The sequence below is a fragment of the Oncorhynchus keta genome, chromosome 5 (assembly GCF_023373465.1).
Source record: "Oncorhynchus keta strain PuntledgeMale-10-30-2019 chromosome 5, Oket_V2, whole genome shotgun sequence".
Lineage (NCBI taxonomy): Eukaryota > Metazoa > Chordata > Actinopteri > Salmoniformes > Salmonidae > Oncorhynchus > Oncorhynchus keta.
The window spans coordinates 18,390,512-18,462,600 of NC_068425.1; the positions used below are offsets into that span (position 1 = coordinate 18,390,512).

A 72,089-nucleotide genomic window follows, 5' to 3' on the forward strand; every position below is an offset into this window, starting at 1 on the left:
TGTGATCCGTTCCATGCCGATGTGATCCGTTCCATTCCGATGTGATCCGTTCCATTCCGATAGGATCCGTTCCATTCCGATGTGATCCGTTCCATTCCGCTGTGATCCGTTCCATTCCGATGTGATCCGTTCCATTCCGATGTGATCCGTTCCATTCCGATAGGATCCGTTCCATTCCGATGTGATCCATTCCATTCCGATGTGATCCGTTCCATTCCGATGGGATCCGTTCCATTCCGATAGGATCCGTTCCATGCCGATGTGATCCGTTCCATGCCGATGTGATCCGTTCCATTCCGATGTGATCCGTTCCATTCCGATAGGATCCGTTCCATTCCGATGTGATCCGTTCCATGCCGCTGTGATCCGTTCCATTCCGATGTGCTCCGTTCCATTCCGATAGGATCCGTTCCATTCCGATGTGATCCGTTCCATTCCGATAGGATCCGTTCCATGCCGATGTGATCCATTCCATTCCGATGTGATCCGTTCCATTCCGATAGGATCCGTTCCATTCCGATGTGATCCGTTCGATTCCAGGCAAAAGGGATGTGTAAGTAAACAAGTATTTTAGTGACATCACAATGGCAAAGCTTTGGTAACCAAGGTTCCCTGTCCAGATACATTGAGTGTAAAAGAAAATGTTTGGTACTGTACAAAGCTCATGTCCTGTCACTTGTGATGTATTTCAAAATGTGTCTCATCCGGTCTTACCAAATCTGTATATATATATATATATATATATATATATATATATATATATATATATATATATATATATATATATATATTTCATGCTGACTTGCTGCAGAAGCAACCAATCGAAAGCGGAGAAAAATAAACCGTCTGCAGTTTCATCCTGTTTGTTCTTGTATTGTCTTCTCCTCAGTGATATGAACAGAATCCTTTGATCTGGGTAATGTCATGCAGAGCTGAAGAGAGGTCTGCCAGAGAGCTAATGCGGTGCGTGTAGACCTACCAGGATCCTGATCTGTGTGTGTTGTCTCTATGCTGTATTTGGAAGGTACAGTAATTAAGTACCACAGTTGCTACAGAAAGTGATTGGTCCGTAAACATTTGTTCACTTGAGATATTTGATGACTGGCGCATTCTAGGATACTGAAAATGAGCCCTAAAGCCAGCAGAGAGCGCTCATTCAGCGGTTGTTTGGGTTCATCTTAAAAGTGTACAGAGACACAAATGACTGAAGTGTTTCAGGATGACTGGCTGCATTGCAGACAGTTGAAAACACAAAAGTACACAGTTGTCAAATGGATTGACAGTTTCTCCTTACAAGCACGTAGAAGATGAAACATCACCTTGTGATATCAGTGAGATGTGTACTTCACACAATGAAGCACATTCAAAAACAAGTCTGCAAAACAAAAAAGAAGCCTCTGAAAACAACAAAATGAAAGAGGCATAACTGTACCTGACACTGTACTGAATGTTCAGCTGGACAGCTGTTAAGTCTTTGTGAGTCTCACTTTGAGAGCTCTCAGTTCCCCCAGGGGTTTGGGCTTGGACAAGGTTAGGGGGAGGTTTGTAGAGGTCTGAGTATGCTGTGTGTGTTGTGTTTGTGTGCGTGTGTTTTGAAAGTCTAGACCTGCGTGGAGTAGGATCTGTAGAGGGTGGAGTAGCGGCCTGCTGGGTGGGCGGCGCAGTGGTGTTCGTGTGAGTGTTCATGTTCGTGTGGCTGGTCTAGACTTCGCTGGAAATGGAGCGAGACGGAATGAGGACATCTGGGGTGGCGGGGAACCGATACGGCTGATGGTCATGTGATCTCTGTGAAAGGAGACCCCCTCTGAGTCTGCAGGGGAGAGAGAGGAGTGAAAAAGAGAAAGGGAGGGACAGAGAAGAAGAGAGGGAGGAAGAAGAGACAGAGAGAGAAAGATGGGGCGGAAAGAGTGATGAAAAAAAGAAAAACGAGTGAGGAGCAAGAGAAACAGATCAAAAGTTGGTCAGAATGGCTGGTGAACGTAGGGATGGTAGGGAGGGCAGGAGGAGGAGAGTGCAGGATGCTGGTGACAGAGATAGAAGGATAGAGATCAAGTGAGGGATAAGGGAAAGAGCAAGGTGGGAGACAGGGGAGAGGAGGTCAGGTGAGGGTTAGTGTAGGTGACTGACAAGAGGAGACACAAGCAATCTCAAAGCTGCTCCCTTGAATCACACTTCCAACAGGTTGTGCTTCCCCAGTGCCTTCTGCTCTCCCTTATCTAAAGAGCTCACAGTGCACTTCTCATTCACTTCAAAGTTCTAAGAGGCCTTCAAAGCTTCAACCACTGAGGGATGGTGAATGAATGCTGAGGAAGAGTACTGCAAACGGCTCCCTCTAAAGAGCCACACATTTTCTGAGTAAAGGGTTATTGACTCAAAGACAAGGTTTGGTTTTCTTGTGCTTTGGTCGGGTTTGAGGGTTAGGGGGTGGTGCAGAAGGGGAGAGAAGGGGAGAGAAGGGGTGCATGTCTGCCCCCCCCCACCTGTGTGTGCAACCCTGCCACTCACCCACCCCCACCCCTTACCTGAGTTCCACTTAACTTTTCGAGAGGACTCTCCACACATGGCAGAGCCACCATGGGCATGCCTAGCACCGACTCAGGGCGATGTGGCCGCGGGGGAGGGGGAGGGGGCCTCGTCTGCTGGAAGTTGTTGATCACACACGTCACCTGGAGAGAGAGGAGTGAGAGTGAGAAAGAGAGAGAGAGAGAGAGAGAGAGAGAGAGAGAGAGAGAGAGAGAGAGAGAGAGAGAGAGAGAGAGAGAGAGAGAGAGAGAGAAACTGAGTTAATAAGAAAAGGAAATGTAATGCCAAAAGTATTGGGACAGTGATAATTGTGTTGTTTTTTGGCTCTGTACTCCAGAACTTTGGATTTGAAATGATACAATGACTATGAGTGTAAAGTGCAGACTGTCAGCTTTAATTTTAGGGTATTTTCATCCATATCAGGTGAACCATTTAGAAATTACAGAACTGTTTGTATATAGTCCCCCCATTTTAGGGGACCAAATCAAATTGTATTGGTCACAACAGGTGTAGACTTTAGAGTGAAATGCTTACTTACAAGCCCATTCTCAACATTGCATAGTTAAATAGTAAGACAAATACTTACACAAAAAAAACAAAATAGTAAGACAATAAAAACAATAACAAGGGTGTACAGTGGGGCAAAAAAAGTATTTAGTCAGCCACCAATTGGGCAAATTCTCCCACTTAAAAAGATGAGAGAGGCCTGTAATTTTCATCATAGGTACACTTCAACTATGACAGACATAATGAGGAAAAAAATCCAGAAAACATTTTTAATTAATTTATTTGCAAATTATGGTGGAAAATAAGTATTTGGTCACCTACAAACAAGCAAGATTTCTGGCTCTCACAGACCTGTAACGTCTTCTTTAAAATGTCAGCAATATACATCACTGTTACATTCTATCACCCTCATCTCATCTCTCTGAATAATGACTTCCCTAACCACCCTCTTCTCCCTCACCATTCCCTCAGCTCCCTCCCTCCATGCTTCCCTCCCCTCCCCTCCCCTCGCTCCCTCTCACCAGAAACACAGCGATGGCTCCTCCAGTGAAGAAGCCGGCCAGGACGTCGGCCCAGTGGTTGCGGTACTCTGCCACCTTGACCACTCCCACCAGCATGGCCAGGCATAGCAGGGTCAGGCTGACCGTAGGCTTGGTCAGCCGAGTGCCTTTGGTCCGGAATACCAGCGTCACATACATCTGAGACAGACAGGTAGGGGGAGGAGACCAGGAGGACTGTCAGGAATTGTCATACTGTAGGCTGGGTATCAACTCTATACTATAGGGTGGTATACCATAACATGTGTATCAAACTGTCCAAACTCCTACTGCCCAGACCAGAACCTACCACAGTGTAGACTGCAGAGTAGACACTGAGGGCTGCGTCCTTGGAGGGGAAGGATTTGCGTGCGGATGCCACTACCAGGGGGTTTCCAGTGCAGGCACGGGGCTGGGTGATGTATTGCATGTTGGATGTGCACCCCAGGGCCGTGTAGTTAGGCCGGCAGGCAGACAGGAAGTGAGGCGTCTGGTTTCCTGTAACCGCCTGACCCGCGTTGGCAAAGATGGTGGTGGTGAACAGGCCGAAGGAGAACACCCCTGAGGGAGAGAGAGAAAGAGAGAAAGAGCGAGAGAGAGCAATGACAGCCAACTAAAAGAGGAGGAGTTTAGTTATCCCCTAGTCTACCTGGGAGCCGCTGTTATCAGCTGAGGTGTGAAATTGCAAAAGCCTTCATGATCACCTGAAGTGATGAACATGCAAATAAAGTTGAAGTCGGAAGTTTACATACACCTTAGCCAAATACATTTAAACTCAGTTTGTCATAATTCCTGACATTTAATCCTAGTAAAAATTCCCTGTCTTAGATCAGTTAGGATCACCACTATATTTTAAGAAAGTGAAATGTCAGAATAATAGTAGAGAGAATGATTGATTTCAGCTTTTATTTCTTCCATCACATTCCCAGTGGGTCAGATGTTACATACACTCAATTAGTATTTGGTAGCATTGCCTTTAAATTGTTTAACCACGGTGAAATGTTTTGCGTAGCCTTCCACAAGCTTCCCACACACAATAAGTTGGGCAAATTTTGGCCCATTCTTCCTGACAGAGCTGGTGTAACAGAGTCAGGTTTGTAGGCCTCCTTGCTCGCACACACTTTTTCAGTTCTGCCCACAAATGTTCAATAGGATTGAGGTCAGGGCTTTGTGATGGCCACTCCAATACCTTGACTTTGTTGTCCTTAAGCCATTTTGACACAACTTTGAAAGTATGCTTGGGGTCATTGTCCATTTGGAAGACCCATTTGCGACCAAACTTTAACTTCCTGACTGATGTCTTGAGTTGTTGCTTCGATCTATCCACATAATTTTCCCTGCCTCATGATGCCATCTATTTTGTGAAGTGTGCTGTCATGTATTGTCATGTCTTGTCCCTGTGCTTTCTCTTCTCTTCGTTTCCCCCTGCTGGTCGTATTAGGTTACTTTCTCTCTCTCTATCTCTCTCTCTATCGTTCCGTTCCTGCTCCCAGCTGTTCCTCATTCTCCTAACGACCTCGTTTACTCTCTCACACCTGTCCCCTCTTTTGCCCTCTGATTAAGTCTCTATTTCTCTCTCTGTTTCTGCTTCTGTCCTTGTCGGATTCTTGTTTGCTTTGCCCTTGTTCCGTCCTGTCGTATTCTGCCTCTTCATCAGATGCTGCGTGTGAGCAGGTGTCTCTGTCCTCTACGGCCCGCGCCTACCCGAAGGGACCTGCAGTCTGTTGCCGCTAGCCCTGCAATTCTCCTCTACAACTAGAAGGGGGACTCTCCTGTAAAGATAGAGGATTTATGTTTTCCCTGTTTGGACATCTCCTGTAAAGATTGAGGATTTATGTTTTCCCTGTTTGGACATTAAAAGACTCTGTTTCTGTTAAATCGCTTTTGGGTCCTCACTCACCTCCATAACATGTACCAGTCCGTCCTGCAGTAAAGCACCCCCACAACATGATGCTGCCACCCTCATGCTTCACGGTTGGGATGGTGTTCTTCGTCTTGCTAGCCTCCCCCTTTTTCCTCCAAACATAACGATGGTCATTATGGCCAAACAGTTATATTTTTGTTTCATCAGACCAGAGGACATTTCTCCAAAAAGTATGATCTTTGTCCCCATGTGCAGTTGCAAACCGTAGTCTGACTTTTTTATGGCGGTTTTGGAGCAGTGGCTTCTTCCTTGCTGTGTGGCCTTTCAGGATATGTCGATATAGGACTCGTTTTACTGTGGATATAGATGTTTTTGTACCTGTTTCCTACAGCATCTTCACAAGGACTTTTGCTGTTGTTCTGTGATTGATTTGCACTTTTCACACCAAAGTAAGTTCATCTCTAGGAGACGCGTCTCCTTCCTGAGCGGTATGACGGCTGCTTGGTCCCATGGTGTTTATACTTGCGTACTATTATTTGTATAGATGAATGTGGTACCTTCAGGAATTTGGAAATTGCTCCCAAGGATGAACCAGACTTGTGGAGGTCTACAATTTTCTTTCTGAGGTCTTGGCTGATTTCTTTTGATTTTCCAATTATGTCAAGCAAAGAGGCACTGAGTTTGAAGGTAGGCCTTGAAATACATCCACAGGTACACCTCCATTTGACTCAAATGATGTCAATTAGCCTTTCAGAAGCTTCTAAAGCCATGACATAATTTTCTGGAATGTTCCAAGCTGTTTAAAGGCAACTTAGTGTATGTAAACTTCTGACTCACTGGAATTGTGATACAGTGAATTATAAGTCAAATAATCTGTCTGTAAACAATTGTGTCATGCACAAAGTAGATGTCCTAACCAACTTGCCAAAACTATAGTATTTAACTAGAAATTTGTGGAGTGGTTTAAAAATGAGTTTTAATGATTCCAACCTAAGTGTTTGTAAACTTCCGACTTCAACTGTATGTATGAAATTCTTCACCAGTTCTTCACCAGTTTTAGCCATCACCATCACAAACTGCTGAGGCATGTCTCTTCCTGTTTTATTGTTGTGTTACTTGCATTCTCGTGTTTCTTCAAATGTAGCAAGTTCAATCAGGAAGGCTGGTCTGAATGTTTGTTCAATTTCATCAAGCCGCAAACATAATTCACTCTGTTTCTTATTATATGGGCATATTGGGATTGAATACACGTGTTTCATCATCAGCATAGCATCTAGTTCTTCTCCTCTATCATATTAGCCATGTGCAGAATGTCATTCACCTATTCACCTTAAGCCTATAAGCACGGCACAATAATGCACATTCTGCAGGGTTCCTGTTTAACCTATCACTTTCCTCTCTTTACTGTCCCAGACCCTCCATTTGTGGCAGCCGGAATTGGGTGAGAGCCCTCCGACCGGATGTTTGAGGACTGGCCTGGCCCTGGACGAGAGGAACGATTTGCCGTGGTTGGTAATTGGCGGAAAGGCGAAGGAGTAATGCTTTGTCCAGATGGAGGAATGCTAACTTGTGTCACTGGCATAGAAGGTGTTGGCGGAGTGGCCTGTCTCCCGTGCTCCGTGTTGGCTGTTGATCCCGGAGGACTGTGGGGGACTGTGTGCCATGGGGTACCAGAGGGGCAGATTGGGAAAGAAAGGCAGACAGGTCAGGTCCATGTGGAGGGGTGGTCAGGTCAACTCCCTGTTCGTTCCTCACCAGGAAGGATGAGACCATCCGTGCCTCCTCCAATTCCCTTCTTGCTTGACGGTGCCGTCGCTGCTGTGCCAGGTCCTTGGCAATGAATTCCCGTTCCTGTAGAGCTCTACGGGCTGCACATCCAATTGGTGACATCGTTTGTCAGCCTGTCGTTCCTCCTCAATCTGACGCTCAATTTCCTCCAAAGCTAATAGTTTCATCTTGTAGGACGGCGTTCTGTGAATCGCTGAGGGCTAGTGAATGGGGCGGTTTCCTATCTAAGAGTGGAGGATAAGGCAGGCCACACCCATGTCTCCTTTGTCATGGCCAGGTCCAGGGTCGCACCCAAGAAGCAGTTGTCAATGCCTAGGCTGGAACTCTGTGCCGCCCTTTCCGGAGCCCAGTTGGCCTCTACCTTGCGAGCCGAGCTCACCTTGCCAATCCAAAGGGTCATCTACTGGAGTGATTCGACCACTATATTGACCTGGCTCAAGTCGGAGTCCTGCAGGTATAAGGTGTTTGTCGGAACTCGCATTGCGGAAATCCAAGACCTAACAGAATTCCAGGACTGGAGGTATTTATATTACTATCTATATTATTATTCATATTTATATCTGTATTATTATTATTATTATTATCTATTTTATTAGATTTTCTCTATTATTATTATTTTCTCTATTATTTATATTATTATTTATATTATCTACATTATTATTATCTATATGATTATTATTTATATGATCTACATGACTATTATTTTCTATATTATCATTAATATTAATATGTATATCTATATTATTATTATCTATATTTTGTATTTAATTTTAATTATTTTTAATTTTCTATATTATTATTATTATTATCTATATTATTATTATTATTATTATTGTTATCACTGCACTGTTGGGAAAGAGCTCTCACTGTACTGTTTTACACCAGTTATATCCTGTGCACAGTGACAAATACAATCAACATCTACATTTTCCTTTAAAAATACATCAAATGTAGGTACACTTTTGTAGATATTTCCAATTCCAGGTGTGTATATATTTATCTTGTTGGACACACTAATCATTCAAGACTAGTTCAGGCAGGGCTGGGTGGTGTTGGTCTAAACTCTAGAGGCTGTAGTGGTTACCTAGGAAGCGGACGATGCGTCGCAGCAGGGGGTTGAAGTAGCAGCAGTCTGCTGTCACTATGGTCTTCTCTTGCGTCCCCTCAGCCTTCAGAAAGAATGCCACCAGCTCCCCTACCAGGATCTGTAGAGAGAGAGAGAGAGAGAGAGAGACAGACACAGAGAGAGAGACACACACACAGAGAGACAGAAAGAGAGAGAGACGAAGAAGAGACAGAGAGAGAGAAAGAGAGAGAGAGGGAGGCAGAGGGAGAGAGAGAGAGAGCAACGGAGAGAGGGAGGCAGAGAGAGAGAGAGACAGAGAGAGAGAGAGGGAGGCAGAGAGAGAGACAAAGAGAGAGACAGAGAGAGAGATAAGCGAGAGAGAGAAAGAGAGAGACAGAGAGAGAGAGACAGAGAGAGAGGAAGAGAGGGAGAGAGAGAGAGAGAAAGAGAGACAGAGAGAGAGATAAGCGAGAGAGAAAGGGAGAGAGAGAGAAGAGAGAGAGAGAGACAGACATAGAGAGACAGACAGAGACAGACAGACAGAGAGACAGACACATAGAGACAGAGAGAGGAAGAGAGAGACAGAGAAAGAGAGACACAGAGAGAGACAGAGAGAGAGAGAGGGAGACAGAGAGAGAGACAGGGAGAGAGAGAGACAGAGAGAGAGAGAGAGAAGAGGCAGTGAGAGATCCCGTTAGCTTTATTGAGGACCCTGAACTGAGCGAGAGGGCGCGTGTCTTGAAAACAACAAGTTATTTGATTTAATTTAGGCAAAGTTCTCGAAAAGCCACATGCCCACACAGACCTCAACTCTCTCACTCAACACGTGGCTTAAAATGTCAGCGCGTGGCTAGTGATCCCCATGTTCACACCCACACAGTTTAATTTGAAACCATTTTATCATCAACATCACATTCGCAGGAGTCCAGCCATTCATTTGTGTTACAACAAACACCCACCATTGGAGCGAGGAACGTGCCAGGCTCGTGACAGCCGCAGAAACCAGATAACTGTAGCTACATTGCACACCCACTGAGTGCATGTGCTGACATGATGCTTTATTGAGGGCCCTGAACTGTGAAACTCACTTTTATGCATGGTACTCAGACAACATCAACTATTTCCAGTTTCTGAAACGACTTGCCTCAACAAAACATTTGCTTGTCCTTCTGGAGAAAACCATGTGTTTATTACTCCAACAGCAAGGACTTAAGCTAATAGCCACCCTAACACTAAAGCATAACGGAATCCAAGTTATGTTCATGAAAAATAAATGTAAAATGCACTCGGGATCCACAATACAGAGGAATAGCAGGGAATAACATGTTACCTTCCCTTATTTATAGAAATGAGAGAGAAATAAAAGTCTCAGATCTAAGAAAAAGTAAGACTTGAGAGTTTGAATGAGCTAACAGCCTCTGATGCAAAGGCTCTGTGTTCCTATGTGCGTGCCCAATAGCACTCCCCCTCCATTAGGGAAACATACATCATAGCGACTAATGGTTCCATAGCAACATTAAACTAACTCTAATATCAACCATGACTTCAAATTGGAAGGAGATGATCAACATAGTCAATACTGTACAACCATTCCTCTTTCACCACTGTTAATAGCTACATCCTCCCGAATTGGAGCAGATGAAAACACTTTGGAGATACAATCAGTACAGCGTGTCGAGATGGAGAGGGAGCGAGTGAAGGGAGAGGGACACAGAAAGAGAGGGAGATAGAAGAGCGTGTCGAGATGGAGAGGGAGCGAGTGAAGGGAGAGGGACACAGAAAGAGAGGGAGATAGAAGAGCGTGTCGAGATGGAGAGGGAGCGAGTGAAGGGAGAGGGACACAGAAAGAGAGGGAGATAGAAGAGCGTGTCGAGATGGAGAGGGAGCGAGTGAAGGGAGAGGGACACAGAACGAGAGGGGCGAGGGAAAGAGAGAGAACAAACTGTAGCAATTAATTATTCACGGATGTGCCTGGACCCTGTCGGCATGGTGAATCATGTTGCACATTATTTCAACTGACGTCTTTTAAATAATCCCCTCCATAACGCTGGAGCTCGCTCTGCTGCGTGTCTCTATTCTTACTGCTCTCTTAAGGAGTCAAGGTAACATTGCTGGAGTGTTTGTGTTTAACGTCAAGGAAGTTAAGTACGACAGTCAATGTGCTGTCTACAACACAATCCCGTAACAATTCTGTTTCTACACAGCACCAGTTGACTGATGTGAAGCAGGGAACTCTACAGTAAGTGTTTGTTCGCAGTGTTATTAGACCCACTCCACCACACCTCTGAGGAGGAAAGGAGAGAGAGTGGAAAACACACAGGAGGGTTGGGGTCAATTACATTTCAATCCCAGTCAATTCAGGAAGTAAACCAAATTCTAATTCCAAACTTTCCTCATTGAAAAGCATTTTCTTTACCTTTATTTAACTAGGCAAGTCAGTTAAGAAGAAATTATTATTTTCAATGATGGCCTAGGAACAGTGCCTTAACTGCCTTTCTTCAGGGGCAGAATGACAAAATTGTATCTTGTCAGCTCGGGGATTTGAACTTGCAACCTTTCGGTTACTAGTCCAACACGCTGACCACTAGGCTACGCTGCCACCCCATTGAAAAGCATTGAAGGGAATTGGAATTGAAATGTGAATTTCAGTATACTTCCTAAATTGACTGGAATTAAACAAAATGTTTAACATCAACCTACTGCAGACAGGCAGTATCCCCTCAACAGACTAAGAACAGTATCTGACCTATCACGTGCCTGGGTTGTGACATCAGTCTAATATGCGTTGCGTGGAGACCCAGAGCGGACAGGAGAAGAGAAAAGAGAACGTCCTGCACTTCACCCTCGTCTGTCGCTGAATCAGACAAAAGCTCTGACAAGTGGGATGAACTGAACCCTGACAATGTTGTGTGTGTGTGTGTGTGTGTGTGTGTGTGTGTGTGTGTGTGTGTGTGTGTGTGTGTGTGTGTGTGTGTGTGTGTGTGTGTGTGTGTGTGTGTGTGTGTGTGTGTGTGTGTGTTTCTCTGTGTGTGTGCGTCTGTGTGTATGTGTGTGTAAACATTCCTGCCAGAGTTAGAGCAAGTTGGAGAAGTCAGTTTGTGTTTGTGTGTAAGCAACTGGGTAAATATATTTTACTGTGCATATCAAAATATGTGTCTTCTCCAAAACAAGTTGGGAATCAGTTCTAATCACGTGGGAAAGAGGGGGAAGGAGATATGAAGACAGGGAGAAGAGGCAGAAAGAAGATAAGGAGGAGAAGAGGCAGGGAGATAATAGCCCTAGGTAATCATCTGAGGCTAATTCCAAGAGGCCTGTTAGATCCCAGATAAACACAGACAATAAAACCGAGAGTGACAAGAACAGCAGCAGCCTCCTGACAACAACACAGCACTGGAGCAGAACCATTGTTCCTCAGATACACACACACACACACACACACACACACACACACACACACACACACACACACACACACACACACACACACACACACACACACACACACACACACACACACACACACACACACACACACACACACACACACACACACACACACACACACACACACACACACACACACACACACACACACACACACACACACACACACACACACACACACACGGCTACGGATGTTCAGCGAACCGACACACACCGCTCTGGTCCGACAGCTGACTCTGTTAAGATGAGTGTGTGGGGAAATGGAAGGCTGACAATTCCAATCCCATAAACAGATGCATTATGGGACATGGTATACCACCTCTACTGCTATTGTGTGTGTCATCACCTACAGTGGAATCTGACCTGAATCACCTCAACATACACTGGGCTTTAGATAGGTCTACCATGTAGGGTACATGTCACAGTGAATTGAGTTGATTATCCTCTGGTGCTGAGAGAATAAGCTACAGCCTACAACACTATGAATGGTACGTAAAGGAAGTGTTAAGGGCCTTGGCGACTTGGAGTTAGATCCCATCTAGTACATACAGTAGTGGCTGGGATTGTATAGTGTATACAGTATCATGTTAATATGAAGAGGATCCAGGCTGTACCACATCTCCACGGAGGATTGGAACAGCTGGCCAATCTGGGGATTGTTAAAACCATTTGTTCAACATGAACCGTTACAAGAGAAAACAAGCACTATCGAGGTTGAATGAAATCTGTATACGCGCGTGCATTCACGTACGCATGCACGCACGCACACACACACCAATTAACTAATGTGTGAGTGCACTTCATGGACATTGATATAGCTCTCTGATATGAAGGGAAAATAACTGTTTTCAACGCACTTATTTCAGTGTAAACAGCTGAACTTTACTGTTTCTATGGTTGACATGTATGGTTAATCATTCTGTTTTTTTTTCGGTTTGTTCTAATGCTGTGATTTCTATAGTCTTTACCAACCATAACCCTTTAGTCTTGTGTTATATCACTCTTCTCTTACCCACTCCTTCCTCCCTCATGTCTTTTTCTATATCAGTCAACCTTTATAGATGTTTCCTCCCAGTCCCCAACAGGGAAAGTAGGTTAGGATTTCTCTCTCCCTTTCTCTCGTTGTCCTTCCCCTCCATTCTTCAACTCTTTCATTTCATGCTCTCTTTTCCCAAAATCTCCTCTGTTAAATCCCTCTAAATTCCCTTTCACCAGCCAAACAGCTAAGCCACAGCTGCAGATGAGGAACAGAGTCTGTCTTTAGTGTGAAAAGTACAGAGATGCAGGAAGAGAGGCAAAAGAGAGGAGCGAAATGAAGAGGGAGGAACCGAGAGAAGGAGAGCAGAAGCTGAAGAGAGTGAGGATGAGTGAGTAAAACGGAATTGGATGATGCTGCTAACTGGTCTCTGGGGTGTTGAGTGAAGCATGTCCCTCTGCCAGGACCACTGAGGTGTCTCTGCTTTCTGCCTGAGCGTAAAGGGATCAGTCATCCGTGCTGTGGAGCTGTGACTGACGAGTTCACTCTAATCACATTGCACAAGCGGGTGTATGTCTTCAGCTGTCACATACAGTACAATTAGATACTGGAACATAATCTGCTTATATTATACACATATGTACATTATACACACATACAGTATTACTTTACATGCAGGTATATGTAGGCTATCCATGGCCAATCAGGTCAGTAAAGAAACCTTCTCAGGAGAACCAGGCTAATGCTACATGGAGATGATAGAGGCAAAACTCTGCCATAAACTATACATAAATTATACTATTCACTATACCATAAACTATACTATAAAATATACCATAAAATATACCATAAACTATACCATAAACTATACTATAAAATATACCATAAAATATACCATAAACTATACCATAAACTATAAAATATACCATAAAATATACCATAAACTATACCATAAACTATACTATAAAATATACCATAAAATATACCATAAACTATACCATAAACTACACTATAAAATATACCATAAAATATACCATAAACTATACCATAAACTATACTATAAAATATACCATAAAATATACCATAAACTATACCATAAACTATACTATAAAATATACCATAAAATATACCATAAACTATACCATAAACTATACTATAAAATATACCATAAAATATACCATAAACTATACCATAAACTACACTATAAACTATGCTATAAACTATACTATAAAATATACCATAAACTACACTATAAACTACACTATAAACTATGCTATAAACTATACTATAAAATATACCATAAACTATGCTATAAACTATACTATAAAATATACCATAAACTATACCATAAACTACACTATAAACTATGCTATAAACTATACTATAAAATATACCATAAACTATCAACTATACCATACACTGTACTATAAACTATACCATAAACTATACTATAATTATACTATTCACTATACCACAAACTAACCCATAAAATATACCATAAACTATAAACTATACCATACACTGTACTATAAACTATACCATAAACTATACTGTAATTATACTATTCACTATACCACAAATTAAACCATAAACTATACCCTAAACTAAACCATAAACTATACATACACTATACCATAAACTATACCATACACTATACCATACACTATACCATAAGCTATACTATAAACTAAACCATAAACTATATATAACCTATACATACACTACACCATAAAGTATACCATAATCTATACCATAAAATATATATAAACTATACATACACTATACCATAAATTATACATAACCTATACCCACTCTCAGAGAGAAAGTAATGCAAATAAAGAGAGCAAGAACCAAAGAGAGAGAAACAGTAGAGAGCAAGAGAACCAGATCAGAAAAGAGATAGAAAGAAGCGACAAAGGGATGGAGTGAATCGTTTGATGGTGCGATCAGTGTATCGGCTGTGATCGAGCTCAGTAAAGTGATTATCAATGTGGTCAGTCATATAATCCTTGTGATTGTGTTGAGGCTGAGCGGGACTGTGAAGCTGCTTGTAAATTGGCCTGCTGCACGGATACCAAACAGATATAGCACCACTCTGAAAGCTGGGTATTACCATGGTAACCACTTCACAGTGGTTAAACTAGACACGGTCATTCTCCTAAAAATAATAGGTGACAACCTCTCTTTTTCTTAATGGTGTGTACTATGTACCTTCACTTCAACCCCTCTCTACTATATCTATTGTGTTTATCTCTTAGGGAGATCAAGGAAAGTCCTACTCTCCCAACCATCTCTTTCTGTGCCTCCACACTCAATATTTCTCTATCCCCTCCCTGTATTTCATCATCTGATACTCTTCTCACATTTCTCAATTTGTCATTTCACCCTTGGCACTCCTTATTTACCCCCTCCCCCTCTGCACCCCTCCCTTGCCCCCTCCACACCCCTCGCTTACCTCCTCTTCTGCACCCCTCCCTTACATTCTCCTCCTCCTCCTCTGCACCCCTCTCTTACATTCTCCTCCTCCTCTGCACCCCTCCCTTACATTCTCCTCCTCCTCCTCTGCACCCCTCTCTTAACCCCTCCTCCCCATCGGCACCCCTCCTTCACCCCGTCCTTCCCTGAAGCAGTTCACAGCGGCCCAAGCGACAACAGTGACTCTTTCTAGACACATATGGTCCCATGACAGCGAAGAGACACAGCCAACACGTCCCCCTGGAGACCACCCTGCCATCTGCATCTGCGTGTGTGTGTGTGTGTGTGTGTGTGTGTGTGTGTGTGTGTGTGTGTGTGTGTGTGTGTGTGTGTGTGTGTGTGTGTGTGTGTGTGTGTGTGTGTGTGTGTGTGTGTGTGTGTGTGTGTGTGTGTGTGTGCGCGCTCATTTGCACTCCAGTTGTCCTTCATTGATCCTTTCTTTCTTTCTTTCTTTCTTTCTTTCTTTCTTTCTTTCTTTCTTACTTTCTGGACCCAAAATCCAAATTTCAGTATGTATCACTATGATTAAAAGGTAGTCAAATAATTCTTATAGAATTACTCTTATAGAATTTCCATGTGGGTGAGGATATTGGACATTTTATTTGCATTTTATTGGATAACACCTTGTTTTTAACCAGGACAGAATCATTTATAACTTACTTTTTCTGACATAATAGCGGTATGATGGCTGCGTGGTCCCATAGTGTTTATACTTGTGCACTATTGTTTGTACACATGAACGTGGTACCTTCAGGCGTTTGGAAATTGCTCCCAAGGATGAACCTGACTTGTGGAGGTCTACAATTCTTTTCTGAGGTCTTGGCTGATTTTCCCATGATGTCAAGCAAAGAGGCACTGAGGTTGAAGGTAGGCCTTGAAATACATCAACAGGTACACCTGCAATTGACTCAAAGTATGTCAATTAGCCTATCAGAAGCTTCTAAAGCCATGACATAATTTTCTGGAATTTTCCAAGCTGTTTAAAGGCACAGGCAACTTAATGTATGTAAACTTCTGACCCAGTGGAATTGTGATACAATTATTTAAAAGTGAAATAATCTGTCTGTAAACAATTGTTGGAAAAAATTACTTGTGTCATGCACAAAGTGGATGTCCTAACCGACTTGCCAAAACTATAGTTTGTTAACAAGAAAATTGTGGAGTGGTTGAAAAACTACTTTTAAAGATTCCAACCTAAGTGTAAGTAAACTTCTGACTTCAACTGTATATGGGGGATACAACCAGCCCAGTTCTGCAAATTTTGCTGTGAAGAGACAGAATTATTAGATAAATTGTTTTGGTACTAGTTTTTGGTTGCAGGTTCAGAAATGGATGATTAATTGCAATACCTGGAGCTAACTCTGCAAATAGCACTGCTGGGTGATTTAAAGGTCATAGTCAGTAGATCAATATAGTAATACTCTCAGCAAAAACGTTTATCTTTAATTTACTATCTGTAGAAACTATGAGAATAGAAAGGGTCAACATTTTTGTGAAACAGCACAATGGAAAAATATGTGGCAAATAGAAATATCAAAACTGTATGGTGTTCATAGATAGATGGAAGGATAGCTGAAGGATGGTACTAAAAACAAAAACAAAACTATTGTAAAATATACTGTGTCTGTAAAATGCATATACAATGCCTTCGGAAAGTATTCAGACCCTTTCTCTTTTTGTTACGTTACAGCCTTATTCTAAAATGGATCAAATTGCTCGATACCCCATTTTCACAAAGAAAAGGTAGGGTTTTAGACATTTGTTAATGCATGATTATTTTTTTTTAATCACATTTACATAAGAATTCAGACCCTTTACTCAGTACTTTGTTGAAGCACCTTTGGTAGTGATTACAGCATAGAGTCTTCTTGGGTATGACGCTACAAGCTTTGCACAACGGTATTTGGGGAGTTTCTCCCATTCTTCTGCAGATCCTCTCAAGCTCTGTCAGGTTGGATGGGGAGAGTTACTGCACAGCTATTTTCAGGACTCTCCGGAGATGTTCGATGGGGTTCAAGTCCGGGCTCTGGCTGGGCCACTCAAGGACATTCAGATACTCGTCCCAAAGCCACTCCTGCGTTGTCTTGGCTGTATTCTTAGGGTCGTTGTCCTGTTGGAAGGTGAACCTCAATCCTCAGTCTGAGGTCCTTAGCACTCTGGAACAGGTTTTCATCAAGGATCGCTCTGTACTTTTCTATGTTCATCTTTGCCTCGATCCTGACTAGTCTCCCAGTCCCTGCTGTTGAAAAACATCCCCACAGCATGATGCTGCAACCACCATGCTTCACCGTAGGGATGGTGCCAGGTTTCCTCCAGACGTGATGCTTGGCATTAAGGCCAAATATTCTTGTTTCTCATGTTCTGAGAGTCTTTATGTGCCTTTTGGCAAACTCCAAGCGGGCTGTCATGTGTATTTTACTGAGGAGTGCTTCCGCCTAACCACTCTACTATAAAGGCCTGATTGGTGGAGTGCTGCAGAAGATGGTTGTTCTTCTGGAAGGTTCTCCCATCTCCACAAAGGAACTCCAGAGCTCTGTCAGACTGACCATCAGGTTCTTGGTCACCTCTCTGATCAAGGTCCTTCTCCCCGATTGCTCAATTTGGCAGGGTGGCCAGCTCTAGGAAGAGTCTTAAACTTCTTCCATTTAATAACGATGTAGGCCACTGTGTTCTTGGGGACCTTCAAGGCTGCAGACATTTTTTGGTACCATTCCCCAGATCTGTGCTTTGATGCAATCCTGTCTCGGAGCTCTACAGACAATTCCTTCAACATCATGGCTTGGTTTTTTCTCTGACATGAACTGTCAACTGTGGGACCTTATATAGACAGGTGTGTGCCTTTCCAAATCATGTCCAATCAATTGAATTTACCACAGGTGGACTCCAATCAAGTTGTAGAAACATCTACAGGATGATCAATGCAAACAGGATGCACATGAGCTCAATTTTGAGTATCATAGCAAAGGGTCTGAATACTTATGTAAATACGTTTTTTTGCTTTTAATACATTTGCAAAAATGTCTAAAAACCTGTTTTCGATTTGTCATTATGGGGTATTGTGTGTAGATTGCTAAGGATTTTTAAAAAATCTCATCGTCAACAGCGAAGAGGCGACTCCGGGATGCTGGACTTCTAGGCAGAGTTCCTCTGTCCAGTGTTTGTGTTATTTTGCCCATCTTAATCTTTTATTTTTATTGGCCAGTCTGAGATATGGCTTTTTCTTTACAACTCTGCCTAGAAGAACAGCATCCTGGAGTCGCCTCTTCACTGTTGACGTTGAGACTGGTGTTTTGCGGGTATTATTTAATGAAGCTGCCAGTTGAGGACTTATGAGGTGTCTGTTTCTCAAACTAGACACTCTAATGTACTTGCCCTCTTGCTCAGTTGTGCACAGGGGCCTTCCACTCCTCTTTCTATTCTGGTTAGTGCCAGTTTGCGCTGTTCTGTGAAGGGAGTAGTACACAGCGTTGTACAAGATCTTCAGTCTTTAGGCAATTTCTTGCATGGAATAGCCTTCATTTCTCAGAACAAGAATATACTGAAGAGTTTCAGAAGAATGTTCTTTGTTTCTGGCCATTTTGAGCCTGTAATCAAACCCACAAATGCTGATGCTCCAGATACTCAATTAGTCTATAGAAGGCCAGTTTTATTGCTTCTTTAATCAGAACAACAGTTTTTAGCTGTGCAAACATCATTTCAAAGGGGTTTTCTAATGAATAATTAGCCCTTTAAAATGATTAACTTGGATTAACTAACACAACGTGCTATTGGAACACAGGAGTGATGGTTGCTGATAATGGGCCTCTGTACACCTATGTAGATATTCCATAATAACATCAGCCATTTCCAGCTACAATAGTCATTTATAACATTAACAATGTCTACACTGTATTTCTGATAAATTTGATGTTATTTCAATGGACAAAAAATGTGCTTTTCTTTCAAAAAACAAGGACATTTCTAAGTGACCACAAACTTTTTAACGGTAGTGTATATATTTACAAAAAATATATATGGGGGATTGGAAAATATGCAGACAATTACATTGATGGAAGCCACAATCTATCTGCAATATTAAAGCTGATCTAGCCCACCCCCACCCCTCCCAGCCTCTGAGCAGCAGGGAGACGCAGGAGAGAAAACATCTTCTTGTTGTGCCGGCTCAGTGTGTCTGGTCTCCGGTACGTCGTTTCGGCCCAGGGTATCCTGCGCCGGCTCGGCGTGCTGGGAGGGTGCTGGGAGGGTGCAGTGCGTCCTATTCCTGCGCTCCGCCCGTGCCGGGCAAATGTGGGCATTGAGCCTAAGGAAGAGGTGCGAGTGGTATGCACCAGATCTCCAGTGTCATGTTCTGACCTTGGTTCCTTTTTTATGTCTTTGTGTTAGGTTGGTCAGGGTGTGAGTTGGGGTGGGTAGTCTGTTCTTTTTTCTATGTTATATTTCTATCTGTTTGGCCTAGTATGGTTCTCAATCAGAGGCAGGTGTTGTTCGTTGTCTCTGATTGAGAATCATACTTTGCTAGCCTGTTTTCCCCATTTTGGTTGTGGGTGTTTAATTTCTGTTTAGTGTCTGTTCATCTGGCAGAACTGTTTCGTTTTCTCTTCGTTGTTATTTTGTGTAGTGTTCAGTTTTCTATTAAAATATGACGAACACTTACCACGCTGCATTTTGGTTCTCCTCTCCTTCAAACTTTTCTGTCTGCCAGTTGGATCATGTGCATGAGATCTCACTTCGACTTGGCCTGATGGAACTGTACTGAGCAAGCAGTTCTAGAGCTCACCGATAGTGTCACGCCTTGGTCTTAGTATTTTGTGTTTTCTTTATTATTTTGGTCAGGCCAGGGTGTGACATGGGTTATTTATGTGGTGTGTTTTGTCTAGGTTTTTTTTGTAGGTTATGGCATTGTGGTATAGTAGAGTTGTCTAGGTAAGTCTATGGTTGCCTAGAGTGGTTCTCAATCAGAGGCAGGTGTTTATCGTTGTCTCTGATTGGGAACAATATTTAGGCAGCCATATTCTTTGAGAGTTTCGTGGGTGATTGTTCCTGTCTCTGTGTTTGTTTGCACCAGATAAGGCTGTTTAGGTTTTTTCATGTTACGTTTGTTGTTTTGTATTGTATTCGTCATTATCTTTATTAAAGATGTATGAAGATAACCACGCTGCATTTTGGTCCGATCCCTGCTACACCTCCTCTTTAGAGGAAGAAAACCTTAACAGATAAAGCTGGCATCTACCTCCATTTCTAAAGGCTAACTGTTAAGAGACGCTAATCTTAGATGACATCTTACTCACACAATCCCTTATTACTTTGATGTCACTAAAGTAAGGGTGGTAACTCTTATCCAGGTTTCCCCAACTGGCAAGCCTGTGCCAATTTGGGCCATTTTCTGACAAATAAAAAGTATGTTTTTTTATTAAATTTGTATTATTTATCATTTTCATTGTTGGACATAAAATACTGTATAAACACCAGGAAATCAGCTCCAAGTGATTTTAATTTCGGAGATCTGTTCCAAGTATTCCCAAGAATAACAGAGGCACGTGATCGTATAAACATGTAAGTAAGGTTTGATGAAATTATTGTTTTAGTCAAATATTAATTCTGTTTGGGCTTCTTGCAGTTAATTTGTAGTCTACAAATGATTTGTAATTATGTTCCAACCCCACGACCATCCACTCAAGAAAAAAACATTGCCCATGGCTGAATCTAGTTGACTATCCCTGCTCTAGTCTATTTTAAACACAGACGGATTAGTCCCAAAACTCTCGCTTCTCTTCCCTTAGGGCTACCTGTCATCCCCATTACCCTTTCCTGATACGAAGAGACTGGATGGGCAGACGTGCAATGGTATGAGCCTATTTGCTAGCAAAACCAAGGACTGCTAGTGTGAATTCCTCAGGTTTCTGTTCGATTCAGCTTCTCCTCAATGAGACACACATAATGGGCACTAAGCACATCGTTTCCATCTGTTCTGTCCTCTCAGATAACTGTTTGAGTAGAAGAGGATGATTTGCCACGGTAGAGTATTGGGATTCACCCCAGATTCAGTATTTCTCTCATAGGCCTACAATACAGTATATGCTGGAAAAGTATTCTCTGGTGAGCAGGTTTGGTAGGCCAAGTGGTAGTCCATTAAGGCTGAAGTGAGAGGGCAGGTTAAGCAGAGGATCCATCTCTTTATCTAGGCAGACATTTTGATGGGGGGAACCAATAAAGGACTCTTGGGATGATGCGTCAGATCTCACTACATCTCTGCATGACAATGTGGACACACACATACACACACTCATCAACTGTCAGATAGAATCTACTATAAGACATGTTCTCTCAGGTCAGCCCGCTCCTCCGCACACGCCACTGGCTTCCAGTCATAGCTCGCATCCCCTACAAGACCATGGTGCTCACCCACGGACCAGCACGAGGAACTGCCCCTCTCTACCTTTAGGCTGTGCTCAAACCCTACACCCCAATCAAAGCCACCTCAGGTCTCTTGGCCCTCCCGCCCCTACGGGGGGCAGCTCCCGCTCAGCCCAGTCCAAGCTCTTCTCTGTCCTGGCACCCCAATAGTGGAACCAGCTTTCCCATGAAGCTAGGACAGCAGTGTCCCTGCACATCTTTCGAAAACATTCGAAACCCTGCCTCTTCAAACATTTTCTTAAGTAATCATCCTCCTCACCTCGACCCTGCCCCCCCAAAAAACGAAATAAAAAACATAAACAGCAGTTGACCCCGCCTTTCTAGCTCTGACTCTACAAATAGCTACGTTATTGAGGAAAGTGTTAATTTTATGCCTGTGATATGTGATTGTCCCACCTATCTATCTTAAGATGAATGCACTAACTGTAAGTTGCCAATTGACTAAAATGTAAAATGTAATTAAGCCTCAGACCTACTTCTAAGATTCCCTACAAATAAACCAAACTCAAGTGTATGTGTGTGACTATCTGTGTGTGGAGCGGGGGCCACAGTAACTGCAAATGCAGCAACAGCCTTGGGGTAAAAGCCCACAGTATCCTACTGGATGGAATGCATTAATAAATAAATAAATGCAGCTGTCTTTTTAAAGTTCACTTGTTTTTCTGGAATAATTCAGTTGACACACACACACAGCACGCACGCACACACACACACACACACACACACACACACACACACACACACACACACACACACACACACACACACACACACACACACACACACACACACACACACACACACACACACACACACACACACACACACACACACACACACACAGCACGCACGCAAACACACACACACACAGCACGCACGCACGCAAACACACACACACAGCACGCACGCAAACACACACACACAGCACGCACGCAAACACACACACACACACACACACACACACACACACACACACACACACACACACACACACACACACACACACACACACACACACACACACACACACACACACACACACACACACACACAGCACGCACGCACACACACGCACGCACATACACGCACACGCGCACACACACACACACACACACAAACACACAAACACAAAAGCAGTGTTTTTGAGATAACATTGAATCAAAAGCCAGCATCAGAATGACGTCACTCCAGCTGAATGTAAACTCCATGGGGTCTGGCTCCCTGCAGGGAATCAGCTCTGCTTCTGTGTAAAGCAGAGTTTCCCAACCCTGGTCCTCCAGTACACCCAACAGTACACATTTTTATTGCAACCCTTGACAAGCATACTTGATTCAACTTGCCAATTGATCATCAAGCCCTAGATGAATTGAATGAGATGTGTTTGTCAAAGGGCTATAGCAAAAATGTGTACTGTTGGAGTTGGAAAACACTGGTGTAGAGCATACTGTCATCCTGAGCGGCGCAGTGGTCTAAGGCACTGCACTGTAGTGCTAGAGGCGTCACTACAGACCCTGGTTCAATCCCAGGCTGTATCACAACTGGCTGTCATCGGGAATCATTTGGGTTAGGGTAAGGTTTGGCCGGGGTAGGCAGTCATTGTAAAATAAGAATTTTTTCCGCTAGCGATAACATTCTGCTGAAAAGGCAGTGTGCGAAATTCAAATATATATTTTTTAAATATGTAACTTTCACACATTAACAAGTCCAATACAGCAAATGAAAGATAAAATTCTTGTTAATCTACCCATCGTGTCCAATTTCAAAAAGGCTTTACAGCAAAAGCACAACATATGATTATGTTAGGTCAGAGCCAAGTCAAAAAAACACACAGCCATTTTTCCAGCCAAAGATAGGAGTCACAAAAAGCAGAAAATGAATCACTAACCTTTGATAATTTTCATCAGATGACACTCATAGGACATCATGTTACACAATTACATGCATGTTTTTTTTCCCGATAATGTGCATATTTATATCCAAAAATCTCAGCTTTGATTCCAAAACATCCGGTGATTTTGCAGAAATACTCATAATAAACATTGATAAAAGATACAAGTGTTATTCACAGAATTAAAGATAGACTTCTCCTTAATGCAACCTCTGTGTCAGATTTTTTTTTTTAAAACTTTACGGAAAAAGCATAATCTGAGTACGGCGCTCAGAGCCCAATCCAGCCAAATAAATATCCGCCATGTTGGAGTCAACAGAAGTCAGAAATAACATTATAAATATTCACTTACCTTTGATGATCTTCATCAGAAGGCACTCCCAGGAATCCCAGTTTGACAATAAATGGCTGATTTGTTCCATAAAGTTTCATAAAGTCCATCATTTATGTCCAAATAGCCACTTGTTGTTCACTTCTTGTTGTTCAGCCCAGTAATCCATCTTCATGAGGCGCGAGCACTATGTCCAGATGAAGACTCTAAAAGTTCCATTACAGGTCGTAGAAACAAGTCAAACGATGTATGGAATCAATCTTTAGGATGTTTTTAACATAAATCATCAACCGGAGAATTCCATTGTCTGAAGAAAACCACTGGAACAAGAGCTAACTCTGTCGGGACCGCGCGTCACGAGCCTGAGACACTCTGCCAGACGCATGATTCATTCAGCTCCCATTCCCCCCTCCTTTATAGCAAAAGCCTGAAACAAGTTTCTAAAGACGGTTGACATCTAGTGGAAGCCTTAGGAAGTGCAACTTGACCCCATAGACACTGTGTATTTGGTAGGCCAAGCTTTGAAAAACTACAAACCTCAGATTTCCCACTTCCTGGTTGGATTTTTCTCAGGTTTTCGTCTGACATATGAGTTCTGTTATACTCACAGACATCATCCAAACAGTTTTAGAAACTTCAGAGTGTTTTCTATCCAATACTAATAATAATATGCATATATTAGCATCTGGAACAGAGTAAGAGGGAGTTCACTCTGGGCACGCTATTCATCCAAAAGTGAAAATGCTGCCCACTATCCCAAAAAGGTTTAACTGACTTGCCTAGTTAAATAAAACATCAAAATAAATTACCTCAGCGTGATGACACTGGTATAGAGGATCCTGTCATTATCTCAGTGTGATAACACTGGTGTAGAGGTTCCTATCATTACCTCAGCGTGATAACACTGGTGTAGAGGTTCCTATCATTACCTCAGCATGATAACACTGGTGTAGAGGTTCCTATCATTACCTCAGCGTGATAACACTGGTGTAGAGGTTCCTATCATTACCTCAGCATGATAACACTGGTGTAGAGGTTCCTATCATTACCTCAGCGTGATAACACTGGTGTAGAGGATCCTGTCATTACCTCAGCATGATAACACTGGTGTAGAGGATCCTGTCATTACCTCAGTGTGACAACACTGGTGTAGAGGATCCTGTCATTACCTCAGCGTGACAACACTGGTGTAGAGGATCCTGTCATTACCTCAGTGTGACAACACTGGTGTAGAGGATCCTGTCATTACCTCAGCGCGATATCAACTGCTGCCCATTCATCATCCACCCTCACAATTGTTTTTCACACTTTTTCCTAGATCACTTACAAACCTTTTCTAGTAGAGCCCACTGGATCCTGACACTACATCATCACGATGTCATTTCTACAAATACTAGGTCTAACCACTGGACTGGTGACCACCACAGACACTCGGGACAAAGTTCCAACACGGTGTAAAACAGCTATGAGATCTGTGACCGGATCACTGTACAGGGCCTTCATACAGTAGTACTTCATACATAATGCAGCATTCTGAGGAAAGGGGTCAATTATCAACAAGCGGCAACTGAAAAGTCACAGACGTGGCGTGAAAGTGGCCAAACCCTCTTTGGTCTGTGTGGATACTGTTGGCCTCTAAGCAGGGGACTGGCTCCTAATGCAGAGCTGAGATGTCAAAGGATAACTGACTACTTTAATTAGGAAAGAGGGGACCCCTGGGAAGATGAGTGAGGAGGATAGTGCCAACTACTAGCCATGGAGAACTGGCTCTGACCCAAATACACTGGTCAACAAGCAAAGGTAAAGGACTGACTGGTGCACTGTACTGTAACTGTTGGGAAAAGGGATCAAATGCCTCTAGACTAGAGTCAACAACAAAATGACAGAGGTACTATAGGCGGGAGGTGTCATGAATATGCCTGCCCACTGGTTACATGTTTGGCCCCTGTCAGTTAAGGTTAGGTCAGGTTTTGGCTGTGCTCTGATGCAGTGAAATGAAGCTTGACCCAGGTCAAATCTTGGTTAATGCACTTTAAAGCTGTTGTGGTCTTTTATTGTGGTGGTTTTCAGCTAAGGCCAGTATTGTCTGTTGTCTGAAATAAGGAAGCAGGTTTGGCCTGTGTTGTTCAGTGCCAGGTGCTCCATGTTTTACGCCCACTGAATCTCTCACACTAACAGCTCCACAACATTGGTACCCTTCCATCCACATTACCATCTCTTTTCTATCCACCATCTCTGTGTTTTTTTTGTCTCTCTTTATTGTCTCATCTTCTCACATCTCCATTCAATTGACCTTTCTGTCTATTACTTTCAAATAAAACCCACTGACCATATCACCCTGACAGCCTCTAAAACGTTGCTGTTTCCATGTTCTGTTTTCTCACTCTCTCGCCAATCATTTCTCCGACTCTGTTTGTTTCCAATACATCTTTACGTGGTGTGACTATCTTCACCCAATCTCTATTTATATCTGTCCATACACAGCTTTCTCCACAAGCCTGAGCTCTCCTCCCTGGCTGACCACACACACACTCACACACACTCACACACACACACACACACACACACACACACACACACACACACACACACACACACACACACACACACACACACACACACACACACACACACACACACACACACACACACACACACACACACACACACACACACACACACACACACACACACACACACACACCTTTCTGTGACAGGCTCTGAAATGGAGGGAGGGGGCTCCACGTGGCTCACCAATCTGTTCACCATGTCTGTCATAAAGCAGAGATGCACTGGAGATGCTTTGACTCACCAAATGACAGACAGGATCCAACATTCAGACAAATGATGAATGGTAATATACAGGACCATAGCCCCTCTCCTCCGAGACACAAACAAACACATAGGATCGGGTAAACATACAAAACACATCCAGGTACTCAAACACACCCCCTTGGAATACCACACATACATGCACTCATGCCCCCCCCCACACACACAGGATTAACTACATGGTCTTACCGTGAAGCAGGGGATGCCTGTAACCAGTGAGTAGACCAGCAGTGGGGGTATCTTGCTGGTGTCATCCGGGCCGGGGTAGGGCTTGGAGAACGTCTTGTCGTAGCAGAAGAAGCCCTGGATGTGCACGGGGAACGTGTCTGTGTACTCAAAGTAGTACGCCAGGAGAACCGTCCCTGCCATGATCACCAGCTGGAAATAGAACATGATCCCCGCGTTAGGCAAGAAGAGGAGGAGGAGGTGGCGGAGGAGAGGAAGGAGGGAGAGTCAAGTCCCGGTTCCCCTCATCCACAGAGAGAGGCATAGGAGTGATGGGAGCGAGAGAGAGGTCCGGTGAAGAGATCAATAGAGGCAGAGAGCACCTACTGTAAGCCTGACCAGTGCAGCGGGAGACAGAGAGAGAGTGGAGTACGAGAGAGAGAGAGAGAGAGAGAGAGAGAGAGAGAGAGAGAGAGAGAGAGAGAGAGAGAAAGCTGGAGGAAGAGAGAGCGAGAGAAGGGAGCATCTACAGGGGAGAGGAGGAAGATGGAATAAAGACAGAATAAATAGAATTCTTCTGCAACATGAAGAGAGAAAACAAAGAATATCAGAGAGCGAAAGAGAGACTGGGAGTGAGGAGGGTGAAAAGAGTGTGAGGGAGAGGGAGAGTTAGAGGGAGAGGGAGAACTGCTTGCATTGGTATCGGTGCCGGCGCGCCTGAGTCTACTACGGAGGAGCAGTGGGTTATTTTTGGATGCTGTGTATGAAGAGTAGTGTGAATGTGATCATAAGTATCCTCCAAACCAGTTATATGAGCTGACATCCCCTGTGACATTTTCAAAGTCTGATTCCAGGGTTTTTCTTATATATAGGCAGATCCATGGATATCAGAGATAATAATACACTACTGAGATATCAACTCAATAGCAAGTCGTCCTACAGTTTAAAAAATATATATGAAAATGGTGTCTACATGTAATATTTTCCCACATATTGAATAGACCAACATATACATTTACATGACTTTTTGTTTCACATGGAATATACACTGTATGGTGGAATGGAGCTGCATCTGACTTTGTAACTCAAATACCCACAATAAATCTTAGCTGTATGGCCTCGTTTATCATGGAAGTGAAGGGATAGTAATAGCCCCTTTCCTTCCACTTAGCTAGGGACATGGTGCTGGGTGAGGGGACATGTTTCAGCTTCACACTCCCTTAGGATATTATCTGTGCTCCATCTCCCTCTGACCATAGACACTGCCGACATCTGCGACACACACACACACACACACACACACACACACACACACACACACACACACACACACACACACACACACACACACACACACACACACACACACACACACACACACTAGGGTACTCAGATATTAATATATTTTTTGTCTTCACTCTCTACCCTCCCTTGAGAGAGAGACATGTTATGCCATGAGCGGTTGTCATGGTGAAGAATATAACGGTAGAGACGAGTTCACAATATTGTGCAATTTCATTTCCTCTCAGCAGGATTTATGAATGCATAAAGTGTGGAGGTATATTGTCCTCATTCAGAATGATTCAAGTGTCACGAACGTTGTTGTAAGAATCGGACCAAGGTGCAGCGTGGTTTGGGTTCATCCTCTTTATTTAACGTGAACTGGCAAAAAAATAATAAAGAAATGAATGTGAAGCTATGCAGTGCTCAAGGCAACTATACACAAACAAGATCCCACACCAAACAGGTGGGAAAAGGCTGCCTAAGTATGATCCCCAATCAGAGACAACGATAGACAGCTGCCTCTGATTGGGAACCATACCAGGCCAACCTAGAAATAAAGAAACTAGAATGCCCACCGTAGTCACACCCCGACCTAACCAAAATAGAGAATAAAAGATCTCTAAGGTCAGGACGTGACATCAAGGGAGATCATTGTAAGAGTAATGAAGAACTAATGATGACCAGCAACATCACTGAAAGATACATAAGAGCTAAACGTATACTTTATAATTGGCGTTATATTAAATTATACTGTTTATTAACTGTATGTTCTATCCTGACAATGAGTATGCAGAGTAGGTTTATGTTTAAGTAACACATCTGCAATAATGTAGGCTATTCCAGATGCAACATTAACTTATCAACAATGATACCCAAAGCCCCTGATTTATCACATTCCAAGCTAATGTGATTCTCTCTTTGTGTATCTTTATCCCCAACAGCCTGGAGAGAAACAGAGATATTTTGAAGTAGGAGTGAGTCATATCATTTCCCCGTACCATTATTTTACATATGATCTGGGAGGGATCTGGGTTGGATTTGAATCATTACATTCTGAGAACTGTCTATCTCACAGTAATGCATTTGAAAGACATCTGAGAAAATGTATATCATTGTGTTATTAGCAGTACATTGTTCAATAAGACACAGTAACCGTAGTGAGGACATTATGCCCATTCAGGTGGCCTCTTGTCCAAATCCAGTTGTGGGTTTGTTGTTTTTTGTGCCAGTCTCACTTTCATCTGACTCATTGGACTGGTGATGTTCAGACACATTATTTACACCCTGACACCTCAACCTCCCTCTGCTTCTCTCTCTCTCTCTGTCTCTCTCTTCCTCCCTCTCTCACACTCAATCACTGTCTACAGTATATCTCTCTCTCACGCACATCAATGTGCTTGTATCTGACTGGTCCAGCTGTGCTGCTGTCGGAACTCATATCAACCAATCCCTGGTCAGTCATAATTCCTAACCTGTGATGGTCACAATGTGAAACATGGCATTACTGTTTACAATGTGGGCCGGTCCCTTTTAATATCAACCAGTATGAAAAAAATCCTTTAAAAGGGGCAGAATAGTAAAAAAAAAAGAAGAAGATTTTTCAAATAAATACCTGATATTTCAACTCTATGAGGTTAAAATAACACTGAAATTGTGAAAATGATAATGCACTTATTGTGTAAGAGCTGTTTAAGAAAAGAAAACATGGAATTTCAGCCTGTGCAGTTAGGATGGTGTTTTTTAATTCTCTTATTTTACAGGAAATGATGGTTCCTCTAGCCTGGAGGAGGAACTTGCCCACTGCAGAGTGACAGGTGCCTCTTCTCCTCTATTCTAAGATCATTAAGTGTTAATTGACGTGGAGCTAGCTGAGGACCACCCGCAGAGCGCAGCGCCCAACACCCGTCCAACTAGAACGCTCTTCCTTTATTCTTAGTCACACACTTCTGGGTCGTGGCCAGGGACTATCTAATGTGATGATGGATGTTAAAACAGTTTGTCCTCTTCATTTCCTTCAAGGTAATTGAAGTTATTAAGCATGTTTCATAAGACTGAATAGTTTAGAAGCAATACATTTGAAACGATTCTGTTTCCGAGCCTAAGCAAGTGGACATTCGCTCAGGCTTCCTGACTGTGGTTATACAGTTATACAACTATGTTCTCCTGATCAGGTGTTTTCCAGGGAGCTATTGTGCTCGCTAGTCCCACTTTAGTGTTGTTCTAGCGCTGTTATGTGTTGTTTGTGGTGGAATCGTTTCAAAATGACCTGCATCCCTCGCAGAGAGATACTTTCTTGCTCAGGATCTTGCATTGTTAGCACTCAAACACAGGGGGAGATAATTCTCTTTACCTTCAATGACCACAGTTTGAGTAGCAGTCGTGACACCAACACTGCTGAACACAGTTACCCTGCTGTTCACCTTTGCAGCAAAGGCTGGCCTGTCATACACCTCCTCACAGCACCAGTATTCAAAATGACACAGACAGGAAGCAATTTTGCCCTTTTCTGAAATTACTGTTCCACCTCCTTGCTTAAATATGACGTTAGGAATTTCACATTGTGTGTATATATTTTCCTTTCAACATGTCACATTTTATGTCCCGTCTTTCTTCATTTTCCTCAAATCTTAACCTTTACCTTCCCCTCTCTCAAACCCCTGATTCACCTCCTAAAACGATCTTTCGCTCTTTCTCCCCTCAGTCTCCCCTTAGGGTTTATTGTTCTCCACGTCTCCTCCACTCGTATTTTCCCAGCTGTTCTCTAACATGGAATGTTTTAACTCTGGTGAATATTTCATAGCTGTACATCTGTGTTTACAAGTTCAGGACAGACCAGAAAGACATAAAGTACTTGAAGACACCATTTAGACTAAGCCACTAAACTCAGGGAATACTCCATCACTCTCACCTCAAGCTTCCAGATAAAACATTTATCATAATCCTAACTCCACATCCTAATCCTAATCCTTGGGTGTAAATCCTGAATCTTTTCTTTTGTCCCTTTCATTAAAAAAAATATTGTAATCCATGTTCCCTATAATACTGACACAAGAACTCAGATCTCAGATCTCAAGACTGGGTTGGTAAGGCCCGCTGTTGACACTGAACCTACAAAACATTAGGAACACCGTACTAATACTGAGTCACACCTCCTTTTGCCCTCAGAAAGCCTTGATTCGTTGGGCCATGGACTCTACAAGGTGTCGAAAGGGTTCCACAGGGATGCTGGCCCATTTTTACACCAAGTTGTGCTTCCCACAGTTGTGTCAAGTTGGCTGGATGTTATTTGGGTGGTGGACCATTCTTGGTAGACACGAGAAATGGTTGAGAGTGACAAAACCTAGCAGCACTGCAGTTCTTGACACACTCAAACTGACACGCCTGGCACCTGCCTGGTTCAAAGGCACTTACATATTTTGTCTTCCCCATTCACCCTCTGAATGGCACACATACACAATTCATGTCTCAAGGCTTAAAAATCCTTCTTTAACCTGTCTCCTCCCCTTCATCTACACTGATTAAAGTGGGTTTAACAAGTGGCATCGATAAGGGATCATAGCTTTCACCTGGATTCACCTGGTCAGTCTACAGTATGTCATGGAAAGAGCAGGTGTTCCTAATGTTCCTAATGTACACTCAGTGTATCTCCCTAAAGAGTAGATAATATACTATTCCTGACCTGTGTGCCTGCCATTCATGTGTAAGCAGGCCTGTAAACAACCTATGTCATGTATGTTAAATGATTTGTGAATGTTATGGGGGATTACATATGTAGGATCTTAATTTGAGTCTGTTTTCTGCAGCGGGAAAATAATCCTGCATCAACAGAAAATGTGAATCATTGTGTGGACATTTTTGTAGGGGTTGATGCATTTTTCGTGAGAGAAAATCCATTCTGACATTTCTAAGTGGAAATGACAAACTTTAGAAGCCTATTTAAAACTCAAATACACTTTGAAGTTTTAATTTACTGCTGGGCAGAAAAAATCTCAGCAACAAAAAGAATGAGGAAATTAAGATCCTACATCTGTAGAGATGCCGTTTGCTTTTCAACATGCTTTTCTCTGCCTCCATGTATGATGCATTCTCTCCCTCCATCTTACAGTACACGGTCTAACCTTACTCCATCACTCCAAGCTCTGCTGACAGACCTCAACCCCTACTGAGAGGACAACTTTGCAGATGGACTCCCATGCTGAGTGGACAAGACTGTGTAGCGTGATGCTCACTATCACTGACCACCATACTCTAACACAGGGTCAGCTGAAATATTTGTACATAGCTTTATCTCAACGAACAGTATGTTTTTCTCAGGAGGAACAGCCATGTCCCTTTGTGCTGCTGAAGCAGTGTACTCTGAAAGAGCAGTTTTGTGTTTTGCTGGGTGGGGTGTGCGGGTTCAGATGGAGAGCTGGGCACAAGGGCCCACGTCAAACACATGCTGTACATTAAGAGCCCCCAACAGCCTTCCACTCTACTGCCATCACACACGCTACACTGAACCGCCCAGACATGACAGGAGACGTGGGGAGAGAGGAGGGGGAATGCAGGGAACAGGTGCAGGACTAGGGGTGGTGGTGGTAGCAGCAGAAGTCCCCTCTCTCCCCCTCTCCCCCCTCCACAGTCACAAAAACAACATTCACTATGTGAGGGTAGAGGGCACAATAACAGATGATTTTATTATTCACTAAGTGTGTAGATTAAAGAAAATTCCCTTCAACTTGCTTACCTTACCCTGTGTGCATACAAGTGTTTGTGTGTGTGTGTTGGTGTGTGCTGAATCGCATGTTGAGCTGGGAGGCTCCTCTGTAACTGATTGTAAAGTGGGCTGGGAGGGGGGTTCAAATGGATATTGTGTAACCTTTAAAAACACACACCCCTCTCCAGGGTACTGACCAATGCATGTGGAGAAGAGAGATTACTCCTGCCCTCCACACTATAAGACATGATGCAACAACAAAGAGAGAGTTGTCACTGGCATCCTCAGTCTAAGGAGTTGGTGCTGCCCTCATTACATAAAACTTACTATACTCTTATTGTGTGTCAACAACCAAATCTCTCCTAGGTAGATGTTGCCATCCATGCAGCTGACAGCAGGTCAGTGTTAATTATAGCTCAGCTAGAGACTACAGTAGAGTTGGCAGGGCTGTGGTCTATCCTGATCTCAGGCCTGTGCCAGACAAACAGGTGAGCTGAATGGGAGATTAGTGAGGCTGGAATGGAGATAGCTTTGTTGAAGAAAAATATACGTGTAATTTTCTTCCATCCTTCTCCCTCTTTCTCTTCATTTCTTTCATAAGATCCATCTCAACATCTTTCAGACTCACATGTCGAATAGCTAGCAACATTAGAGGTAATATGTTTTGCTCATTCTGCCAGCCAGAAGCTGATCATGTGACTATTTGACAGCGCAGAAAATAGTCAATAGAAACGTGTGTGTGAGAGAGTGTGAGAGAGTGTGAGTGTGAGAGAGAAACAGACAGAGACAAAAGAGAGGAACAGAGAGAAAGAGAGACAGAGAGACAGAGACAGAGACAGAGACAGAGACAGAGACAGAGACAGAGACAGAGAGAGAGCATGAAAGCATGAGAGAGCAAAATAACAGATGGAGGAGGTAAAATAGATGGATGAGGAGGGATGGGAGATTAAATTAACAACAAGTACGTCTCACTGTACATTGTTTTGGCCGTACAGATCCCAGTGGTGGGAGGAAGAAAGGAAAGCAGAGGAAGAGGAGGTGTACATGGATGGAGGGAGGAAAGAGAGGAAGGGATGGCGTGGGGAGTGGAGGGGACAGGAAAAGAGAAAGGTTGAGAGGGGGTGAGTGAAGAGAGAGGGAGGAGAGTGAAACTGGCATATGAGAGGTACTGTAGCATGGAGAGGTTGGTAGTTTGGCATGCCTTCAGGGTGTGTGTGTGTGTGTGTGTGTGTGTGTGTGTGTGTGTGTGTGTGTGTGTGTGTGTGTGTGTGTGTGTGTGTGTGTGTGTGTGTGTGTGTGTGTGTGTGTGTGTGTGTGTGTGTGTGTGAAAAAGAGAGAGTGAGAGAGAGAGGGAGAGAGAGTAAGAGCGAGAGCGAGAGAGGAAGAGAGAGATAACAGATCTGTGTGAAAGAGTGGAGGAGGGGGAGAGTAGAATGGGTACAAAAGAGAGAGATGTGAGCTGAGCTTAGATCGTCCTCCAGAAAACATCTCTAGGGCTCCTTCTTTAAATATCTCTTTCTCTCTGTTTCTGCTTTTCAATCTTCACTCCCTCTCCCAACCACTCTTTCTTTTCCATGTAACTCTTATCTTAGCCTCTGATTTCCCCCTCTTGTCATGAAATCCCTCTCGCCCTATTTTCAGTATAATTCTTCTTTTGTCCCAGTGATGTCTCTGTCGTACACTATGTGAGGATGACCCAGAGATCAACACACAGGGGGGCATGAATCACTGGGTGTAAATATTCAGTCAGATCCACACCCCTGCATAGTGTGGGACCAGGGAGGAGACCCTGTACTCACATTACACATACATTAATGCTACAGCACATATCACAGTACCTGCTTCTTACGAGTGTAGACACACTCAGCTGCAAATTATGTGAATGAAGGCTTATACAACCTTTACATTTATAAATCCTTTATAAATATGAAATTACACAGGAATAGCAGTTAATGCTGCAGTCTACGATGTTGGGTTCTAATTTGAAATGTTGAAATATCCTGAGACATATTAACCATATTAGAACTGGGTGTATGGAAATCTACTGAGTGAGAAAGGGGAGTGCAGAAAGTTATGCAGCCAACTGCTTAAGGTGTTTCCACATATTCTATGTTTTGAAACACATTTAATGCCAAAAATAGGTCTTATGAATGAAACACTAAAAGGGTGGGGAACTTTGACAAAGTGATACTAAGAGACCACATTGACAGAAGATTGATTGACAGCTGGCTACAGTGACAGCAATCACCCACTTCTCTTTCATATCGTCTGAGATCCCTAAAGATTGGAAAGCTGCCGCGGTCATCCCCCTCTTCAAAGGGGGAGACGCTCTAGACCCAAACTGTTACAGACCTATATCTATCCTACACTGCCTTTCTAAAGTCTTCGAAAGCCAAGTTAACAAACAGATCACCAACCATTTCGAATCCCACCGTTCCTTACCCCGCTATGCAATCTGGTTTCCGAGCTGGTCATGGGGGCACCTCAAGCCAAGGCTTTTGACTGTCAATCAATGCATTCTTATCGGCAGACTCAACAGCCTTGGTTTCTCAAATGACTGCCTCGCCTGGTTCACCAACTACTTCTCAGAAAGAGTTCAGTGTGTCAAATTGGAGGGCCTGTTGTCCGGACCTCTGGCAGTCTCTATGAGGGTACCACAGGGTTCAATTCTCGGGCCGACTCTTTTCTCTGTATATACAGTGGGGCAAAAACATATTTAGTCAGCCACCAATTGTGCAAGTTCTCCCACTTAAAAAGATGAGAGAGGCCTGTAATTTTCATCATAGATACACTTCAACTATGACAGACAAAATGAGAAAAAAATCCAGAAAATCACATTGTAGGATTTGTAATGAATTTATTCGCAAATTATGGTGGAAAATAAGTATTTGGTCAATAACAAAAGTTTATCTTAATACTTTGTTATATACCCTTTGTTGGCAATGACAGAGGTCAAACGTTTTCTGTAAGTCTTCACAAGGTTTTCACACACTGTTGCTGGTATTTTGGCCCATTCCTCTCACGATACATGGCCCCATTAATTCTTTCCTTTACATGGATCAGTCGTCATGGTCCCTTTGCAGAAAAACAGCCCCAAAGCATGATGTTTCCACCCCCATGCTTCACAGTAGGTATGCAACTCAGCATTCTTTGACCTCCAAACACGACGAGTTGAGTTTTTACCAAAAACGTATATTTTGGTTTCATCTGACCATATGATCTCTAGCAAACTTCAGACGGGCCTGGACATGTACTGGCTTAAGCAGGGGGACACGTCTGGCACTGCAGGATTTGAGTCCCTGGCGGCGTAGTGTGTTACTGATGGTAGGCTTTGTTACTTTGGTCCCAGCTCTTTGCAGGTCATTCACTAGGTCCCCCCGTGTGGTTCTGGGATTTTTGCTCACCGTTCTTGTGATCATTTTGACCCCACGGGGTGAGATCTTGCGTGGAGCCCCAGATCAAGGGAGATTATCAGTGGTCTTGTATGTCTTCCATTTCCTAATAATTGCTCCCACAGTTGATTTCTTCAAACCAAGCTGCTTACCTATTGCAGATGCAGTCTTCCCAGCCTGGTGCAGGTCTACAATTTTGTTTCTGGTGTCCTTTGACAGCTCTTTCATCTTGGCCATAGTGGAGTTTGGAGTGTGACTGTTTGAGGTTGTGGACAGGTGTCTTTTATACTGATAACAAGTTCAAACAGGTGCCATTAATACAGGTAACGAGTGGAGGACAGAGGAGCCTCTTAAAGAAGAAGTTACAGGTCTGTGAGAGCCAGAAATCGTGCTTGTTTGTAGGTGACCAAATACTTATTTTCCACCATAATTTGCAAATAAATAAATAAAAAATCCTACAATGTGATTTTCTGTTGAAGTGTACCTATGATTTTTTTTTTCACCTTTATTTAACCAGGTAGGCTAGTTGAGAACAAGTTCTCATTTGCAACTGCGACCTGGCCAAGATAAAGCATAGCAGTGTGAACAGACAACACAGAGTTACACATGGAGTAAACAATTAACAAGTAAATAACACAGTAGAAAAAAGGGTGAGTCTATATACAATGTGTGCAAAAGGCATGAGGTAGGCGAATAAATTACAATTTTGCAGATTAGCACTGGAGTGATAAATGATCAGATGGTCATGTACAGGTAGAGATATTGGTGTGCAAAAGAGCAGAAAAGTAAATAAATAAAAACAGTATAAAAACAGTATGGGAATGAGGTAGGTGAAAATGGGTGGGCTATTTACCAATAGACTATGTACAGCTGCAGCGATCGGTTAGCTGCTCAGATAGCTGATGTTTGAAGTTGGTGAGGGAGATAAAAGTCTCCAACTTCAGCGATTTTTGCAGTTCGTTCCAGTCACAGGCAGCAGAGTACTGGAACGAAAGGCGGCCAAATGAGGTGTTGGCTTTAGGGATGATCAGTGAGATACACCTGCTGGAGCGCGTGCTACGGATGGGTGTTGCCATCGTGACCAGTGAACTGAGATAAGGCGGAGCTTTACCTAGCATGGACTTGTAGATGACCTGGAGCCAGTGGGTCTGGCGACGAATATGTAGCGAGGGCCAGCCGACTAGAGCATACAAGTCGCAGTGGTGGGTGGTATAAGGTGCTTTAGTGACAAAACGGATGGCACTGTGATAGACTGCATCCAGTTTGCTGAGTAGAGTGTTGGAAGCCATTTTGTAGATGACATCGCCGAAGTCGAGGATCGGTAGGATAGTCAGTTTTACTAGGGTAAGCTTGGCGGCGTGAGTGAAGGAGGCTTTGTTGCGGAATAGAAAGCCGACTCTTGATTTGATTTTCAATTGGAGATGTTTGATATGAGTCTGGAAGGAGAGTTTGCAGTCTAGCCAGACACCTAGGTACTTATAGATGTCCACATATTCAAGGTCGGAACCATCCAGGGTGGTGATGCTAGTCGGGCATGCAGGTGCAGGCAGCAATCGGTTGAAAAGCATGCATTTGGTTTTACTAGCGTTTAAGAGCAGTTGGAGGCCACGGAAGGAGTGTTGTATGGCATGATGAAAATTACAGGCCTCTCTCATCTTTTTAAGTTGGAGAACTTGCACAATTGGTGGCTGACTAAATACTTTTTTGCCCCACTGTATCAATGATGTCGCTCTTGCTGCTGGTGATTCTCTGATCCTCCTCTACGCAAACGACACCATTCTGTATACTTCTGGCCCTTCTTTGGACATTGTGTTAACAAACCTCCAAACAAGCTTCAATGCCATACAAAACTCTTTCTGTGGCCTCCAACTGCTCTTAAATGCTAGTAAAACTAAATGCATGCTCTTCAACCGATCGCTGCCCGCACCCGACTAGCATCACTACTCTGGACAGTTCTGACTTAGAATATGTGGACAACTACAAATACCTAGGTGTCTGGTTAGACTGTAAACTCTCCTTCCAGACTCACACTAAGTCGAAATTAAATCTATAATCGGCTTCCTATTTCGCAACAAAGCCTCCTTCACTCATGCTGCCAAACATACCCTCGTAAAACTGACTACCCTACCGATCCTTGACTTCGGCTTTGTCACCAAAGCCACATATACTACCTACCACTGCAACCTGTATGCTCTCGTTGGCTGGCCCTCGCTTCCTATTCGTCACCAAACCCACTGGCTCCAGGTCATCTATAAGTCTTTGCTAGGTAAAGCCCCACCTTATCTCAGCTCACTGGTCACCATAGCAGCACCCACCCGTAGCACGTGCTCCAGCAGGTAAATTTCACTGGTCATCCCCAAAGCCAACTCCTCCTTTGGCCAGCTTTCCTTCCAGTTCTCCGCTGCCAATGACTGGAACGAATTGAAAAAAATCACTGAAGCTGGAGACTTATATCTCCCTCACTAACTTTAAGCATCAGCTGTCAGAGCAGCTTACCGATCACTGCACCTGTACACAACAAATCTGAAAATAGCCCACCCAACTAACACATCCACATATTGTTATTTATTTTTGCTCTTTTGCACCCCAGTATCTCTACTTGCACATTATCATCTGCACATCTATCACTCCAGTGTTAATGCTAAAATGTTATTATTTCGCCACTATTGCCTATTTATTGCCTCCCTAATCTTACTACATTTTCACACGCTGTACATAGATTTTTCTATTGTGTTATTGCTTTATCTTGGCCAGGTCGCAGTTGTAAATTAGATATTTTTTTCAATTGGCCTACTTGGTTAAATAAAGGTGAAATAAAAAAATGAATAAAAAACTTCCTGCATGCATTATGGTAGAATGCTCCAATCAGGAAAGTCCAGGAGAGATACTTGTGTAGTGTAAAGAGATGGATCTAGATTCTAATCAACTCAAATCATCAAAAACGATTTTACTTGTCACGTACTTTGTAAACAACAGGTGCAGACTAATAGTGAAATGATTACCTAAGTGTCATTCCCAACAATGCAGAGAGAAAGAAATGTGACAATGTGATTTTCTGGATTTTTGTTTTAGATTCCGTCTCTCACAGTTGAAGTGTACCTATGATACAAAATTACAGACCTCTACATGCTTTGTAAGTAGGGAAACCTGCAAAATCGGCAGTGTATCAAATACTTGTTCTGCCCACTGTATATGTTTTAATGTTTAGAAATAAACGGTAAAATATCACACCGCACCTGAGTAGCGCAGTGGTCTAAGGCACTGCATCTCAGTGCAAGAGCATCACTACAGTCCCTGGTTCGAATCCAGGCTGTATCACATCTGGCCATGATTGGGAGTCCCATAGGGCAGTGCACAATTGGCCCAGCATAGTCTGGGTTTGGCCGGGGTAGGCTGTTATTGTAAATAAGAATTTGTTCTTAACTGACTTTCCTAGTAAAATGCGAAGGCATAGCTTTTTGACAAATTCACTTACAGTGCATTCGGAAAATATTTAGACCCCTTGACTTTTTCAAAATGTTGTTGTCACAGCCTTATTCTAAAATGGATTACATCGTTTTTTCCCCTCATCAATCTACACACAATACCCACAATACCTTAATGACAATGCAAAAACAGGGTTTTAGAATTTTCTTGAAATAAAAAACAGAAATATGATATTTGCATAAGTATTCAGAGCCTTTACTCAGTACTTTGTTGAAGCACTTTTGGCAGCGATTACAGCCTCGAGTCTTCTTGGGTATGATGATGCAAGCTTGGCACACCTGTATTTGTAGAGTTTCTCCCATTCTTCTCCACTCAAGCTCTGTAAGGTTGCACAGCTATTTGCAGGTCTCTCCAGAGATGTTCGATCAGGTTCAAGTCTGGGCTCTGGCTGGGCCACTCAAGGACATTCAGGGACACGTCCCAAAGCCGCTCTTGGCTGTGTGCTTAGGGTCGTGGTCCTGTTAGAAGGTGAACCTTTGCTCTGGAGCAGGTTTTCATCAAGGATCTCTCTGTACTTTGCTCCGTTCATCTTTGCCTCGATTCTGACTAGTCTCCCAGTCCCTGCCACTGAAAAACATCACTACAGCATGATGCTGCCACCACCATGCTTCATCGTAGGGATAGTGCCAGATTTCCTCCAGAGGTGACGCTTGGCAATCATGCCAAAGACTTCAATCTTGGTTTCATCAGACCAGAGAATCTTGTTTCTCAAGTTTTAGGTGCCTTTTGGCAAACTCTAAGCGGGCTGTCATGTGCCTTCTCCTGAAGAATGGTTTCCGTCTGGCCACTCTACCATCAAGGCCTGATTGGTGGAGTGCTGCAGAGATGGTTGTCCTTCTGGAAGTTTCTTCCATCTCCACAGGGGAACTCTGGAGCTCTGTCAGAGTAACCATTGGGTTCTCGCTCACCTCCCGGACAAAGGCCCCTCTCCACCCGATTGCTCAGTTTGGCCGGACGGCCAGCTCTCGGAATATTCTTGGTGGTTCCAAACTTCTTCCATTTAAGAGAGATGTAGACCACTGTGTTCTTGGAGACCTTCAATGCTGCAGACATTTTTTGGTACCCTTCCCCAGATCTGTGCCTCAACACAATCCTGTCTCAGAGCTCCACGGACAATTCCTTCAACCTCATGGCTTGGTTTTTGCTCAGACATGCACAGTCAACTGTGGGACCTTATATAGACAGGTGTGTGCCTTTCCAAATCATGTCCAGTCAATAGATATTTACCACAGGTGGACTCCAATCAAGTTGTAGAAACATCTCAAGGACGTTCAATTCCTAACAAGCAATGATTACATCAAGCTTGTTGGATGTGCATCAAACCTGTTGGATGTAGTTGCTGTTTGTTTTGGTTGGGTTTCAGATAATTTTTTTCCCAATAGAAATGAATGGTAAATAATGTACGGTGCCAATTTGGAGTTATTTTTTTCTAAATAAGAATCAAATACATTTTTCCGATCACTTCTACATTAATGCGGATGCTACTATGATTATAGATAATCATAAATGAATCATGAATAATGATGAGTGAGAAAGTTAGAGGCACAAAGGCCAAACCCCTGTAATGATAGTCGTCTGTTGTTTGAATTAAGTCAGACCGAAATGCAGCGTGTAGGTTACTCATGACTTTTAATGAAGCTAATACGGTACATGAAATAACGGAAGAAGAAAACAACAAACGAATGAAACTCATACAGCCTATCTGGTGACTAACACTAAGACAGGTACAATCACCCACGAAATACAACGCGCACTCAGGCTGCCTAAATACGGTTCCCAATCCGAGACAACGAGAATCAGCTGACTCCAATTAGGAATCGCCTCAGGCAGCCAAGCCTAACTAGACACACCCCTAATAATACACACTCCCAATTAATACAAACCCCAATACGAAATACAACATATAAACCCATGTCACACCCTGGCCTACCCAAACATATAACAAAAACACAAGATACAATGACCAAGGCGTGACAGAACCCCCCCTAAGGTGCGGACTCCGGGACGCACCTCAAGAGCATAGGGAGGGTCCGGGTGGGCGTCTGTCCATGGTGGCGGTTCTGTCCTAGTTCCTCCCCTTCGCGTCCTAGGATAATCCACCTTCTCCGCCGACCATGGCCTAATAGTCCTCACCCTGATCCCCACATAACTGAGGGGCAGCTCGGGACCGAGGGGCAGCTCGGGACCGAGGGGCAGCTCGGGACAGAGGGGCAGCTCGGGACAGAGGGGCAGCTCGGGACAGAGGGGCAGCTCGGGACAGAGGGGCAGCTCGGGACAGAGGGGCAGCTCGGGACAGAGGGGCAGCTCGGGACAGAGGGGCAGCTCGGGACAGAGGGGCAGCTCGGGACAGAGGGGCAGCCCGGGACAGAGGGGCAGCCCGGGACAGAGGGGCAGCCCGGGACTGAAGCAGCCCAGTACTGAGGGGAAGCCCGGTACTGAGAGGGAGCCCAGTACAGAGAGGAAGCCTAGTACTGAAAGGAAGCTCAGTACTGAGAGGAAGCTCAGGCAGGTAGTAGGCTCCGGTAAATCCTGGTTGTCTGGCCGATCTAGAAGATCTAGGTTGACGGGCAGATCTGGCAGAGACTGGTTGTCGGGCAGATCTGGAAGAGACTGGTTGTCGGGCAGATCTGGAAGAGACTGGTTGTCGGGCAGATCTGGAAGAGACTGGTTGTCGGGCAGATCTGGAAGAGACTGGTTGTCGGGCAGATCTGGAAGAGACTGGTTGTCGGGCAGATCTGGAAGAGACTGGTTGTCGGGCAGATCTGGAAGAGACTGGTTGTCGGGCAGATCTGGAAGAGACTGGTTGTCGGGCAGATCTGGAAGAGACTGGTTGTCGGGCAGATCTGGAAGAGACTGGTTGTCGGGCAGATCTGGAAGAGACTGGTTGTCGGGCAGATCTGGAAGAGACTGGTTGTCGGGCAGATCTGGAAGAGACTGGTTGTCGGGCAGATCTGGAAGAGACTGGTTGTCGGGCAGATCTGGAAGAGACTGGTTGTCGGGCAGATCTGGAAGAGACTGGTTGTCTGGCAGATCTGGAAGAGACTGGTTGTCTGGCAGATCTGGAAGAGACTGGTTGTCTGGCAGATCTGGAAGAGACTGGTTGTCTGGCAGATCTGGAAGAGACTGGTTGTCTGGCAGATCTGGAAGAGACTGGTTGTCTGGCAGATCTGGAAGAGACTGGTTGTCTGGCAGATCTGGGAGGACTGGCGGCACTGGCGGCGCTGGGCAGACTGGCGGCACTGGCGGCGCTGGGCAGACTGGCGGCACTGGCGGCGCTGGGCAGACTGGCGGCACTGGCGGCGCTGGGCAGACTGGCGGCACTGGCGGCGCTGGGCAGACTGGCGGCACTGGCGGCGCTGGGCAGACTGGCGGCACTGGCGGCGCTGGGCAGACTGGCGGCACTGGCGGCGCTGGGCAGACTGGCGGCACTGGCGGCGCTGGGCAGACTGGCGGCACTGGCGGCGCTGGGCAGACTGGCGGCACTGGCGGCGCTGGGCAGACTGGGAGCACTGGCGGCGCTGGGCAGACTGGGAGCACTGGCGGCGCTGGGCAGACTGGGAGCACTGGCGGCGCTGGGCAGACTGGGGCACTGGCGGCGCTGGGCAGACTGGGAGCACTGGCGGCGCTGGGCAGACTGGGAGCACTGGCGGCGCTGGGCAGACTGGGAGCACTGGCGGCGCTGGGCAGACTGGGAGCACTGGCGGCGCTGGGCAGACTGGGAGCACTGGCGGCGCTGGGCAGACTGGGAGCACTGGCGGCGCTGGGCAGACTGGGAGCACTGGCGGCGCTGGGCAGACTGGGAGCACTGGCGGCGCTGGGCAGACTGGGAGCACTGGCGGCGCTGGGCAGACTGGGAGCTCTGGCGGCGCTGGGCAGACTGGGAGCTCTGGCGGCGCTGGGCAGACTGGGAGCTCTGGCGGCGCTGGGCAGACTGGGAGCTCTGGCGGCGCTGGGCAGACTGGGAGCTCTGGCGGCGCTGGGCAGACTGGGAGCTCTGGCGGCGCTGGGCAGACTGGGAGCTCTGGCGGCGCTGGGCAGACTGGGAGCTCTGGCGGCGCTGGGCAGACTGGGAGCTCTGGCGGCGCTGGGCAGACTGGGAGCTCTGGCGGCGCTGGGCAGACTGGGAGCTCTGGCGGCGCTGGGCAGACTGGCACTTCTGGCGGATCCTGGCAGACTGGTGACGCTGGGCCGACTGGCGGCGCTGGGCAGACAGGAGACTCCGGCAGCGCAGGAGAGGAGAAAAGCTCTGGCTGCGCTAAACAGGCGAGGCGCACTGGAGGCCTGGTGCGTGGTGCTGGAACTGGTGGTACTGGCGCGAGGACACGCACAGGAAGCCTGGTGCGGGGAGCTGCTACCGGAGGACTGGTGTGTAGAGGTGGCTCTGGATAGACCGGACCGTGCAGGCGCACTGGAGCTCTAGAGCACCGAGCCTGCCCAAGCTTACCTGGCTCGATGCCCACTCTAGCCCGGCCAATAGGAAGGGCTGGTATGTGTCGCAGCTGGCTCTGCACCTCCATAGCATAACACGGTGCCTGCCCGGTCTCTCTAGCCCAACGGTGAGCACAGGGAGTATGCGCAGGTTTCCTACCTGGCATAACTATTCTCCCTTTTAGCCCCCAATATTTTTTTGGGGGTGACTTTCCGGTTTCCAACGGTCGCAGTGCTGCCTCCTCATACTCACGCCTCTCCGCTTTAGCTACTTCTATTTCCTCCTTGGGACGGCGATATTCTCCCGGCTGCGCCCAGGGTCCTTTTCCGTCTAATATCATCTCCCAAGACCAGAAGTCCTCATATTGCTGCTCCTCACAATTAACAGGGAGAGTAGGCTCAGGTCTGACTCCTGACTCTGCCACTCTCTCTCTGCGCTTTCCCCGTTACCTACGGTTTTCGCTCTGTAAAGCCGTGCTCTCCTTTTCGATTCCATCCGTGTATAGCCCTCTTCGCATTGCTGTAGGGAATCCCAGGCAGGCTCCTGCACTCGCACTGGGTCGGACGCCCTCCTGTCGATTTCTTCCCACGTCGTATAATCCCTGCTTCTGCCGTCCATATCGTCCTCCTTTAGCTCCTGCCAGTTCACACGCTGCTCGGTCTGTGAATCGTGGTGGGTGATTCTGTAATGATATTCGTCTGTTGTTTGAAGTAAGTCAGACCGAAATGCAGCGTGTAGGTTACTCATTACTTTTAATGAAGCTAATACGGTACATGAAATAACGGAAGAAGAAAACAACAAACGAATGAAACTCATACAGCCTATCTGGTGACTAACACTAAGACAGGTACAATCACCCACGAAATACAACACGCACTCAGGCTGCCAAAATACGGTTCCCAATCAGAGACAACGAGAATCAGCTGACTCCAATTAGGAATCGCCTCAGGCAGCCAAGCCTAACTAGACACACCCCTAATAATACACACTCCCAATTAATACAAACCCCAATACGAAATACAACATATAAACCCATGTCACACCCTGGCCTACCCAAACATATAACAAAAACACAAGATACAATGACCAAGGCGTGACAACCCCCAGTACATCGTCTTTGGAGGGCATGATATTTATGCCTCTGTACCTTTCTCACTCATCATTATTTCCATGAGACACTTATATTCGGTGCAACATAATCTGAAACAAAAGCAAAACAAACAATTTGTCCAAATACTTGTGAAATAGGGACCTCCGAATCACAGTCTTTCACCTGTCATTCATGCTTTTCTCATTATTTTACTTTAACTACTACTTTCCCTTCCACAGTGCAGAGCTGCTGAAAACACTGTGCTGTAGCTACCTCAAGCTGAGCTGGCTGGCTGGCTGGCTGGCTAGCTGGCTGGCTAGCTGAGTGCATTCTCCCTGCTTTGATTCAGAGGCCAAAACATAAAGCAGGGGCAGCTCTTTAATGGACATTTACCAGATGGCAACCAAAGGAAGTCAGTTTTTCTTTGCGTCTTAGCGCTCCAGCTGATCACAGCACTCTAAAAAAAATGTGTGTGTGTGTTCTTTGTGCACTTCACTTGAAAGACTCTCTCCGACAGGTGTTACCCACCATTATTTTTAGAGACGGAGGAAGCAAAAGAGAAGGAAAGGTGTTATTTCACCTATTTCAAGTGTTAATGAGGCTGTGTGTGTGTGTGTGTGTGTGTGTGTGTGTGTGTGTGTGTGTGTGTGTGTGTGTGTGTGTGTGTGTGTGTGTGTGTGTGTGCGTTCTGAACATTAATTAAAATTCTACTAAAATCAAGGCAACTCGTTTTCAAATGGACAAATGTGGAATATTCATTACAGTAAATTGTCACCATTACCATTCCTTGTCCTTTCTGTGAATAAACCAACACAACAAATCTGAGCTTCATTGGCTAAATTCAACAATAGCAGAATATAAAGACAAATTGACTCTGGTTAGACACACAAAACCACGACGAAACAGTATTACTGAGCTTGCAAAAGCAGCTCTGAAAGCCTTAACAATACATCAACAGTGCCCTCTGGTGGGTATAGAGTCCTTGCATGAAATGCCAAGGGGAAAGGTTCATCACACTGCATGTGGTGAGAGATAGATGATGCCCACACAAACACGATTATGAGTACTGCTCATGCCAAAGACGAACACCCCTGCAGTCAAGGAAATCTCCAACGTCACAATGATTCTGACTCATAACCCTTCATTCCATAACAGTGGCTGAGAAAAGTGGGACATGTTCGATAAGAGGGTAAAGCACATAATGTATTACAGAATGGGTCATTTTCAAGTCCAAGTAAAACATTTGAAAATTTGAGAGTAAAACAGGTTATTGTTGCTTTTAATATTAGAGTAGTGTGTCAGACACCTAGGTACTTTAAAGCATATTATTTGACTATTTATTTTTGTTCATTGAAGTTGATGTTTCCAACTATTAGGTTATTCCTGCTTCCACATTAAAGCCGCAGCCATTATACAAGACACATTCCCACACTTCATAAACTGAATCTGTGACAACCCATACATGGTCCTGTGTGGACAGGACACATCAATATTAGGTCACATGACGCACCACACACCCCAATCACATGGCACCGGCTGTCCAATAGCAGTACATCCAAAGCCATCAGAGGGGCTTGTATTTCCTCCTCCATTGGTCTGGATAACTGTTTATGTTAATGTGGCCTTTACAACCCCAAAGCTGTGTTCTCTGCTACACCTGATTACTTATACACTCACAGTGGATTATTTCCTAAAAGCATGTCTGTGTTCTGACAATGGCATTTCCATGCATCCTTTGTATCATCCCAGTGCTGAGAGAAACTGACCTGTATAAGCGCTGTTGATGTTGAAATTCACATTCAGATAGAAGAGACGGAAGGAGATATCTATATCTAATAAATGTCTATGACTTTCAGGGAGAGAGAGAGAGAGAGAGAGAGAGAGAGAGCGAGAGAGCGAGAGAGCGAGAGAGCGAGAGAGAGAGAGAGAGAGAGAGAGAGAGAGAGGCTATAGCCTGCATAATAAGGGGGTAGGTAGTGGATGAAAGGAGGCAGGAGAGAGAGAGACACAGAGAAAATGAATCCAACTGATTGGTTTCCATGGAAACGGGCTGATGAGGTGTGAGTCTAAATAAAAGAGCAGGTCCTGGCTCTGTCTATGACACACCGCTGGGAAGGGGAGGGGGACGGGGAGAGGGTCAGGGGAGATGGACAGAGGAGCTAAAATGGTTGGTTCTCAGTCAGACCACACTGTCACATCTTCTGCACTCACTCACTGCTACATCACATATTGCACATTATGATTTCACAAATCCCACATATCACTACAACTGTACTGAATACCATGAGGTCTTACATCCAATATAATATAGCACTTCATTCCTCATACAATACTTTTCACCTTCCATGTCATACATCACACCTCACATATAGACCTCCATATTTCACATGACACAGAACACCTTGTACCTCAAATGTCACCTATTCCACCTCACATTTAATATGTGTGAGGGATGGCACAGTGGACTAAGGGAGTGCTTTTATTGTGGACCATAATCTAGCAGCATAGAGACCTTTAATACCCTCTGAGTAATGTCGCTCCCACAGCAATACGGGACACACCTACGGGAGAGACCTTGTCCTGTGTGTGCGCGCTTGTAGTCTGTATGTGAGTCTGTGTCGGTGTGTGTGTGTGTGTGCCTGACAGTGTGTGCAGAGCATCCAGTACCTATACAAAACACAGTTAGCTGTGATATCACTAAATACTTCAATGGATCAGATGCAAAGACTCATAAACAGGGAGCAGAGATCACATATAGTAGCAGTGTGAAGACAGGAAGCGCCATCTGAACAGATTACATACTATAACAACTATTTTATACCATATGACAACTGTTTTCCACCATATCCATGTTACTCAGTCTCAGCCATGGCAGTGTGGTGAATGTGTGTTGAGCTGACAATATTTATAACATTTTCCACTGAAGCTAAAGATGAAAGTGTTCCCTGGCAGCTGGACAGCAGACAACAGCCAATTGAGGTCAAGTAGTAGAATGAATGGAGTTCATTGAGCTCTGAGAGGAGCGCAGGGGGGTGAGAAACTGAATATGGGGAAGGTTAAGGTTAAAGGAAATTCCCCATAAAGAGATATCATCAAACAGCACGAAGAGGCTCTACTGGATCCATGAGGAGCCAGAGGGTATTTCATCAGCTCCTCCCAGTAGTGTAATTTTAGCCAATCAGGAAAAGAAAGACATGGCAACTCACCTCAACAAACAAGAAGCAGGGAACGATGGAGCTGCTGCTCTTCAAACCTGGCTTCTCCTCCTCCGCTGCCATCATTCTCTCGTTCTCTCTCTCCTGTCCTCTCTCCAGCACTCTCTCTCTCCTCACACCTGTGAAGGAAAGAGCATTCCAGGTCAGTAAGAGTTGTCATTGATCTAAAGGCAGCTTGAGGCTCAAAGTATAACATTAAGTTTTATCCCATGACAAGAATGTAGCATTGGAGGGAACAATGGGTCTTGATGTTCTTATACAGAATAACACTTTTGTTTACATGTTACCTCTGTGGCCATAAGACAAAGTGCAAAGACCCACCCACACACTCCCTCCCACTCTCCCCAACACACACAAATAAACAACTAAATAGTATAATATAAGCCTATCAGTGTGCAGTAATGAGCCTCTCCCTCAGTCCCTCAGTCCTGATGAGTCAGTGCTGAAATGAAAATACAGATTGTGTCTAACACTGAATGCCACTATAATGAATGGAACCTTTATGAGCTAGAATAAACATACATCCAGCCAATACACAACACAACATGGAAATAGCATATCTTAATGATGTATGCTACAAAGTAGTCTGAGATTAGAAATATGCTCTTGACATTTGCATAATCACATTTATGTTCACATCTATTTATATTCCAACCAAGGCACAACTCTCTGTCTGCGTGTTTTATTCAATGTCATGTCTACACACTTTACATGGCAGGTAAAGTTGCTCTCGAGTGGCTAGATGTTCTTTACCATTCGGCCATCAGATTTGCCACCAACGCTCCTTATAGGACACATCACTGCACTCTATACTCCTCTGTAAACTGGTCATCTCTGTATACCCATCGCAAGGTTGATGCTTATTTATAAAACCCTCTTAGACCTCACTCCCCCCTATCTGAGATATATATTGCAGCCCTCATCCTCCACATACAACACCCATTCTGCCAGTCACATTCTGTTAAAGGTCCCCAAAGCACACACATCCCTGGGTCGCTCCTCTTTTCAGTTCGCTGCAGCTAGCGACTGGAACGAGCTGCAACAAACACTCAAACTGGACAGTTTTATCACAATCTCTTCATTCAAAGACTCATTCTTGGACACTCTTACTGACAGTTGTGGCTGCTTTGCGTGATGTATTGTACTGTAGTGCATGATATATTGTTATGTAGTGTTGTCTCTCTTGTCTTTATTTGTGTTTTGTCCTATATTTAATCCCAGTCCCCGTCCCCGCAGGAAGCCTTTTGCCTTTTGGTAGAATAAGAATTTGTTCTTAACTGACTTGCCTAGTTAAATAAAGGTGAAATAAAATAGAAATACACTGTATCCCCAGCAGAATTAGCTTGAGGCGAAGAATACAACACGCTAGCCTTATCGGTTCAAGGCAAGGCTAAGGGACAGACAGGAACAATGCAAACGGGACATTGTGCCCAGTCAGTGAGGAGTCTCCTGAGCACGGAATTGAGGTTTTCCCTGACTATAGGAAAAACTTCAGGCCCTAGTCATAGGCTATTGCTAGTCAGGTGGTCAGGTGAAACTCATGGCCCTTCTTACGGCCATCCAACCTCTGAAGTGGACCAGAAGTCATCCTGAAGAGATCCTATAGCTTGGATCTGGTCTGTGAGAGTTCCCATTTCCTGGGCGTTGTCAGATTGACCTCTATTCTGGGGAAATTAGTGTTGTGTGCTGGAAAGCTTTCTCTTTTTCCCCCACACTGACAGTCAGTCAGGCAGGATGTCAGAGAATAGGCTGTGAGGATGAATAAGGAATGAGACTGGGCTCTTAGCAGCAGAGAGAACAACGCAAAGCGGGGCTGCTTTTAGAAAGAGCTCTCTCTCTCTCTCTGAGTGGCCGGCCAGGAAACATCTTGTAGCTGTGACCGTGAACAAGCTGATGCCCCAGGTAAGGTAAAATCACACAGGATATTTTGGTGATCCTGCTCTACTGATCCCAGCAGTAGATGGGAAGTGTAATGCAGCCTGAGTGGACGGCCGGGTGTCTAACGTCCCTAAGATCAGGATGTCAGGAGGAGGGATGAGAGCAGGTCAGAACACAGGTGTTGCTGTTTGAGATGGGACAGTGTCTGTCGAAGAGAAAGCCGTTGTGTCCATATGTGCTACATACCAAATAGACAAGATCTAGTATTTTGTAGAAACCTTATGGGTGGGCAGGGAAAGGGAGGAGAGGGAGGAGAGGGAGATTTGTTGAGGAAGATAAAAGTCGGACACCAGGGGCAATTTATCCAGAGATTGGAGAAAGAGTGTTGTTTGATAGCAAATGACTGCCTGCGTATGCATGTGTGTGTGTTTGCGTGTGCGTGAGTACAGCTGGATTTGATCTGATTAGGGAGGCAGGGTGACAGGAGTCCTGATCTTATTGGCTTGCCATCCATCAGAGAGCCCAGCCAGCTTGTCGTCACTGAGACACTGCAGCCCACAGACACACACACAAACACAAAAGCGAGAGCAATTGAGGGAAGAGACGAAAATACCAGGGAAAGAGAGAGGGAGGAGGCAAAACTATTGTTGGAAAACTCAAGAAAAAGAATGACAGAAGGGGGTTAGGAGGAAAGAACATGTGAAGGGAATGAAAGAGTATGAGGTTGTTAATATGAATAGTGACTAGTTAGCTGACACAGAGGAGGAGGAGAACTATACAATATCCTGCTGGTCTGAATCCCCAGTCTTAGGAGAGGAGCCCAGGAAATCATATGTCCACTCTCCTCCCTCAGACACACACACGAACACGCACGCGTGCGACACACAGGCACAGGCACATGTACAGACACACACCGCCCGGGGACACAAAGGCTAATTGGACACTACAATCTGTATCACGGCTGCCTTCACGTCAAGCTATTTCTACCACATACTGAGAAATACTACAACTGCGCAGAGATATATTTCATCTGCACAGATGTATATTGCAATATTCAATATGAACATGAAATAGCAAAGTACAATGTACAATGCCTTCAGAAAGTATTCATACCCCTTGACTTATTCCACATTTTGTTGTGTTACAGCCTGAATTCAAAATGGATTCAATATTATTTTTCTTACCCATACCCCATAATGACAAAGTGAAAACATTTGAGCAAATTTACAGAAAATAAAATATCTCATTTACATCTGTATTCAAACCCGTGAGTCAATACATGTTAGAATCACCTTTTAGCAGTGATTATAGCTGTGAGGCTTTCTGGGTAAGTCTAAGAGCTTTGCATACCTGGATTGTAAAATATCTGTACATTACTCTTTTTAAAATTCTTCAAGCTCTGTCAAGTTGGTTGTTGTTCATTGCTAGACAGCCCTTTTCAAGTCTTGTCATAGACTTTCAAGCCTATTTAAGGCAAAACTGTAACTAGGCCACTCAGGAACATTCCATGTCTTCTTGGTAAGCAACTCCAGTGTATATTTGGCCTTGTGTTTTAGGTTATTGTCCAGCTGAAAGGTGAATTTGTCTCCCATTGTCTCAACAGTCTCTCAGCAGACTGAACTAGGTTTTTCTTTAGGAACAATTCCATTACTTTTTATCCTAAAAAACTCCCTAGTTTGACAAGCATACCCATAACATGATGCAGCCACCACCATGCTTGAAAATATGAAGTGAACTGTTGTGTTGAATTTGCCCCAAGCATAACGCTTTGTATTCTCATGATATTGTTTTTAATTTTGCAGTTTTACTTTAGTACCTTATTACAAACAGGATGCATGTTTTGGAATATTTTTACTCTCTACAGACTTCCTTCTTTTCACTCTGTCATTTAGGTTAGTATTTTAGAGTAGCTACAATGTTGTTGATCCATCCTCAGTTTACTCCTATTATAGCCTTTAAACTCTGTAACTGTTTTAAAGTCACCATTGGCCTCATGGTGAAATACCTGAATCGTTTCCCTCCTCTCCAGCTACTGAGTTAGGATGGTTGCCTGTATTTTTGTAGTTACTGGGTGTATTGATACACCATCCAAAGTGTAATTAATAACTTCACCATGCTCAAAGATATATTCAATGTCTGCTGTTTTTTACCCATCTACCAATAGGTGCCCTTCTTTGTGAGGCATTGGAAAACCTCCCTCGTCTTTGTTGTTGAATCTGTGTTTTACATTCACTGCTCGACTTAGGGACCTTACAGATACTTGTATATGTGGGGTACAGAGATGAGGTGGTCATTAAAACATAATGTTAAACAATATTATTGCACACAGAGTAAGTCCATGCAACGTATTATGTGACTTGTTGAGCAAATACATACTCTAACTTATTTAGGCTTGCCATAACAAAGGGGTTGAATACTTATTGACTCAAGACATTTCAGCTTTTCATTTTTAATTAATTTTTAAAACAGATTTACACTTCAACATTATGGGGTATTGTGTGTAGGCCAGTGACAATTTTTTTTATGTAATCCATTTTTCAATTCAGACTGTCACATAACAGAATGTGTAAAAAGTCAAGGGGCATGAATACTTTGTGAAGGGACTGTGTATGGCAGTCTGGTTGATCCTTTCATCCTTGAATGTAGCCATCCCCCTGACACAGTACTACTCAGAGAGGTACAAGGTAGTATATTCAATGTGTTTGTACAGTCCAATGCAGCATTTACATGGCACTGTCTGCTTCTTTATTTCACCCTGTGTGTGGCTATCCTGTGCTGCTGAATAGTCTCCTATAACCAATCACGTTCAAAGAGATCAGTCCAAGTCCCTTTAATCACTGTACTGTTTGTTGTCTTGGTGCATTACCAAGGTGTGTGTAGTAAGCATGCAGGATGGTAGTATGTTGAGTGTGTGTGCCTTGCTCTTGACCGACATGTTTCACTCAAACCAGACCACATGCTGAATCTGCAGATATCAGTGTGCAGAATGCATAAACACACACACACACACACACACACACACACACACACACACACACACACACACACACACACACACACACACACACACACACACACACACACACACACACACACACACACACACACACACACACACACACACACACACACACACACACACTCCTTCACTTGCGGTACTAAAAACATACACTACCCCCCTGCCAGAGAGACAATTCCACTTCACGCTATTAATAGGGCGGTGGAGGGTGTAGGTAGGGGGGCTAATAGGATTTCAGAACGCTAGGTTATTAGAGCTTCCCTTTGGGGAATACCATGGTGAAACGCTCCTCACCTTCACATAAACACCAAAACACTCTCATTTGCCTCAACCACAATCTGAACCATTGACATACAACACAATGCTAACATGCTAACGCTCCTCATACTGCAACCCATGCAGACAGAGAGGAAAACAGATTTAGGAGAGGAAAACCCATCACCCCCTCCCTCTTACCTTAGACACCTCGCTGCTGCCTAGCTCCTCTGTTGCAGTGGCACTAGATTCCTACGCGGAGGCCATGTCAGATGAGGGAGAGTGCTGTGAAAATCTCCCCACCCAGCTGCCTCTCTATCTCTTCTCTTCTTCTCTCCTCCTCCTGCTCCAGAGTGAAGTGAGGTACCGGAGCTCCTCAGACAGACATTCACACACGCGCGCACGGAGATAAAGCGTGCTAGCGACTCCCCAGCCCTCCTCACACACTCGACACACTCCCCATCTAATTAGCCACTTCAAATAAGCAGTTAATCAATTAAGTGGCGGGAATTACTGCATGTGCTGCGCTGTCTTCCAATACAGACCGAGAGGCAGCGTGTGTTGAAGATTGTGTATTCGTGTGTGAGTAAGAGAGAGAGAGGGGATGTGTGGTATCTGTGCCACTAGAGAGAAGCTCATTTGTATTCAAAACTTGTTTCATTCCATCCCTCTCTCTCTCTGTCCTCCCTCTCTCTCGCAGTGAATGAGGGAGGGAGGGGATGTAAAACTCAAACAGAGTGGTGTGTGTGAGAGAGAGAGAGGGATTGAGGGAGGGGGGAGCTCAGGTGTGCCTCTGTGTCGGGCTGCAGCCTGTCTGCCTCAGGGCACACAATCCAATGAATACATGGCTATTGATCTCGGGCTGGTGCGGTTTAATACTGCAGGTCAGGACTGAGAAGAGATAGGGGATGGCTGCCTGCCTGCCACTGTTAAACAGGACAGGGTCAACAGCCAGAGGGGAACTGTTATAGTGGAAGGGAGAATCAGAGTGTGTGTAGAGAGTGAGAGAGAGAGTGAGAGTGAGAGAGAGAGAGAGAGAGAGAGAGAGAGAGAGAGAGAGAGAGAGAGAGAGAGAGAGAGAGTAGACCTTAGCACACTAGACCTTAGTAGCACACTAGACCTTGCAACCCCCAGGAACGTTACTCTGTCCTCTTCCACCCTAACTTTGAAAAAAAAACTTTGGATACCGCTAAAAACAAATATTGCATTAACCCTCCACCATAGAAAATAACATGTAAAGAAAATAATAGAATCAAGAAAGTTAGTTAGGATAGAGCTTTCCACACCAAACACTCAAACTCCAAAAACACCCAGCATGCACCGAGAGAGAGAGAGAGAGAGAGAGTGAGAGAGTGAGAGAGTGAGAGAGAGAGAGAGAGAGAGAGAGAGAGAGAGAGAGAGAGAGAGAGAGAGAGAGTGAGAGAGAGAGAGAGAGAGAGAGAGAGAGAGAGAGAGAGAGAGAGAGAGAGAGAGAGAGAGAGAGAGAGAGAGAGAGTGAGCAACACAATTAGACCCAACCAAATCATGAGAAAACAAAAAGATAGACAGAGAGTACACAGTGGCAGAATACCTGACCACTGTGACTGACGCAAATTTAAGGAAAGCTTTGACTATGTACAGACTCAGTGAGCATAGCCTTGCTATTGAGAAAAGCCGCCGTTGGCAGACCTGGCTCTCAAGAGAAGACAGGCTATGTGCACACTGCCCACAAAATGAGGTGGAAACTAAGCTGCACTTCCTAACCTTCTGCCAAATGTATGACCATATTAGAGACAGATATTTCCCTCAGATTACACAAATCCACAAGGAATTTGAAAACAAACCACATTTTGATAAACTCTCCTATCTACTGGGTGAAATACCATACAGAATAAATATTTGTGACCTGTTGCCACTGAAAAGGGCAACCAGTGAAGAACAAACACCATTGTAAATACAACCCATATTTATGTTTATTTATTTTCCCTTTTGTACTTTAACTATTTGCACATAATGACATTTGAAATGGCTTTATTATTTTGGTTATTTTGTGCGTGTAATGTTTGCTGTTAATTTCGATTGTTTATTTCATTTTTGTGTATTATCTGCTTCCCTTGCTTTGGCAATATTAACATATGTTTCCCTTGCCAATAAAGCCCTTAAATTGAGGGGGGTTGACATACATGTGCTTGCCAAGGCTTATCACATTAACAATATCAATGACACGCTCTGATATTCTTGATGGGGGTAGTCTGGCCTAATATTAATGTGTGTGACATTCCAGGGGAAGGGACTGTGGGCTCAGGCTATTGATAAAAGTACGCATCAAACTTTGCTTTGTGATCACAATACGAAGATCTGGGGCTCACAGTTTCACCGCATGAAGACTGTCCTCATTCAGTAGCCAGCGGGGTTTTAATACAGTCAGCTCACATCTGAATCATAGTACACGTCTTCAAAACAGACCCAACTAAACCAAGGTCGCTATGCCCACCCAATTCTGTCTAGTCTCAAACCCTAGCTACTCACACATGCTCATTAGCACTTTGAAACATTTATTGGACAGTAGTGAGTGTAGAGAGTATAGAGATATTGTTATCCACGTCGGCACCAACGATGTTAGGATGAAACAGTCAGAGATCACCAAGCGCATCATAGCTTCAGCGTGTAAATCAGCTAGAAAGATGTGTCGGCATCGAGTAATTGTCTCGGGCCCCCTCCCAGTTAGGGGGAGTGATGAGCTCTACAGCAGAGTCTCACAACTCAATCGCTGGTTGAAAACTGTTTTCTGCCCCTCCCAAAAGATAGAATTTGTAGATAATTGGCCCTCTTTCTGGGACTCACCCACAAACAGGACCAAGCCTGACCTGCTGAGGAGTGACGGACTCCATCCTAGCTGGAGGGGTGCTCTCATCTTATCTACCAACATAGACAGGGCTTTAACTCCTCTAGCTCCACAATGAAATAGGGTGCAGGCCAGGCAGCAGGCTGTTAGCCAGCCTGCCAGCATAGTGGAGTCTGCCACTAGCACAGTCAGTGTAGTCAGCTCAGCTATCCCCATTGAGACCGTGTCTGTGCCTCGACCTAGGTTGGGCAAAACTAAACATGGCAGTGTTCGCCTTAGCAATCTCACTAGGATAAAGACCTCCTCCATTCCTGTCATTATTGAAAGAGATCATGATACCTCACATCTCAAAATAGGGCTACTTAATGTTAGATCCCTTACTTCAAAGGCAATTATAGTCAATGCGCTAATCACTGATCATAATCTTGATGTGATTGGCCTGACTGAAACATGGCTTAAGCCTGATGAATTTACTGTGTTAAATGAGGCCTCACCTCCTGGCTACACTAGTGACCATATCCCCCGTGCATCCCGCAAAGGCGGAGGTGTTGCTAACATTTACGATAACAAATTTCAATTTACAAAAATAAAAATGACGTTTTCGTCTTTTAAGCTTCTAGTCATGAAATCTATGCCGCCTACTCAATCACTTTTTATAGCTACTGTTTATAGGCCTCCTGGGCCATATACAGCGTTCCTCATTGAGTTCCCTGAATTACTATCGGACCTTGTAGTCATAGCAGATAATATTCTAATCTTTGGTAACTTTAATATTCACATGGAAAAGTCCACAGACCAACTCCAAAAGGCTTTCGGAGCCATCATCGACTCAGTGGGTTTTGTCTAACATGTCTCTGGACCTACTCACTGTCACAGTCATACTCTGGACCTAGTTTTGTCCCATGGAATAAATGTTGTGGATCTTAATGTTTTTCCTCATAATCCTGGACTATCGGACCACCATTTTATTACGTTTGCAATTGCAACAAATAATCTGCTCAGACCCCAACCAAGGAACATCAAAAGTCGTGCTATAAATTCACAGACAACACAAAGATTCCTTGATGTCCTTCCAGATTCCCGCTGTCTACCCAAGGACACCAGAGGACAAAAATCAGTTAACCACCTAACTGAGGAACTCAATTTAACCTTGCGCAATACCCTAGATGCAGTTGTACCCCTAAAAACTAAAAACATTTCTCATAAGAAACTAGCTCCCTGGTACACAGAAAATACCCGAGTTCTGAAGCAAGCTTCCAGAAAATTGGAACGGAAATGGCGCCACACCAAACTGGAAGTCTTCCGACTAGTTTGGAAAGACAGTACCGTGCAGTACCGAAGAGCCCTTACTGCTGCTCGATCATCCTATTTTTCTAACTTAATTGAGGAAAATAAGAACAATCCGAAATTCCTTTTTGATACTGTCGCAAAGCTGACTAAAAAGCAGCATTCCCTAAGAGAGGATGGCTTTCACTTCAGCAGTGATAAATTCATGAACTTCTTTGAGGAAAAGATCATGATTATTAGAAAGCAAATTATGGACTCCTCTTTAAATCTGCGTATTCCTTCAAAGCTCAGTTGTCCTGAGTCTGCACAACTGCCAGGACCTAGGATCAAGAGAGACGCTCAAGTATTTTAGTACTATATCTCTTGACACAATGATGAAAATAATCATGGCCTCTAAACCTTCAAGCTGCATACTGGACCCTACTCCAACTAAACTACTGGAAGAGCTGCTTCCTGTGCTTGGCCCTCCTATGTTGAACATAATAAACGGCTCTCTATCCACAGGATGTGTAACAAACTCACTAAAAGTGGCAGTAATAAAGCCTCTCTTGAAAAAGCCAAACCTTGACCCAGAAAATATAAAAAACTATTGGCCTATATCGAATCTTCCATTCTTCTCAAAAAGTTTAGAAAAGGCTGTTGCGCAGCAACTCACTGCCTTCCTGAAGACAAACAATGTATACAAAATGCTTCAGTCTGGTTTTAGACCCCATCATAGCACTGAGACTGCACTTGTGAAGGTGGTTAATTACCTTTTAATGGCATCAGACCGAGGCTCTGCATCTGTACTCGTGCTCCTAGACCTTAGTGCTGCTTATGATACCATCGATCTCCACATTCTTTTGGAGAGATTGGAAACCCAAATTGGTCTACACGGACAAGTTCTGGCCTGGTTTAGATCTTATCTGTCAGAAAGATATCAGTTTGTCTCTATGAATGGTTTGTCCTCTGACAAATCAACTGTAAGTTTCGGTGTTCCTCAAGGTTCCGTTTTAGGACCACTGTTGTTTTCACTATATATTTTACCTCTTGGGGATGTCATTCGAAAATATAATGTTAACTTTCACTGCTATGCGGATGACACACAGCTGTACATTTCAATGAAACATGGTGAAGCCCCAAAATTGCCCTCGCGAGAAGCATGTGTTTCAGACATAAGGAAGTGGATGGCTGCAAACATTCTACTTTTAAACTCGGACAAAACAGAGATGCTTGTTCTAGGTCCCAAGAAACAAAGAGATCTTCTGTTGAATTTGATAATTAAACTTAATGGTTGTACAGTCGTCTCAAATAAAACTATGAAGGACCTCGGCGTTACTCTGGACCCTGATCTCTCTTTTGAAGAACATATCAAGACCATTTCAAGGACAGCTTTTTTCCATCTACGTAACATTGCAAAAATCAGAAACTTTCTGTCCAAAATTGATGCAGAAAAATTAATCCATGCTTTTGTCACTTCTAGGTTAGACTACTGCAATGCTCTACTTTCCGGCTACCCGGATAAAGCACTAAATAAACTTCAGTTAGTGCTAAATACGGCTGCTAGAATCCTGACTAGAACCAAAACATTTGATCATATTACTCCAGTGCTAGCCTCCCTACACTGGCTTCCTGTCAAGGCAAGGGCTGATTTCAAGGTTTTACTGCTAACCTACAAAGCATTACATGGGATTGCTCCTATCTATCTCTCTGATATTCCTCTAGTGGTGTGGGGGCTGTGCTTTGGCAAAGTGGGTGGGGTTATATCCTTCCTGTTTGGCCCTATCCGGGGGTGTCCTCAGATGGGGCCACAGTGTCTCCTGACCCCTCTTGTCTCAGCCTCCAGTATTTATGCTGCAGTAGTTTATGTGTCGGGGGGCTAGGGTCAGTTTGTTATATCTGGAGTACTTCTCCTGTCCTATTCGGTGTCCTGTGTGAATTTAAGTGTGCTCTCTCTAATTCTCTCTTTCTTTCTCTCTCTCGGAGGACCTGAGCCCTAGGACCATGCCTCAGGACTACCTGACATAATGACACCTTGCTGTCCCCAGTCCACCTGGCCGTGCTGCTGCTCCAGTTTCAACTGTTCTGCCTTATTATTATTGGACCATGCTGGTCATTTATGAACATTTGAACATCTTGGTCATGTTCTGTTATAATCTCTACCCGGCACACCCAGAAGAGGACTGGCCACCCCACATAGCCTGGTTCCTCTCTAGGTTTCTTCCTAGGTTTTGGCCTTTCTAGGGAGTTTTTCCTAGCCACCGTGCTTCTACACCTGCATTGCTTGCTGTTTGGGGTTTTAGGCTGGGTTTCTGTACAGCACTTTGAGATATCAGCTGATGTACGAAGGGCTATATAAATACATTTGATTTGATTTGATTTAGTGAGGAGCATTTTTGATTGAACCTTTATTTAACTAGGCAAGTCAGTTAAGAACTCATTCTTATTTACAAATGCAGCCTACCCAAGGCCAAACAGCTCTGGGCCAATTGTACATTGCCCTATGGAACTCCCAATCATGGCCTGTTGTGATACAGCCTGGAATCGAACCAGGGTCTGTAATGACGCCTCTGGCACTGAGATGCAGTGCCTTAGACCACCACGCCACTCAGGAGCAGAGGACCTCTAAGTGCTCCCCATTCCACCCTGAGGTGTTAAATGAATCAGCAGGTCAACCACGGGTAACTCCACAATGACTCACTCACCTTCATTAATATAGCATTACCACTGGGAGGCTGATAGGCATTAGCCACATTAGCTAACGCACAGTGCTCTCTGTATAGTATCTGACCAATACACATACAGTATATAAATATATACCTACAGCATAAATCAACACAGCCACTGGGTAACCCCTCTAGGCAAGCATAGGGGACTATTATGTGGAGGCTAGGGGTGTACTGCCCTAGCACTAGCACCAGAGGCAGGCCCAGCTCTCCCCTCACTATCACTTAGGCGCTGAGCATGCATTGCTGTTCTGATTCGGTGGGATTGTCAGAGTGGGGATGAGATATGGCTACGGCATTGTGGAAATGAGGAATCTGCCCATTATTAGGCCGTTATGGTTACAGCACATTGGATGTCTGTCCCATGGGTCTCCTCTCCTCTCCTCCCCTCCCCTCCCTTCCCCTGCCCTGCCCGGTGAGAACATAACTGAGCTGCCTTACTGACTGATCAATACAGACAGAGGAGGAATGGGGAGAAGAGGAGGGAGGGATAGAGGTCAGCAGAGAGAGCGAGGTGGAGGGGCCCGGGTATTCTCACTGTGGGAGATGTGGATGTGTGGTTACCATGGTAACCATGTCTCTACACTGCACACTGAGACACAAAAAGACAAACCCAACATGGGTGGACTTTATGGGATGTACACATACATTGACACATGCATGCACCTTGCACAAAGATTCACCAAACACCAAATAGAATATTCATATGTGAATACGTAAGCACCTCCGGTACCTCTGGTTGTATCCGGTCTGGTTGTACTGCCTATAACACCTGCATACTGACCAGTTTGAATTATTTAGGTGATTGATTTTGTGAGAGTCTTACATGTGATCCATGCAATATAAAGAATGTGATGATCCTGCAATATTGGGCAGTCAGTCTGATGGGCGGTCAGAGAACTGAACAAATAGCAGTACAAATCCAGAGGTTTGGATTTAATTGCAGAAATGACTGCACATTTCCTTTAACAATGTAATGGCATAACACATGTCCTACATGGACACCCTCCACCCAGGAAGATCAGTCTGCAGAAAGACTGGAAAATAGGACACATGTGCATGGCTACGCATACATACATATGTGCACACACACAATGCCAAGCCAAGGCTCCAGCTGTGGTGCAACTCATTAATCAGACACACAACAATAGACAACAGATGTAGGATCTTAATGTGATCAGTCTTTTGTTGCTGAGAATCTTCCTGACCGCAGGAAATGCAGATAAGCTTTGTGATTTATATAAATTCACTGAAAACACACAATACACACGGTATATTAACAGTAATGCACTTTTCATGTAGCCTACTTTTGGCCAGTTAATAGCTTAACCACAGCTCCAGCTACATTATGGACTAAACGTAAAAATCCTGTTGCTGCATGATTATTTTGCTGTGACAATATAGGTCAAATGAAAATCCTACATCTGTACATTCCTCTGCTTGGTCTGCTGTCTATACAGCGTCATACTGTTGGCCTTGGTCTGCCTTGCTCGGCTCACTGAGAAACAAAACAATGATCAGTTAGAGTTAACCCTAACCAAATGATCAGCTAGAGTTAACACTAACCCTAACCAAATGATCAGCTAGAGTTAACCCTAACCCTAACCAAATGATCAGCTAGAGTTAACCCTAACCCTAACCAAATGATCAGCTAGAGTTAACCATAACCCTAACCAAATGATCAGCTAGAGTTAACCCTAACCCTAACCAAATGATCAGCTAGAGTTAACCCTAACCCTAACCAAATGATCAGCTAGAGTTAACCCTAACCCTAACCAAATGATCAGCTAGAGTTAACCCTAACCAAATGATCAGCTAGAGTTAACCCTAACCCTAACAAAATGATCAGCTAGAGTTAACCCTAACCCTAACCAAATGATCAGCTAGAGTTAACCCTAACCAAATGATCAGTTAGAGTTAACCCTAACCCTAAGCAAATGATTAGTTAGAGTTAACCCTAACCAAATGATCAGTTAGAGTTAACCCTAACCAAATGATCAGTTAGAGTTAACCCTAACCTAACCAAATGATCAGTTAGAGTTAACCCTAACCAAATGATCAGTTAGAGTTAGCCCTAACCCAATGATCAGTTAGAGTTAACCCTAACCCAATGATCAGTTAGAGTTAACACTAACCAAATGATCAGTTAGAGTTAACTCTAACCAGATGATCAGCTGGAGTTAACCCTAACCCAATGATTGGTTAGAGTTAACCCTAACCAAATGATCAGTTAGAGTTAGCCCTAACCCAATGATCAGTTAGAGTTAACCCTAACCCAATGATCAGTTAGAGTTAACACTAACCAAATGATCAGTTAGAGTTAACTCTAACCAGATGATCAGCTAGAGTTAACCCTAACCCAATGCTCAGTTAGAGTTAACCCTAACCAAATGATCAGTTCGAGTTAACCCTAACCCAATGATCAGTTAGAGTTAACCCTAACCAAATGATCAGTTAGAGGTAACCCTAACCAAATGATCAGTTAGAGTTAACCCTAGCCAAATGATCAGCTAGAGTTAACCCTAACCCTAACCAAATGATCAGTTAGAGTTAACCCTAACCAAACGATCAGTTAGAGTTAACCCTAACCCTAACCAAATGATTAGTTAGAGTTAACCCTAACCCTAACCAAATGATTAGTTAGAGTTAACCCTAACCCTAACCAAATGATCAGTTAGAGTCAACCCTAACCCAATGATCAGTTAGAGTTAACCCTAACCCAATGATCAGTTAGAGTTAACCCTAACCCAATGATCAGTTAGAGTTAACCCTAACCCAATGATCAGTTAGAGTTAACCTAACCAAACGACCAGTTAGAGTTAACCCTAACCCTAACCAAATGATTAGTTAGAGTTAACCCTAACCCTAACCAAATGATTAGTTAGAGTTAACCCTAACCAAATGATCAGTTAGAGTTAACCCTAACCAAATGATCAGTTAGAGTTAACCCTAACCCTAACCAAATGATCAGTTAGAGTTAACCCTAACCAAATGATCAGTTAGAGTTAACCCTAACCCTAACCAAATGATTAGTTAGAGTTAACCCTAACCCTAACCAAATGATCAGTTAGAGTCAACCCTAACCCAATGATCAGTTAGAGTTAACCCTAACCCAATGATCAGTTAGAGTTAACCCTAACCCAATGATCAGTTAGAGTTAACCCTAACCCTAACCAAATGATTAGTTAGAGTTAACCCTAACCAAATGATTAGTTAGAGTTAACCCTAACCCTAACCAAATGATTAGTTAGAGTTAACCCTAACCCTAACCAAATGATCAGTTAGAGTTAACCCTAACCCAATGATCAGTTAGAGTTAACCCTAACCCAATGATCAGTTAGAGTTAACCCTAACCCAATGATCAGTTAGAGTTAACCCTAACCAAACGATCAGTTAGAGTTAACCCTAACCCTAACCAAATGATCAGTTAGAGTTAACCCTAACCAAATGATCAGTTAGAGGTAACCCTAACCAAATGATCAGTTAGAGTTAACCCTAGCCAAATGATCAGCTAGAGTTAACCCTAACCCTAACCAAATGATTAGTTAGAGTTAACCCTAACCAAATGATCAGTTAGAGTTAACCCTAACCCAATGATCAGTTAGAGTTAACACTAACCCAATGATCAGTTAGAGTTAACACTAACCAAATGATCAGTTAGAGTTAACTCTAACCAGATGATCAGCTGGAGTTAACCCTAACCCAATGATTGGTTAGAGTTAACCCTAACCAAATGATCAGTTAGAGTTAGCCCTAACCCAATGATCAGTTAGAGTTAACCCTAACCCAATGATCAGTTAGAGTTAACACTAACCAAATGATCAGTTAGAGTTAACTCTAACCAGATGATCAGCTAGAGTTAACCCTAACCCAATGCTCAGTTAGAGTTAACCCTAACCAAATGATCAGTTCGAGTTAACCTAACCCAATGATCAGTTAGAGTTAACCCTAACCAAATGATCAGTTAGAGGTAACCCTAACCAAATGATCAGTTAGAGTTAACCCTAGCCAAATGATCAGCTAGAGTTAACCCTAACCCTAACCAAATGATCAGTTAGAGTTAACCCTAACCAAACGATCAGTTAGAGTTAACCCTAACCCTAACCAAATGATTAGTTAGAGTTAACCCTAACCCTAACCAAATGATTAGTTAGAGTTAACCCTAACCCTAACCAAATGATCAGTTAGAGTCAACCCTAACCCAATGATCAGTTAGAGTTAACCCTAACCCAATGATCAGTTAGAGTTAACCCTAACCCAATGATCAGTTAGAGTTAACCCTAACCCAATGATCAGTTAGAGTTAACCCTAACCAAACGACCAGTTAGAGTTAACCCTAACCCTAACCAAATGATTAGTTAGAGTTAACCCTAACCCTAACCAAATGATTAGTTAGAGTTAACCCTAACCCTAACCAAATGATTAGTTAGAGTTAACCCTAACCAAATGATCAGTTAGAGTTAACCCTAACCAAATGATCAGTTAGAGTTAACCCTAACCCTAACCAAATGATCAGTTAGAGTTAACCCTAACCAAATGATCAGTTAGAGTTAACCCTAACCCTAACCAAATGATTAGTTAGAGTTAACCCTAACCCTAACCAAATGATCAGTTAGAGTCAACCCTAACCCAATGATCAGTTAGAGTTAACCCTAACCCAATGATCAGTTAGAGTTAACCCTAACCCAATGATCAGTTAGAGTTAACCCTAACCCTAACCAAATGATTAGTTAGAGTTAACCCTAACCAAATGATTAGTTAGAGTTAACCTAACCCTAACCAAATGATTAGTTAGAGTTAACCCTAACCCTAACCAAATGATCAGTTAGAGTTAACCCTAACCAATGATCAGTTAGAGTTAACCCTAACCCAATGATCAGTTAGAGTTAACCCTAACCCAATGATCAGTTAGAGTTAACCCTAACCAAACGATCAGTTAGAGTTAACCCTAACCCTAACCAAATGATCAGTTAGAGTTAACCCTAACCAAATGATCAGTTAGAGGTAACCCTAACCAAATGATCAGTTAGAGTTAACCCTAGCCAAATGATCAGCTAGAGTTAACCCTAACCCTAACCAAATGATTAGTTAGAGTTAACCCTAACCAAATGATCAGTTAGAGTTAACCCTAACCAATGATCAGTTAGAGTTAACACTAACCCAATGATCAGTTAGAGTTAACACTAACCAAATGATCAGTTAGAGTTAACTCTAACCAGATGATCAGCTGAGTTAACCCTAACCCAATGATTGGTTAGAGTTAACCCTAACCAAATGATCAGTTAGAGTTAGCCCTAACCCAATGATCAGTTAGAGTTAACCCTAACCCAATGATCAGTTAGAGTTAACACTAACCAAATGATCAGTTAGAGTTAACTCTAACCAGATGATCAGCTAGAGTTAACCCTAACCCAATGCTCAGTTAGAGTTAACCCTAACCAAATGATCAGTTCGAGTTAACCCTAACCCAATGATCAGTTAGAGTTAACCCTAACCAAATGATCAGTTACAGGTAACCCTAACCAAATGATCAGTTAGAGTTAACCCTAGCCAAATGATCAGCTAGAGTTAACCCTAACCCTAACCAAATGATCAGTTAGAGTTAACCCTAACCAAACGATCAGTTAGAGTTAACCCTAACCCTAACCAAATGATTAGTTAGAGTTAACCCTAACCCTAACCAAATGATTAGTTAGAGTTAACCCTAACCAAATGATCAGTTAGAGTTAACCCTAACCAAATGATCAGTTAGAGTTAACCCTAACCCTAACCAAATGATCAGTTAGAGTTAACCCTAACCCTAACCAAATGATTAGTTAGAGTTAACCCTAACCCTAACCAAATGATCAGTTAGAGTCAACCCTAACCCAATGATCAGTTAGAGTTAACCCTAACCCAATGATCAGTTAGAGTTAACCCTAACCCAATGATCAGTTAGAGTTAACCCTAACCCAATGATCAGTTAGAGTTAACCCTAACCAAACGATCAGTTAGAGTTAACCCTAACCCTAACCAAATGATTAGTTAGAGTTAACCCTAACCCTAACCAAATGATTAGTTAGAGTTAACCCTAACCCTAACCAAATGATTAGTTAGAGTTAACCCTAACCAAATGATCAGTTAGAGTTAACCCTAACCAAATGATCAGTTAGAGTTAACCCTAACCCTACCAAATGATCAGTTAGAGTTAACCCTAACCAAATGATCAGTTAGAGTTAACCCTAACCCTAACCAAATGATTAGTTAGAGTTAACCCTAACCCTAACCAAATGATCAGTTAGAGTCAACCCTAACCCAATGATCAGTTAGAGTTAACCCTAACCCAATGATCAGTTAGAGTTAACCCTAACCCAATGATCAGTTAGAGTTATGATCAGTTAGAGTTAACCCTAACCCTAACCAAATGATCAGTTAGAGTTAACCCTAACCAAACGATCAGTTAGAGTTAACCCTAACCCTAAATGATCAGTTAGAGTTAACCCTAACCCTAACCAAATGATTAGTTAGAGTTAACCCTAACCCTAACCAAATGATTAGTTAGAGTTAACCCTAACCAAATGATCAGTTAGAGTTAACCCTAACCAAATGATCAGTTAGAGTTAACCCTAACCCTAACCAAATGATCAGTTAGAGTTAACCTAACCAAATGATCAGTTAGAGTTAACCCTAACCAAATGATCAGTTAGAGTTAACCCTAGCCAAATGATCAGCTAGAGTTAACCCTAACCCTAACCAAATGATCAGTTAGAGTTAACACTAACCCTAACCAAATGATAAGTTAGAGTTAACCCTAACCCTAACCAAATGATCAGTTAGAGTTAACCCTAACCAAACGATCAGTTAGAGTTAACCCTAACCCTAACCAAATGATTAGTTAGAGTTAACCCTAACCCTAACCAAATGATTAGTTAGAGTTAACCCTAACCCTAACCAAATGATTAGTTAGAGTTAACCTAACCAAATGATCAGTTAGAGTTAACCCTAACAAAATGATCAGTTAGAGTTAACCCTAACCCTAACCAAATGATCAGTTAGAGTTAACCCTAACCAAATTATCAGTTAGAGTTAACCCTAACCCTAACCAAATGATTAGTTAGAGTTAACCCTAACCCTAACCAAATGATCAGTTAGAGTTAACCCTAACCCAATGATCAGTTAGAGTTAACCCTAACCCAATGATCAGTTAGAGTTAACCCTAACAATGATCAGTTAGAGTTAACCCTAACCCAATGATCAGTTAGAGTTAACCCTAACCAAACGATCAGTTAGAGTTAACCCTAACCTAACCAAATGATTAGTTAGAGTTAACCCTAACCCTAACCAAATGATCAGCTAGAGTTAACCCTAACCCTAACCAAATGATCAGCTAGAGTTAACCCTAACCCTAACCAAATGATCAGTTAGAGTTAACCCTAACCAAATGATCAGCTAGAGTTAACCCTAACCCTAACAAAATGATCAGCTAGAGTTAACCTAACCCTAACCAAATGATCAGCTAGAGTTAACCCTAACCAAATGATCAGTTAGAGTTAACCCTAACCCTAAGCAAATGATTAGTTAGAGTTAACCCTAACCAAATGATCAGTTAGATCAAATGATCAGTTAGAGTTAACCCTAACCCTAACCAAATGATCAGTTAGAGTTAACCCTAACCAAATGATCAGTTAGAGTTAGCCCTAACCCAATGATCAGTTAGAGTTAACCCTAACCCAATGATCAGTTAGAGTTAACACTAACCAAATGATCAGTTAGAGTTAACTCTAACCAGATGATCAGCTGGAGTTAACCCTAACCCAATGATTGGTTAGAGTTAACCCTAACCAAATGATCAGTTAGAGTTAGCCTAACCCAATGATCAGTTAGAGTTAACCCTAACCCAATGATCAGTTAGAGTTAACACTAACCAAATGATCAGTTAGAGTTAACTCTAACCAGATGATCAGCTAGAGTTAACCCTAACCCAATGATCAGTTAGAGTTAACCCTAACCAAATGAAGTTCGAGTTAACCCTAACCAAATGATCAGTTAGAGGTAACCCTAACCAAATGATCAGTTAGAGTTAACCCTAGCCAAATGATCAGCTAGAGTTAACCCTAACCCTAACCAAATGATCAGTTAGAGTTAACCCTAACCAAACGATCAGTTAGAGTTAACCCTAACCCTAACCAAATGATTAGTTAGAGTTAACCCTAACCCTAACCAAATGATTAGTTAGAGTTAACCCTAACCAAATGATCAGTTAGAGTTAACCCTAACCAAATGATCAGTTAGAGTTAACCTAACCCTAACCAAATGATCAGTTAGAGTTAACCCTAACCCTAACCAAATGATTAGTTAGAGTTAACCCTAACCCTAACCAAATGATCAGTTAGAGTCAACCCTAACCCAATGATCAGTTAGAGTTAACCCTAACCAATGATCAGTTAGAGTTAACCCTAACCCAATGATCAGTTAGAGTTAACCCTAACCCAATGATCAGTTAGAGTTAACCCTAACCAAACGATCAGTTAGAGTTAACCCTAACCCTAACCAAATGATTAGTTAGAGTTAACCCTAACCCTAACCAAATGATTAGTTAGAGTTAACCCTAACCCTAACCAAATGATTAGTTAGAGTTAACCCTAACCAAATGATCAGTTAGAGTTAACCCTAACCAAATGATCAGTTAGAGTTAACCCTAACCCTACCAAATGATCAGTTAGAGTTAACCCTAACCAAATGATCAGTTAGAGTTAACCCTAACCCTAACCAAATGATTAGTTAGAGTTAACCCTAACCCTAACCAAATGATCAGTTAGAGTCAACCCTAACCCAATGATCAGTTAGAGTTAACCCTAACCCAATGATCAGTTAGAGTTAACCCTAACCCAATGATCAGTTAGAGTTAACCCTAACCCAATGATCAGTTAGAGTTAACCCTAACCCTAACCAAATGATCAGTTAGAGTTAACCCTAACCAAACGATCAGTTAGAGTTAACCCTAACCCTAACCAAACGATCAGTTAGAGTTAACCCTAACCCTAACCAAATGATTAGTTAGAGTTAACCCTAACCCTAACCAAATGATTAGTTAGAGTTAACCCTAACCAAATGATCAGTTAGAGTTAACCCTAACCAAATGATCAGTTAGAGTTAACCCTAACCCTAACCAAATGATCAGTTAGAGTTAACCCTAACCAAATGATCAGTTAGAGGTAACCCTAACCAAATGATCAGTTAGAGTTAACCCTAGCCAAATGATCAGCTAGAGTTAACCCTAACCCTAACCAAATGATCAGTTAGAGTTAACACTAACCCCAACCAAATGATAAGTTAGAGTTAACCCTAACCCTAACCAAATGATCAGTTAGAGTTAACCCTAACCAAACGATCAGTTAGAGTTAACCCTAACCCTAACCAAATGATTAGTTAGAGTTAACCCTAACCCTAACCAAATGATTAGTTAGAGTTAACCCTAACCCTAACCAAATGATTAGTTAGAGTTAACCCTAACCAAATGATCAGTTAGAGTTAACCCTAACAAAATGATCAGTTAGAGTTAACCCTAACCCTAACCAAATGATCAGTTAGAGTTAACCCTAACCAAATTATCAGTTAGAGTTAACCCTAACCCTAACCAAATGATTAGTTAGAGTTAACCCTAACCCTAACCAAATGATCAGTTAGAGTTAACCCTAACCCAATGATCAGTTAGAGTTAACCCTAACCCAATGATCAGTTAGAGTTAACCCTAACCCAATGATCAGTTAGAGTTAACCCTAACCCAATGATCAGTTAGAGTTAACCCTAACCAAACGATCAGTTAGAGTTAACCCTAACCCTAACCAAATGATTAGTTAGAGTTAACCCTAACCCTAACCAAATGATCAGCTAGAGTTAACCCTAACCCTAACCAAATGATCAGCTAGAGTTAACCCTAACCCTAACCAAATGATCAGCTAGAGTTAACCCTAACCAAATGATCAGCTAGAGTTAACCCTAACCCTAACAAAATGATCAGCTAGAGTTAACCCTAACCCTAACCAAATGATCAGCTAGAGTTAACCCTAACCAAATGATCAGTTAGAGTTAACCCTAACCCTAAGCAAATGATTAGTTAGAGTTAACCCTAACCAAATGATCAGTTAGAGTTAACCCTAACCAAATGATCAGTTAGAGTTAACCCTAACCCTAACCAAATGATCAGTTAGAGTTAACCCTAACCAAATGATCAGTTAGAGTTAGCCCTAACCCAATGATCAGTTAGAGTTAACCCTAACCCAATGATCAGTTAGAGTTAACACTAACCAAATGATCAGTTAGAGTTAACTCTAACCAGATGATCAGCTGGAGTTAACCCTAACCCAATGATTGGTTAGAGTTAACCCTAACCAAATGATCAGTTAGAGTTAGCCCTAACCCAATGATCAGTTAGAGTTAACCCTAACCCAATGATCAGTTAGAGTTAACACTAACCAAATGATCAGTTAGAGTTAACTCTAACCAGATGATCAGCTAGAGTTAACCCTAACCCAATGCTCAGTTAGAGTTAACCCTAACCAAATGATCAGTTCGAGTTAACCCTAACCAAATGATCAGTTAGAGGTAACCCTAACCAAATGATCAGTTAGAGTTAACCCTAGCCAAATGATCAGCTAGAGTTAACCCTAACCCTAACCAAATGATCAGTTAGAGTTAACCCTAACCAAACGATCAGTTAGAGTTAACCCTAACCCTAACCAAATGATTAGTTAGAGTTAACCCTAACCCTAACCAAATGATTAGTTAGAGTTAACCCTAACCCTAACCAAATGATTAGTTAGAGTTAACCCTAACCAAATGATCAGTTAGAGTTAACCCTAACCAAATGATCAGTTAGAGTTAACCCTTACCCTAACCAAATGATCAGTTAGAGTTAACCCTAACCAAATGATCAGTTAGAGTTAACCCTAACCCTAACCAAATGATTAGTTAGAGTTAACCCTAACCCTAACCAAATGATCAGTTAGAGTCAACCCTAACCCAATGATCAGTTAGAGTTAACCCTAACCCAATGATCAGTTAGAGTTAACCCTAACCCAATGATCAGTTAGAGTTAACCCTAACCCAATGATCAGTTAGAGTTAACCCTAACCAAACGACCAGTTAGAGTTAACCCTAACCCTAACCAAATGATTAGTTAGAGTTAACCCTAACCCTAACCAAATGATTAGTTAGAGTTAACCCTAACCCTAACCAAATGATTAGTTAGAGTTAACCCTAACCAAATGATCAGTTAGAGTTAACCCTAACCAAAAGATCAGTTAGAGTTAACCCTAACCCTAACCAAATGATCAGTTAGAGTTAACCCTAACCAAATGATCAGTTAGAGTTAACCCTAACCCTAACCAAATGATTAGTTAGAGTTAACCCTAACCCTAACCAAATGATCAGTTAGAGTCAACCCTAACCCAATGATCAGTTAGAGTTAACCCTAACCCAATGATCAGTTAGAGTTAACCCTAACCCAATGATCAGTTAGAGTTAACCCTAACCCAATGATCAGTTAGAGTTAACCCTAACCAAACGATCAGTTAGAGTTAACCCTAACCCTAACCAAATGATCAGTTAGAGTTAACCCTAACCAAATGATCAGTTAGAGGTAACCCTAACCAAATGATCAGTTAGAGTTAACCCTAGCCAAATGATCAGCTAGAGTTAACCCTAACCCTAACCAAATGATCAGTTAGAGTTAACAC

General features: G+C 43.4%; 1 protein-coding gene across 5 annotated transcripts; it reads right to left on the reverse strand.

Annotated features, from left to right (window-relative positions):
- Positions 1 to 798: 798 nt before the first annotated feature.
- On the reverse strand, positions 799 to 54,237 carry LOC118383652 (phospholipid phosphatase-related protein type 5-like). 5 transcript variants are annotated; one of them, XM_052518922.1, is made up of 8 exons: positions 53,758 to 54,237; positions 48,396 to 48,523; positions 26,834 to 27,022; positions 8,303 to 8,423; positions 3,877 to 4,127; positions 3,552 to 3,728; positions 2,539 to 2,666; positions 799 to 1,810 (listed from the first exon to the last, which is right to left on the reverse strand). In XM_052518922.1, the coding sequence occupies exons 2-8, from the start codon at positions 48,468 to 48,470 to the stop codon at positions 1,702 to 1,704; spliced, it is 1,050 nt and encodes a 349-aa protein (XP_052374882.1). In that variant the 5' UTR covers positions 48,471 to 48,523; positions 53,758 to 54,237; the 3' UTR covers positions 799 to 1,701. The 5 variants fall into 5 exon arrangements, with proteins under 5 accessions (XP_052374882.1, XP_052374884.1, XP_052374883.1 ...); XM_052518924.1 differs by having other exon boundaries at positions 2,523 to 2,666; XM_052518923.1 differs by having other exon boundaries at positions 799 to 2,021; positions 2,523 to 2,666.
- Positions 54,238 to 72,089: the final 17,852 nt, after the last annotated feature.

What these genes read in the sequence shown, in the direction of transcription:
- LOC118383652 (XM_052518922.1), bottom strand. Translation starts at nt 48,470, where the DNA reads ATGATGGCAGCGGAGGAGGAGAAGCCAGGTTTGAAGAGCAGCAGCTCC. An exon ending in CAGGCATCCCCTGCTTCACG is followed by an intron (nt 8,424 to 26,833) that starts GTAAGACCATGT and finishes CTCTCTCTACAG; the next exon opens with ATCCTGGTAGGGGAGCTGGT. An exon ending in GAGCCATCGCTGTGTTTCTG is followed by an intron (nt 2,667 to 3,551) that starts GTGAGAGGGAGC and finishes CTCTCTCTCCAG; the next exon opens with GTGACGTGTGTGATCAACAA.